At 44.3% G+C, this 63,786-nt stretch overlaps 3 protein-coding genes and 1 pseudogene across 5 annotated transcripts; all 4 read right to left on the reverse strand.

Annotated features, from left to right (window-relative positions):
* Positions 1-23,926: 23,926 nt before the first annotated feature.
* LOC101064740 (mitogen-activated protein kinase kinase kinase kinase 4-like) lies at positions 23,927-26,354 on the reverse strand (annotated as a pseudogene).
* Positions 26,355-30,542: 4,188 nt separating this feature from the next.
* Positions 30,543-35,387, reverse strand: arsh (arylsulfatase H). The gene is made up of 11 exons (XM_003961996.3): positions 35,279-35,387; positions 34,603-34,758; positions 34,353-34,474; positions 34,160-34,282; positions 33,705-33,907; positions 32,987-33,207; positions 32,555-32,691; positions 32,225-32,362; positions 31,941-32,100; positions 31,743-31,864; positions 30,543-31,343 (listed from the first exon to the last, which is right to left on the reverse strand). The coding sequence occupies exons 1-11, from the start codon at positions 35,281-35,283 to the stop codon at positions 30,955-30,957; spliced, it is 1,776 nt and encodes a 591-aa protein (XP_003962045.2). The 5' UTR covers positions 35,284-35,387; the 3' UTR covers positions 30,543-30,954.
* A 1,026-nt stretch (positions 35,388-36,413) lies between these two features.
* Positions 36,414-50,452, reverse strand: LOC105417382 (skin secretory protein xP2). 2 transcript variants are annotated; one of them, XM_029846823.1, is made up of 12 exons: positions 50,163-50,451; positions 45,817-45,926; positions 45,439-45,627; positions 44,844-45,288; positions 44,489-44,544; positions 44,244-44,382; positions 42,966-43,052; positions 41,620-41,646; positions 41,417-41,437; positions 40,088-40,204; positions 39,520-39,579; positions 36,414-39,434 (listed from the first exon to the last, which is right to left on the reverse strand). In XM_029846823.1, the coding sequence occupies exons 1-12, from the start codon at positions 50,224-50,226 to the stop codon at positions 39,406-39,408; spliced, it is 1,344 nt and encodes a 447-aa protein (XP_029702683.1). In that variant the 5' UTR covers positions 50,227-50,451; the 3' UTR covers positions 36,414-39,405. The 2 variants fall into 2 exon arrangements, with proteins under 2 accessions (XP_029702683.1, XP_011609080.1); XM_011610778.2 differs by having other exon boundaries at positions 44,844-45,627; positions 50,163-50,452.
* Positions 50,453-51,169: 717 nt separating this feature from the next.
* Positions 51,170-56,410, reverse strand: LOC101074551 (sorting nexin-4-like). 2 transcript variants are annotated; one of them, XM_003961950.3, is made up of 14 exons: positions 56,257-56,410; positions 55,578-55,702; positions 55,335-55,476; positions 55,051-55,200; positions 54,519-54,566; positions 54,354-54,409; positions 54,058-54,130; positions 53,762-53,823; positions 53,467-53,532; positions 53,286-53,375; positions 53,097-53,196; positions 52,862-53,007; positions 52,530-52,644; positions 51,170-52,427 (listed from the first exon to the last, which is right to left on the reverse strand). In XM_003961950.3, exons 1-14 carry the CDS (start codon positions 56,347-56,349, stop codon positions 52,380-52,382), a joined length of 1,314 nt encoding a protein of 437 aa, XP_003961999.2. In that variant the 5' UTR covers positions 56,350-56,410; the 3' UTR covers positions 51,170-52,379. The 2 variants fall into 2 exon arrangements, with proteins under 2 accessions (XP_003961999.2, XP_011609091.1); XM_011610789.2 differs by having other exon boundaries at positions 56,254-56,399.
* Positions 56,411-63,786: the final 7,376 nt, after the last annotated feature.

Consider the following 63,786-nt stretch of genomic DNA (forward strand, 5'->3'; position numbering starts at 1 on the left):
TTTAGCCTTTGACCATTATTCCAACCCGCCCCCCCCCACACACACACACACACATACACGCGCACACACACGCACACAATCTTTTAAACAAGACTAATGCCAAAGTTTTTAGCTGCTGTATAAAATATAAACAGAAGTCTTTTCTGCTCTTCAACATTCTGAAATGAAAACAGCGCATAGACTTCTTTATGCTAGAGACCACACACCAGTCTCAACCAGTGAGGGGGGGGGCACACTGACAAAAATATGCTAGAAAAACAGCATTCAGAAAGTGCAGCCCTCCACCAGCAGCTCATTTCCCCACATATTGCGACTTACACCCAGAGTACAGGATACTCATATACCGACGCATTAGTATGCAGTTACATAACACAGTAGCTAGTTTTACGATCAAAGCCATTTATGATCAGGCTTTTAATGGGGCCTGCTATTTTTGGAAGATCAAAGATAAAAGTCCTTCTGGAACTTCACCCAAAGGTAATCATCTCCTGCTTGGACTAATGTCAACATTCTCTGAAGAATTTCATTGAAATTTGTTCATTTATGAGTTGATTTGTTCAGAAAGATGGACAGACACAAATGTCGGCTGACACATAACATCGTTGGCTGAGGTAATAACTATAATTACATTTAGTCCCGCGAGAACACTCACCTGAAATGTAAGGGGAAGATTGACACTTGACACTGTTGACCTATTTCGAACCATTTCACTTTGCAAACACATTGTATCAGATGATTTAAGGACGTGGATGCTCTTCGTGGATCTGTGTGTCATTATCACACGAACTGGCAGGAAAGGAACGGAAATCCTATAACTGCAGCACTTGGGAGTGGGATCGTGTGATCAGATGAGTCAAAAAACCTGAAATTCAACCAACATAAACTTGGTGGGGCAATGGTGGGTTCATCAGCCAGGTAATGGAAAAGATGCCTGTAGTGACGCAACGTCTGAATGACAGACTCAGCCCACACGCACCAGTGCAGATGTGCAGAGTTAGCACTGGTGGTTCACTGGTAGAATTCCTTCCTGCCATGTGGGAACCAGTTGTGAGTAGCTGTGACAGAGGATTGAAGCCTTTTTTTTCCTTTAAACTGTTGCTGTATGGTTGGAATTCACTGACAGCCAAAGAATTTGTAGCGTTCCTGACACCGTCCACAGTGCCGGGCCTCTATTGGTCCATCTTAAAATAAAGAATGATTATTTGGATGTTGGTTCAACTATTTGGAATGAGGGAATATGATCCTCCTTTGGTGTTTGCCATTTCTTCTCATTACATAATAGACAGTGGGGTCGGATATTAATATATTGCCAAATTTCCATGTACATGACAGCATTGATATTGTGACCAAAGAACATAGTGAATATAATCAACAATGAACTGAACATGAACTCCTGAAGTCATGTTTTTAACCTCATTAATGAATTTAAATTTCCAACACAAATGTCACTGACACAAACACGCGGCTTTGTTGCAAAATGCTTTTGGAGGATCTCAGGTTTAACCCTAATTCTCAAATGCTGAGAATGTTCCTATGTATTCACGTTTATGCAGTCATTTCTCTTCTGTGTCTTTTTCTTCTCATATTGCTTGAACGTAGTTGGGAGGAAATAAGAATGACCTCATTCCACCATGAAGACCTCATCATGAGGCTAAAGTAGCCACCCTTCTGTGCCCGAATATTGGGGTAATCACTTCCTTTGCACGGTACAATCTCACTTAAAATATTATAGCTGTCAATGCCATCGGAAGCCTGTGGAGCAAACAGTCTCAAAGTTGGCAAATCACAGGACAGAATGGAACCCATCAGACTTTGGGTTCCGTTCTTGTTTCATACTTCCACCCTATTCCAACATCTGCATGCTTGAGTCCAGAGGAGGAACACAAACAACAACCAGCATCACGGTTGGTGTCTCAGGCAACAAGATAAGAAAACAGGTGAATATTTATTCATCTCTTTTGGCTCCGTGTGTTTCCTTGTTTCAAGCTTTCAGACCTGTGTGTTGAAACTCTTTTCTTAGAACTTTTTTGTACTATCTTCAACGCTGAAACAGCTTGAATACTGATTATTTTTCTATAATCACTGGTAGGATGGAGGACTTAAACTCAGCTCCCTCCGTTGTGTGTCAGTGAAAACGTTAATGCTTGCTGGGCTTCATTGCTGAGCCAGCTCAAAGTGTTCGTCTCAGAGGTCAAAAGTCGACCTTTTACATAGAAAATAAGCTGGTATTGTTCCATCATAGCCAAGTACCAGTTGCTGCCAACATTTAACAAATCAGATCATTCACACATGTTTAATGATACACTAAGTATGATCTCAGTCCCATCACTGCCTTAATTCTCTTTCTTTATTATCTCTTTTCCACTTCCCTCATCCTTTGTGTCACTTCATCATTTCCTCCTCTCTAGCCTTTGTATCCTTTATCCTGCCCCTGCTCCCTGCTGACGTTTTCCTGCCGATGAAGTGACGCTGCACTTTTAAACTCCCTCAATCACGCGTTTCTTACTGAGGCAATCACTCGCTCTCTGATGAAAAGAGGTCGTCTGCCTGACACGTCATCTCCCCTCACCCACTTCCAACTCAAATCTGCATTTTGCTCTTAATTAAACCGACGGTGCCGGGCTTTAATGAATGAACATCGATTATATTCAATCCCTCTCTAAATGAATTTGCACAATTTAGCTGTTCACTTCCAGGATATTCTTGAAAAGACATTTAAACCCTTTATTCAGCTGACATCTTCGCCGTAGAGAGTTAAAAAAAAAGCTTTTCTGCACAATTCTGAAGTAACTAGATGGAAATATGGAGCTAGCACAAAGTAAATGCTCCGTGCTGCATGTGCTGGTACTAAAGCCATTTCACCAGCTTCCTCTTCAGTCTATTATGGGCAGAGCTGGATTCCAAACTCAACCAGACTAAATCCACTTTTGCACATGCACTGTGTTGATGTGAACACAAATGTCGGGATTTTCTGAAACTATTTCGTAAATTGGAACTCCGCGAGCAGCAGGTGGGGCAGAAAATGACAACTTTGTTGCCTGGTGGGTTGGTGGCGCACTACAAATATCAGAGCGTGAATTAGCAGGCCGATAATTACACAACAGGTGGTGTGGAAACCACCCACACCCACCACACACTTCAACATTCCAGGCTATCTCTTGTGTGAGGCAAACATTCTCATGCTGTATGTGTGCATTGTGTTGGACGAATGGAGGCGACATCTTGCCTCATTTGGAAGCAGCTCAGGACCGGTTTTCTCAAAATTGTGGCCCAGGTTCTATTATTCTTTTTTCAGTTCCCCAGATCTGTCCCAACTTTGTCTTTCTCCCCGTCTTTGTACTGTTTTCCTTAGATACTGGGATAAATCCCTCATTTTTCCTCCTTCCATCCCATGATGCAAACCATCCTTTAGTTTCAGGCTGGACCCCTCGCGGCTGCAGCATTTTCTCCAACATCAAAGTGCTGCCTCTGTCTAACACAGTCTTTATTCTCATTGGATTACGGCGTCTCTCTGCTCATCTTTTACAACCTTCATCTACTTCCTGCGTGACTACCTCCCTCCTCTCTGTCTCTAGCCATGCTTTACTTTCTCATCGCTCTTTCTTTTTTCTGAGCCAGAGGCTCCGTCTTTCTCTCCCAGCTGTCTCTCCTCAACTCTGTCCCCTCTCCTCACATCAATATCCCTCAGCTTCACCCCCTTCCAAAGAGTGACCCTTCAGTCTTGCTCTGCCTCCGGACTCAGTCTCATCTTTCCCACTCTTCCACTCCTGTGGGTAAACATGACCCATACCTCCATCATCCCCTTGTCATTATTTTGCCTCCTGAACATTTCTCATCTCTCTCTCTGCCCCTCCCCGGCTCTCTCGTACTGTCTGTCTCTCATTCATTGGTTCATCTTCATCTCCTCACCCTACCGTCGACACCACCATCATTCTTCAGCCAAATCGCCTCACTCCTCCGGCATTTTGTGCCCTCTCCACACACACACACACGCACACACACACACACACACACACACACCTTTTTTATGCTCCACCGTATATTGGACACCCAAACATTGCACCAGAAACCAAGTGCTTTTGATGCTCTCATTCAAAAGCTACAGGGTTGAATATGCAGCCTCCACCCTCCACTCCTCTGGGAAAGGCATTCAGTTTATGAAAATTGGCTGCAGAAAACTGCTCTCATTCAGCCAGGAAGCTATGAAAGAGGATGGGCCAGATGAGATCTTTCACACTAAAGCAGGTAAAAAAGGGCCTGTGTGCCACTGTAGTGTGGAGCCAGATATCATTTTTGGCAGGCTGTTGCCGTAAAGTTGCATCATCTAACAGCATGTTATTAGCTGCACTGGTTCCAATGGATCCTCTCTGTTGTGCGAGACCCAATTTTTCATTTAATCCCCTTAATAGCATCTCTTTGCTATGTTTCATTTGCAGTCCATCAACAAGTGGGACCCTCCGGGTTTTCATCCGCGTGTAATGATTATGAACCTGCCCCCCCACAGCCCCACTTTCCCACCTCACCCTGTCGCCGATTATCTTCCTCAATCATTGCACCATGATTGTTTTCCTCGGTCTCCCCTGTCACTCTCGCTTACCAGGAAGAGCTGAGAAGGTGCTGCTTTCCTCCTCCAGGTATTTCCAAGGCCCCTCTTAGCCCCCCCCTCCCCACCATGCCTCTTCATTTCCTCCCTATATCACTTATCTATCACACCACTATGTCGCTCCTCCCTTTCCTTCCCTGACCACCATTCTCCCATTATGCATTCCAGTTCTGTCTGCATAAACATATGCCAGCCATACATGTTGCCTGCTGGAAGCCTGTTATACATGTTGACTGACATCACTACAACATCTGCGGAGGGGAAATAAACCCATGCTGCATGTGTATGCATGTGTGTGTGTGTGTTTGCATATAGGTGAAGGTGTCAGATGTGGAATAGATACCTCTTAAAAGCTCTTTCCATCCTAAATTACACACACTCTCTTAATGAGTGTTACTAACTGTGCATAATTAAATATTTTGCCACAGTTGCTGAGACCCCCAAACCTTGTTTTTGGCCTTTAACCAAAGCAGCAAAAGACTGAGAGCTGTTACACTCGAGTGCTATTCTGAAACTGATGAGAGTGTTACAGCCAAGTTGTTGTACTCAGAGGCATGAGGACAGAAGGAAAGGTTAAACATAGTCTCTGAGAATGTGTGTGTGTGTGGGTGTGTGTGTGTGTTGGGAGAGGCAGATTGTTCCATTAGAAGTTATTTAGTTATCTATTGCTCATCAAACCCCACCTCTCTAAATACTTCCTGCCACCAGAGGTTGATTTAATGGGATAGTGTGTTACTTTGAGACTGAGCCCAACTGTGTGTATGTGTGTGTATATGCATGTGTGTATGCATGTGCGTATGCAGGTGTGCGCGATTGCCGCAAAGTCATTTGTCACCATTAGATACGTTGACAAGAGTGAGAAAGAGAGTTCTCACTGTGTATGGAGTACACGTGTGTTGGAGCCTGGCTGGCATTCTGCTCCCTGTGTGGGGTAATTCTGACCATATGGAAAAAAACACGACACACACCTAAAACCCAAGACATGACATAAATGTGCACACATGCACATACAACATAGTCCAGTGATCATAATGAAAGCAACATTTAGAGGACAGAGAACAGACATGCACAACCCAGAGTGAGGCTGTAAGAGTTATTCTGTGTGTGTGTGTGTGTGTGTGTGTGTGTGTGTGTGTGTGTGTGTGTGTGTGTGTGGCCATGAAGATTGTCAGTGGCGACATCATTTCATCCCCCGGAAGGCTTTCTAACATGGTAACAATTTGGTGTGGTGCTGCTGGGAACACACACACACACACACCCAACATACTTGTCTTTATCAACCTGTGAGGGCACAATTCCCCACATTATTTGTGAGGGCAACCTTTTCCACTGATGTTACAATAGTGCAAAATACAAAAGTTTCACAAGATGGGAGTATAGAGCCAGACTGTGACTTCAAATGTGAGAAAACACAACGTTAAAAAAACTAAACAATTCCTGACCAACTTGCGAGGACCATCCTTTGTTACTAGGTAGATTTCGGATAGATTTCGGAAGTGTGTATCCTCACTGTTTCTACTCAATTAAATATCAAGAAATTTTAATAATGCAAGTGTGGATTTTTTGGTTTTCATATGAAGATTCATATTTAGTTGTTAGCATTATACATCATGTAATTCTTGTGTTGGTATTAATTACTTCTTGAATATTTATTAATAAAATTATATTTTTATTAATTATAATAATTTAAATTATAACATTGTTCTGAACTTATAAATGTGGGTTTTTGGCATCAATATAATGTTTAATGTTACATTTGTGACTTCTTCAATTTTAAATCGGTTCCAGTAAAATACAAAAATGTATGTCCAATTTTATTGAACACACCTTTGCTGAGAGAAAGAGCTGCCCAGGTGCTTAATTGATTGAATGGGCACCTTCTAAGAAGTGTCAGAGTCTTAGTCTCTTATTTTATCATGTATATAAGAAAGTTTAAGAATATGTAGGAACAGTAAAATTATTTTATTCAACATATTTAACAATTCTAAACAACAACAACAGTTACATAATAAAACTTCAAAATCTCTTGTAAACAAAAAAAATCTATCTGCTAATTAAAAAAAAAGAGGGCAGAGAAAAAATTCTGCACGACCTTATTAATCAAAGTGAGCTTAATTCTTCCGTTTCTCAAATGCAATCTTCTTGTGAACATGGTACTTAACATCTTTCCATGTTCGTTGATGGAGAACTGGTTCTGCCTTAATTGCATCAACACACAATTGTTTCCTGGGAACTTTCTGTAAAATGATGTTGTTCCCTAACTGTCTCCAGACAGCTGCCTTTTCTTCTTCACTCCGAGGTCTCTGTTGAAACGGTTTTTGGATGTCTGTAGCTGCAACAGAAATTAAACTTTGTAGTTACTGTAAATCTAGTATATCATCTCGTATATCAACTTAACAGCAGATACATTACGAATGTACATCCAAGTGTTTCACTTTTTTTCCTGATTTCTGTCTGTAGGATTAGACCTTCATTGCTCTCGTCCTCTCTCCTCTGATCCCCTGTCTTGTCACCTCTTTCTCTCTTCCATGTTCTCCCTCTCCTCTCCCTCTTTTCTCTCTCCCTCTATCTTCCCTCTCATATTCTACCATATCCTCTCTCCCACCATCTGATTTGTAGAGCTTGAATCATCCATTAACCCATAAATTCTGTAGTTTTTATATTTACTTATCTGCTGGTATCACTGGCTCCATAGTTACACCCCGACTTTTGACCCCAATGACTCTTTTTTAGATCTACGTATTTTGGTAACAAACATAACAGTTTTAACATATTTATTGCTCTCCTCATTGTCTTTTCCCTGTCCTGTTTGCCCTGTGTAAAAGTGAGTTTTTCCTGCCACTGTTGCTTGCTGGGGAGTCACCCAATGCTAATTCCAGTTAGCATTCTCTCGTTTACATTCGGTCAGATGAAACTGTGGAGTAACAAACTTAGTTCCTCTAAATCTCACTGGATTTGTCTTCTCTGTAGTTTTAATTTGCCAGCTGATGTTCAGCCCGGAATGATGGAGCAGCTCGGAAACATCTGCGTAGTTGGGAATACTGCTAGAACAGTTCCTGAAGCATTATCATTAGAGCAGGGATGGGCAAATCCAGTTCTCGAGGGCCGGTACAAGCCGGGTTTTGTGTCCTACCAGGCAGAAAGCATGAACTGGAACCCAAGATGAACGCTTCTCTACCTGTCAGATGGAAAACCTGGATTGAATCCAGCCCCCGAGGACTGGATTTACCCAAACCGTTAGAGTGAATGTTGTAGTATTTGTAGTTGGTGTTTCCGAGAGCATAAATGCTCGGAACAGAAAATAAAGACATTGCACACTGAGGTTCCTGCTGAGATGTGGCTGTTCGATGCCCCTGAGGTCCGCCGCCGCCTGTCTATCTCTTTGGTCTGTCGATGTCATCGATGGCGGCGAGGAGCTTCTGACGAGCCTTCTTGTTTATGTGGGAGCCCAGGCAAACGTTCACCAGGTTGGCTAGCTGCTTCATGGAGTACTCCTGAAGGACAGCAAAGGTCAGCTAACTTCTTGATGAACTGCTCCATGTCGTTCTCCGTGAGATAATAAGCCTTGATGTAGGTCTCCACGAACTCTTTGTCGGGGATGGGTCGCAGGTCCGTCAGCTTCTCCAGCTTCATGAGGAACTGCTGGAAGTCCAGCTGCATCAGCGCGCGGCCCTCGTTGCTGCACTTTTTCCACGTTAGCGTAGCTGCGGGACAGAGCGTGACTAAAGATTAGCATCTTTAGCTCCAGACATAGTTACACCCCGACTTTTGACCCCAATGACTCTTTTTTAGATCTACGTATTTTGGTAACAAACATAACAGTTTTAACATATTTATTGCTCTCCTCATTGTCTTTTCCCTGTCCTGTTTGCCCTGTGTAAAAGTGAGTTTTTCCTGCCACTGTTGCTTGCTGGGGAGTCTCAAATGCCTCAAGAAAATTTAGATAACAATGATGCCCACAAGACAAAGGAGAGCCAGAACAACTCTACCTGGCAATTTTGACGGTCCTGGAACAGAACAGACAGTTGTCTTCTTCTGCAATAAAGAGCAAGTATTTTAGATGAGAATTAACTACAAAAAACACAATTAGAATCTTACAGTACGGACATTAAAATAAAGTTTTGGTCATACCATTTGAATCTTTAGTCATCTTTTTGCCTTCTTTCCTTAGAAGCATGCTTTGTGATATAGAAATTAAAACATTATTAATTTTAAATTCGTCATGATTGAGTCCAAGGTAGTCTTCTATGTCAACTGGACTGGGTTTCTTCTCTTGAAGACGTTTCTCCTTCTATCCAGAAGGCTTCTTCAGTTCTGAAATCGCTGGGGAGAGAGCTTGAAAATATACAGCCCCTGTGGACCATCTGCATGCTAATGATCTGGATGGTCACCTGAGAGTCGTTAGCAGGGTCGTTGGTCGGGTCGTTCACCTAGTTTCTGTTGAGGTGTCTCCCCTTTGTCTGCTGGATCACATGGTGATGAGTCTCCAGGTCTCCTGGAATGGTGTGAACGTTTGGTTTGTTGGTGGAAGGAGTGGAGGACTGCATTGTTGTGGGTGACAGGAAGTGCCTCAGGCCACCACCTCTGTTTAAGGATGGTTTTTCCAATTTGACATGGATAGCTTCCTTGACCCCCCTTTCAAACCAGCGGTCTTCTCTGGCCAGTACCCGTACTGGGCTGTCCTCCAAGGAGTGCCCACTCTCCTTTAGGTGTAAGTGGACTGCTGAATCTTGACCTGACGAAGTGGCGCGTCTGTGTTGTGCCATTCTTCTGTGTAGAGGTTGTTTGGTTTCCCCAATGTACAGTTCCTTGCATTTCTCCTGGCACTGTACAGCATAAACAACATTACTTTGTTTGGGTCTTGGTGTCTTGTCCTTCAGGTGGACCAGCCTCTGTCTGAGAGTGTTGCTGGGTTTGAAATGAACCGGTATGTCGTGTTTCTGGAGGATCCTCCTAAACTTCTCAGAGACTCCGGACAGGTAGGGGATGGAAACGCTGCGACGTTTGTTTCTCTCCTCCTCTCCTTTGCTGAGGTCTCGCTTTCTTGAGGTTTTGGTGAAGGCCCAGTCTGGGTAGCCACATGTTTTGAGAGCTGTCTTAATGTGGTCCTGTTCCTTCTTTCTGCCTTGGGATGTGGTGGGTATTTCTCTGGCCCGGTGTTGGAGAGTTCTGATCACTCCCAACTTGTGTTCCAGTGGGTGGTGAGAGTCAAACTGGAGGTACTGGTCGGTATGTGTAGGTTTTCTGTAGACTTCAATGGTGAGGTTTCTGTCCTCAGTGATCTTGACCGCGCAGTCCAGAAAGGCCAGACTGTTTCCTTTTACCTCTTCCCGGGTGAATTTTACATGCTGGTCTGTTTTGTTGAGGTGATCAGAGAACGCTTCCAATTCTTGTGTTTGAATTTTGACCCAGGTGTCGTCCACACACCTGAACCAGTGGCTTGGCGCAGTTCCTGTGAAGGATGTCAGGGCCTGGGATTCCACCTTCTCCATGTATAGATTGGCAACTATAGGGGATACTGGTGAGCCCATGGCACAGCCATGTTTCTGCCTGTAGAAGCCTTCTCTGTACTGGAAATAGGTGGGGATGCACGTGAAGAGTGACGTGACATCATAGGATACCATAGTCTCTTCTGGAAGTAGTGTGAGTCCACTGACCTTTTGAGCAAAGTCTTGGGAGTTTTTTTTTTCCCCCAAGACTTTGCTCAAAAGGTCAGTGGACTCACACTACCATGCTGGACCTGTGTTTGAACACCACCTATTTCCAGTACAGAGGCATCTACAGGCAGAAACATGGCTGTGCCATGTGTTCACCAGTATCCCCCATAGTTGCCAATCTATACATGGAGAAGATGGAATCCCAGGCCCTGACATCCTTCACAGGAACTGCGCCAAGCCACTGGTTCAGGTATGTGGATGACACCTGCGTCAAAATTCAAACACAAGAATTGGAAGTGTTCTCCGATCACCTCAACAAAACAGACCAGCATGTAAAATTCACCCAGGAAGATGTAAAAGGAAACAGTCTGGCCTTTCTGGACTGCCCAGTCAAGATCACTGAGGACAGAAATCTCACCATCAAAGTCTACAGAAAACCTACACATACCGACCAGTACCTCCAGTTTGACTCTCACACCCACTGGAACACAAGCTGGGAGTGATCAGAACTCTCCAACACCGGGCCAGAGAAATACCCACCACATCCCAAGGCAGGAAGAAGGACCAGGACCACATTGAGACAGCTCTCAACATGTGGCTACCCAGACTGGGCCTTCACCAAAACCTCAAGAAAGTGAGACCTCAGCAAAGGAGAGGAGGAGAGAAACAAACGCCGCAGCGTTTCCATCCCCTACCTGTCCGGAGTCTCGGAGAAGTTTAGGAGGATCCTCCAGAAACACGACATACCGGTTCATTTCAAACCCAGCAACACTCTCAGACAGAGGTTAGTACACCTGAAGGACAAGACACCAAGACCCAAACAAAGTCATGTTGTTTATGCTGTACAGTGCCAGGAGAAATGCAAGGAACTGTACATTGGGGAAACCAAACAACCTCTCCACAGAAGAATGGCACAACACAGACGCGCCACCTCTTCAGGTCAGGATTCAGCAGTCCACCTACTCCTAAAGGAGAGTGGGCACTCCTTCCAGGACAGCCAGGTACGGGTACTGGCCAGAGAAGACCGCTGGTCTGAGAGGGGGGTCAAGGAAGCTATCCATGTCAAATTGGAAAAACCATCCTTAAACAGAGGTGGTGGCCTGAGGCACTTCCTGTCACCCACATACAATGCAGTCCTCCACTCCTTCCAACAGCAAAACAAACGTTCACACCATTCCAGGAGACCCAGTGACTCACCACCATGTGATCCAGCAGACAAAGGGGAGACACCTCAACAGAAACTAGGTGAACGACCCGACCAACGACCCTGCTAACGACTCTCAGGTGACCACCCAGATCATTAGCATGCAGATGGTCCACAGGGGCTGTATATTTTCAAGCTCTCTCCCCAGCGATTTCAGAACTGAAGAAGCCTTCTGGATAGAAGGTGAAACATCTTCAAGAGAAGAAACCCAGTCCAGTTGACAGAGAAAACTACCTTGGATACAATGACCTGGATGACTGAGAATTTACACAGACATCATGATTGAGTAATTTCAATATTAATGAAATCTAATTGTCAACTTTACCTGTGCAGAGGAGGATAAGCAGACAGGTGTTTAGATTTTTTCTTTTTCTTGGGCACATCTGAGTTTGGTAATATTATAGTATTTAATAATTTTGTTATAAATCCTTCTAAACAAGAAACCAAAGTAGAAGTGAAAACTACAGGGCAGTTAGCATAATCTTTACCTGTTTTCTCTGTGTCCTTTGAGGGATCTAATGGCTCTGTGGAATTAGTGGATATTTTTTTTATTTATTAGATTAGCTACACTTGATATTGAAAAATAACATACACGACATGTGAAATATTCAGAAAATACAGGGAAAATGCAGATGTAAAGCAGAAAAATTGTACAACAGCTGACAAGTAGACAGAAGCTTACCTGTTTCAGACGATCTTTTTGCAACATCGAACAACATGACTTCTGCAGTTGAAGCCTGCTTATTAGAGATGTCTACTTCCTCTATAAAAAAACAAACAAACAATCATAGAGTGTATTTTCACTCATAGTATTTGATCGCCAATCACTGATTTCTGTGATACAATGCTAAAGTGAGATTAAAAGCTTAAATGAAAAAATGAATCTGCAAATACTTTTCCTGGCAATAAATAAAATGAGATCAATAGATTAATACTTACCATCCATGTCTGAAGCTTGGCTTTTGCGTTTTTTTAATGTGGTGGCTGGCACATTGCCACTTCCTCTTCCTTCTTGTGTTAAGAGAATGTGTTAGTTTGCAGGTGTCTGGCCAGTTTGCAAGATAAGGACTAAATGAGTTCATTTAAATTATTTTATTTAAGTTAAACCCAACTGTTAAATTACTGGATAGCTTGATAGAAAAATAGCTTAGTAAAAAGTAATACAACCAATAAACAGAATGAGCAGAAACCTTGGAGTAAACAAATACATACCAATTCCTTCTCTTTACTCATCACCAGTAATCCACCTTCGTTTAAAATATAATAGGAAAGCCCATAGCTATGATGTTTGGGTAAATATATGTTAGGCAGGAGCCAAGGAGCTTCGATGGGGGTGGGCGGGGTAAATCCACCTTCAATCAACCCTTGCACTCCTAAAAAAAAATTAAATGTTTAAGATGATTAAATTCAAACATGTGCAGTATTTATATTTAAAACATAATTGCATATATAAAAAAACAGACAGAATCAACTTAATTGGCCTAAGAAGCTTCACTCAAAACATGGATTGATCTTTATACTTACACAAGCCGCACAAAAAGACAATTTGATACTATTCACATATTACAATCATAGTTCCACTGTTTTTCCACATCCTAGCCAATAACAGAGCAATTACTCGCAAGCTAGCTGGCAATAGCAATATAATTACTAATTCTTAATCACAGTGTCAGTTTAACATCATATGAATTCTGCATAACTAATTATTAAAAACACAAAAAAGCCATCATAAGAGCAAAAAAATGTCTTACCTTATTGCTTTTGATCAAATGCTGATAGCACACTTTGACTCCAACCTTTCTCCGTCTCTCACAAAGAAGTGCAGTGCGGGCACTTCTGTGATAGATTTAAGTGTAGTGGGAAAGACGCATATTATGTGGAAGTGAATGACGGGGAAAGTTTATTTATAAAATTTTTAAACTGATTGATGCTCATGAAGCAATTGAACTTTCCAGAAAATGTTTAATTTTAATGTAAATGTATTTAAAGGCAATCAATTATTTAGTTAAATTAATCCAGGATCAGCAACGGGCATATTCCCCATGTCATTGAACGCATCTTCACGTGAAGAGCACATACTGCCCAGGTGCTTAATTGATTACCCTCCCTCCCCCCCCTCCCCTCCCCTCCCCAGACTGGCACCAGCGGCCTTCTGTGAAGTATCAAAGAGAAACCCAGCAGGCAGAATTTTATCTGTCTTTCTTTAATTTTCTAGTACTTTTATGACATAATGCTAGTTTTTACTGATTTAATAATTTTAATATTATTTTTTTCAAATGGGACACATGTGTATGTACAGTATATATGTCTAAACACGTGTCAGGGTGTTAACCTATTTAAAAAGCACCCCTTTCTGCCCAACACTTTGACTCAGCTGGCTGTAAATTTATTATGTTTATTTTAGTCATCCGGGAAAAACTCGCTATATTTCAGCAACTATGATCATTCTTAAGCGCAATCTTGGGCTGAAAGGTGACCAAGAGGCTTGCAGGCCAGAGCAGGAAGGATCCTCTTTCTGTGTATTTCACTTTCACAGAGCTGAAATCAAGGTCACAGAGTTATTTACACACTACAGAATGTTACAGTGTTTTAGATGTGTCTCAGATCAATCAGTAGCAGACATAAACAACACAAGACAAGTGGTGTTCCCGCAGACTGCTGTGCTTCTGATCAGTCTCAGATCAATCAGTAGCAGACATGTTCCCGCAAACTGCTGTGCTTCTGATCAGTCTCAGATCAATCAGTAGCAGACATGTTCCCGCAAACTGCTGTGCTTCTGATCAGTCTCAGATCAATCAGTAGCAGACATGTTCCCGCAAACTGCTGTGCTTCTGATCAGTCTCAGATCAATCAGTAGCAGACATGTTCCCGCAAACTGCTGTGCTTCTGATCAGTCTCAGATCAATCAGTAGCAGACATGTTCCCGCAAACTGCTGTGCTTCTGATCAGTCTCAGATCAATCAGTAGCAGACATGTTCCCGCAGACTGCTGTGCTTCTGATCAGTCTCAGATCAATCAGTAGCAGACATGTTCCCGCAAACTGCTGTGCTTCTGATCAGTCGTTCCCCCCCCCCCCGTCACCCACAGGTTGGGACTTCTGCGATATCTGCAAAAGCTGTGCACTTGCATACTGCCCTACATGTGCTAATTAATTGAATGGGTTATGTTATTTTTCATATTTTTGTATTGTACATTGTCTTAAATTGTTCACTGGAGAAAAAAAGACAGAAACTGAATCATTGGGATGATTAAAAATGCACTAAATTAAAAATGCAATTTTGCACATTTTTTTTCCTTTTCTTAAGCTATAGAAATGCAAGTGAAGAGGGAAAACTCAGGTATTAACACATTTTGTGGTGAATGACAAGTTGTTTCTTCAAGCAAGATGAAATTTGCTGTTTAAAATTCAATTAAGCTGCTTATATTGAGGGTTTAGTGAAGACAGGTAATTTTGACCCCGAGGACAACGGGTGTATACAGAACATGAGGACAACAGAAGTTAAAGTTGTACTGTAAATGCTAATCGTGATGAATTGCCAAACCATGTGCAGAGCACCAGGCGTGTGCGTCCATCACAGGCCACGTGTACAGGTCAAAATGTCCCTTTTCTCACCTTGTGCAGCTTCTGCGCTGTGTGTGTAGCAGAGTGCCCCCCCCCCCCCCCCCCCCACCACCACCATCGAAGCTCCTTGGCTCCTGCCTAACCTATATTTACCCCAACATCATAGCTATAGGCTTTCCAGCAGAGCGTCTCGAAGGAGGACTCTGTGTGATTGCCCACCTTGTGCAGCTTCTGCGCTGTGTGTGTAGCAGAGTGTCCCCCCCCCCCCCCCCATCGAAGCTCCTTGGCTCCTGCCTAACCTATATTTACCCCAACATCATAGCTATAGGCTTTCCAGCAGAGCGTCTCGAAGGAGGACTCTGTGTGATTGCCCACCTTGTGCAGCTTCTGCGCTGTGTGTGTAGCAGAGTGTCCCCCCCCCCCCCCCCCATCGAAGCTCATTGGCTCCTGCCTAACATACATTTACCCAAACATCATAGCTATGGGCTTTCGAAGGCCTGTACAGAAACAATATAGACGATGTAGTACGGTGGGTTCTTCATTTTATGGCTGTTTTTTTTTTTTTGCAGAACACCTCCACTTAATTCTGAGGATTTCCTCAGCTCAGAGCCTAACCCTAACATTGATGAACAAGAAGCTTTACTTTCACATAGACCGAGAAATTAAAAGCAGAACCTCGACATATTGATCAATGATCTTGACGTAAACGTGTTCAACTTCAAGAAGTTTGACATGGAGCATCCCAACAACAACACAAGCTGAGTCCTCACTCCTTCATCCAAGTGGCTCTGCAGCTATCTATCAAAGAGGCAATGGGGACCTCTTCAGCTGATTGTCTAAATATGTCATATCCTGTGGAGATCCCGTTGTAGCAGCCACAGATTTGTGTCGAGTGTTCTGTAGTTGTTAGATTTGAAACTGTCACACATCAGAAACTTAACAGTGGAGGGTCGGACACGGTCGGACACGGAACGTGCCGAAACCACCCGAACTCCCGCCCGTCAGGGGGCGGAGCCAGGCGGCGGTGGGGGGGGGGGGGGTGCAACACATGTGACTCCTGAGGACTGAAATTCTGAGCGCAAACCTTCATCAGTTTCCGTGTTTTTCGCTTCGGGGACGGACTTTTTCATATTTTTTCTCCACGCGCTGTTAGACAGTTCGTCCATGTAACACGTCTCCATGGCAACACCGACGCCCCGAAAACAAAGAACAAAAAACAACAACCCAAAACTACTCTTATAGTACCGAAAAACAAAAGGTCCTCATCACTCGTCTTAAACAACGCAGAAGAAAACGCAGCCAACGGATGTTTTAAACTACGGTAAACATCTGAATTCTCATTCCCAGTATTATTATTCTCATTATTACTATAAACCTTAAGCCGGTTAATCCATACTTGTTCTATTAGGCAGGCAGCCAGGCACATACTAGCATCATGGCACGGAGGAAGGTAGAAAACAACGTCACTTGGTTCTGTCCAAAAGGACGAAGAGAACCCGTGGGACCGGGATCGCTCCGGTTTGACCAGTTGGAACTGGTTTTCAGCATTGCAGAGAAAATACAAATAGTCAAACATTTAAACCCCCAGTGTTTCGGGTGGGCGGCGCTGAAAAGGCCCGTCTGTGTCGGGGCGCTGCCACGGAGCGTCGGGAGTTTTGGTTTTGGGTCGGGTGACGCAGCGGAGAGACGGCCGGGAAGGTTCTGAAAGGTGTGGACCGGTCCGGGGTCCATCGTCCACCACACAAGCAGCTGGGTTCTGTATTTAAGTGCTGACCCCCCCCCCATCCCACCCTAAATGAGACCGCTCTAACCCGGGCGCCAAGAGACCTTTTGTGTATCAGGGTCTATTAACCAGTTCCAGGCCCCAGTAGCCGTACACACAGACACCACAAGAAGAATCGTTCTCCACCTGCCTGTTGCCGGTTGCAAACAGGAAACATACTCTGTTAATCTCCTCTCAAAAGCCTTGAGGTCTTTGGCCTGTTCCAAAGAATTCATGCCTCCTCGTCCAAGACGCCCAATGCTGTCTGTGACGTCACTTCCATATTTCAACTGTGTTTTTAGATGCCATCTCATCTTAACAATTAGGTTTATTACATCCCCAAACAAATAAATAGCCCAAAAAACAATTTACATTATATTACAAAATGTTGTGAATACTGAAAATGATCTTTGTACAAAATGGGGAGGGGAACCAGCTTCAAAAACAAAACTGCAATTTCTCCCATATATATATGAGTTAAAGGCCAAAGAAAGTGCTTTATAGAAGACTGAGTGTTTTAAATCACATTTGGGGAATGAAGACCTGAACTCACCTACATAAAGGTGAATTTATAAACATATAGATGAATACTGCATATTGGATAGATAGATAGATAGATAGATAGATAGATAGATAGATAGATAGATAGATAGATAGATAGATAGATAGATATAATTTCCTATGACAAATAAAAAACAGAATCTTCAAAAAAAAGTAAAAACCAGATTTGTCAGAAAACTTTCAAAAAACCACGTTGCCACTTTTTGTCACTTCATCCTTGTTACGGTATATAAACAATCGCCTGAGAACCTGGACTAATCCCCCCCTAGCAGAGTGCCCCCCCCCCCCGAACCTCCTTGACTCCTGCCTAACATATATCTACCCAAACATCATAGTTATGGGCTTTCCAGCAGAGCGACCTGATTGCTACCTGCTGGGCCTTAAGATGCAGGCCATCGAGGAAGGTTAAATGTATTTAAAGGCAATCAATTATTTAGTTAAATTAATCCAGGATCAGCAACGGGCATATTCCCCATGTCATTGAACGCACCTTCAGGTGAAGAGCACATACTGCCCAGGTGCTTAATTGATTACCCTCCCCCCCCTCCCCAGACTGGCACCAGCGGCCTTCTGTGAAGTATCAAAGAGAAACCCAGCAGTCAGAATCTTTGAACCTGGTTTCATGGGTTCTATTTAAAAATTACCCATTTCTCCCCAAAATACATACATTGTAATTTGTGGCAATTTGGATAGCTACATTTTTTACTATTTTGGTTATCTTTAATTAAAATGGAAGGAGTTTTATCTGTCTTTCTTTAATTTTCTAGTACTTTTATGACATAATGCTAGTTTTTACTGATTTAATAATTTTAATATTATTTTTTTCAAATGGGACACATGTGTATGTACAGTATATATGTCTAAACAAGTGTCAGGGTGTTAACCTATTTAAAAAGCACCCCTTTCTGCCCAACACTTTGACTCAGCTGGCTGTAAATTTATTGTTATCACAATCGGCTGCTTGTTTAGTTTGCTAACGCTTGACAGCTAGCCATCTTGCTTGTGTTTGGGGACTGGAGAATTTAACTCGCAACGCTGTCAGCGCCGAGCGAGCGACGGTCGTCTGGAGTTGCCTTGTCTTTTTTGTTGTGCAGAAGTTATTGTGCAATTCTCTGCTGCACAACACTTAAATGCGTTAGTTTGCTGTGTGTCTGGGGGAAGGAGCTGTAATGCTGTGACAAGACAATCGAGAATCTTAGACTTGCTCAGCTGAATTGCCAAACCATGTGCAGAGCACCAGGCGTGTGTGTCCATCACAGGCCACGTGTACACTGGGGTCACGTCAACCATTCCAGCAAAAATAACAGAATTTTAAAACCACGTTGCCACTTTTTGTCACTTCATCCTTGTTACGATATATAAACAATCGCCCGAGTTTAACGTTTAACCCTTTTGAGGGGGGGTTAACGTAGAGACTAACAAGCCACCAGGGAAGGACCAAAACAGTTTATCAAGATTGTGCTTTATTTCTTAACACACGTGCATACATCAAGAGTGGAGGGAGAGGTGGAACAAACGGGTCTGTGCCAAAACAAAAGTCAAAAAACAGGGCATCTTAAAACATCAAAAACACAATGGTGGCCACAGCCCATAACCTAGTGTAACTAACAATCAAAACCTACGTGCAGCAATGTATGGGGTACCCCGTCCTTACCTCGTCCCACCTGCCCTCCACAAACTCTCCCTGTCCAACACTGAGCGAGAGAGCGAGCCCCCTCAAAAGGGTTAAACGTAACAAGTGGGGTTTTTGATCTTGGTTATTTTATAAACTGATTTATTTATTTTTTTTGCATCCATTTTGTTGACAGCTCAGGCACAGATGAATCTGTGGATCATGTTCCAGATGACCGAGCTGCGTGGCTGATGCAAGTAAAGCAGGAAGATATTTTCCGTTCTATGATTTTATTTTGTCTGACCTAAACGTTTAAATGTTAAACACACTGGGTCACTTTTTAGTTGCCTAGTATCTCCACCAGTTACAAAGCACTGGCAGTGTATTGCTATAAACTCATCAGGGGAATCAAACACTATTAAAAAAAAGTGAAAAAAGTGGGGAAATCCTGTTGTCCACTCAAGAGAAATTTAACATATAACACTGAATTCCAAAGATTTGCTGACTATAGGCTTTCCAGCTTCGAGCGTCTCGAAGGCGTGTACAGAAACAATATAGATGATGTAGTACGGTGGGTTCTTCATTTTATGGCTAATTTTTTTTTGCTGAACACCTCCACTTAATTCTGAGGATTTCCTCTGGGCCTTAAGCTGCAGGCCATCGAGGAAGGTTACAGTATTCCTCAAGTTTTCATGGACACGGCCTACGGCGTGGCGACTCACTGGAAGCTCAGAACAGGGCAGGTGCCCTAACCCTAACCCTAACAACTATCAGACAGCTTATTTCAAGTGCTTCCCTTTTTTCTTCTTGTTCCTTTTAGCTGCGCGTTTCCCGCTTCAGCATCGGAGGAATATAGTCCTACCCAGGGAGCAGGCAGGGGGACAACTAATAGTTTATACAAAGAAAAAAAAAGTGGGTGCGTCTGCCGTCACAGCCCATAGCAATCTATCAGCTAAGCTGGGCCACCTGATAAGCCCACAAGACTCACAAGACTCATCTATGCTGCGCAACATTCACAACACACTTAAGAGCAAAATTCAGAGTAAAGGTACAGTCCAAAACCCAGCTACTGCATCCAGAAGGCCATTCGGGAGGGTCACTGGCTGCAATCTAAAACCATCCTGGTAATTTCGTGATTTCATGAGTGCTTTTCTGGCATCTTCTTTGATTCTATCGATGACCAATTTATGTGAGCCATCACAGTTTCCACATCCACCTCATCACTCTCTTCCGAGTAGTCTGAAGACTCTGAATCATTTCCACCTGATTTCTTAAGCCGTTTCCTTTGGTGTCGTCGTAGTCGTCCATGATCAGTTTCATGATCTTGCTTTTGTTTCTCTCACATTTTTCTGATGTAGTCAGCTAGATTAGACTCATCATTTGTCTCCCAGTAGTTTGTGAATTGAGAAAGCCTGTTCGGCAATGTTCCCTCTAAGCTGCGCACTTGCGCAATCGTGCACTGCTTGCACATACTTAGAAAATCTATGCAGCGCACAAAATAAAATTAAACAGAAACATATTAATTTATATCTAATTTTAGAACGGATATAATCTAGTTACTTAGACCAGTAATATTATTTTCTGTACCATTTCGCAACGTAACTCAATGAGCGACAGGTGTCCAGCCAATAATACGATACAGTTCACTTACGCTACGCAGCCAATCAGCATTGACAGTGTTTGCGTATGTGCCCTGCCTTTACTCGCCGTGCAGGTTAGCTAAAGTACTGCTACAAAAAACTGAGTGATTCAAAGTTCAGCGGACGGTTGGGGCTTGGAGACAGTCTCTGTGTCCATTGGTTCTTCCTTTTCCCTCACTTTCTCTTCTGGGGGCAGCGAGGTATCCATTGGTTCATCAATGCTGTTTTCGTTCTCTTGTCCAGTAGGTGAGCTGGGAACAATGAATGGGGTGTTGGTGAAACTGTTTTGGCTTGGCGCAACAAACTCAATAGAGCTCTGGGACAGACTTTCCTGCACCAATGTTCCCTGTCCTGACAGATAGCAGTCGCAGGCTTTGGCCCGGAGTCAGAGTAGGCTGACCCTCCTGCTCAGGCTTAGAAACGGTGCGGTCTAGTGCAGCGCCTGTTTTGTCAGTTTCAAACAGGTCCTGTTGAGAAGACAGGATCTCACAGTCCCGCTGGTCCTGCTCAGACGTCTGGAGGCACTGAGAGTGTAGCAAAACCTGGACGCTCACCTGCTGAGCAGACTGAACTGGAGAGTCCAAGGAGCTGCTGGAGCTCACCTCTGCCCTAGCTGCTTTGTTGTTCTGACTTCCTGAAGTCCTGGAGTCAGAGTTCTGACCTACTTTGGCATGTTTTTCACAATCTGGAGGAGGGATATTGTCTTCTTGGTCCTGGCAATTTGTCAATTTGAATAAAGACTGTTGCTTCCTTAAAGTTCTGCGCTCGAGTCCTCTGCGTGAGTATTGTCATCTACCTGGACAATGTGTACAAGCATTAGAAAAGTGAAAAGGACAGACAGTCCACTGGACAATAAGGTAAAATTTTAGTCAGATTTGTGCATATTCTAGTGACATTTATATCTTAATCATTAAATGCTGTTACTATGAGATAATTTATGGGCAGGGTTTCCGCTACATGTAATTCATTGTGGTGCACCACCACGCCTTCAGAATGATTTTTTTTTTCAAGATTTAAAACAATTTTAAATAAATAAATATGCACATATGTGTATATACATTCCAGAACATGACCCTCACCCATGCAACAACTGGACCTTACCCAGGCCAAAGTGCTTTAGCAACTGTTAGCGCATCTGGGTTTGTGATTGGAAATAGTTCTATCCATTTTGACAATGCATCTATTATGACCAAACAGTATTTCTTTACTTCACTTTTATTTAATTCTATGAAGTCCATGAGTATAGTTTGGAATGGATATTGGGGAACAGGAAATTTTCCTGTCCTTGCTCTCAGATTTCCTTGTGAATTGTGTCTTGCACGTCAGACATGTTTCTACAAAAAATATTTTGAACAAGAATTGAATCCATAGGTTGTATAGTGCTGCTGCGTATCTGTCCTACCATCCTTCCTGTTGAGACATGTGTTACACCATGGCTCAATATAGCAGCCCATTTATACAGATATTTTGGTAGGATAGGTCATACATAAATGTCTTTTAAGGTTGCTCTGTTTTTAATCCATAGATCTTGTCGAGGATTTTCTTAAGTTAACACAAAGTCAAAATGCTGCTTTTAAGAGGTTAATAAGTCAGTCAGAGTACATGCAACAACAGCATGCAGAGAGATCTCTTCCCAGTGTAACAAACATGTCCCTTTAATAATGCTTAGCGACTACGCCTTTCTCTCAGTACTTTTCCATCTACTTACTTCATCGTCACAAGGTTAGCATGATAAACTGTAGCATTTTGAAGGTTGCTGACTCGCACATCTTCATCATTTTCTAAGGAGTCTTTGTTCTACAACTCGTGATTTGTTCTACAACTCGTGACATCTCGTACACCTGCACAAGCATCATCAAATGAACTCGCTTGACCTTACTGGTTTAAATGATCTATGCTAAACTAAACAACATAAAGCTTTCCCATTGGTGCAGTGTTGTTCGGTATGAATGTTCAACATTGAGTCCCAAACATGGAGCACATTCCTCCTACTCCTGAATTTGACTTCATACCTCTTGAAATAAGTTTTTTGTTTTTCACCACTTTAACAAACCCCATTTTAGGGCACTTTAACTCTCTTCCTATGAGCGAAACGTTGCCAACAAGCGGAAGCTGACTTATATCAGTTCTATGATTTTATTTTGTCTGACCTAAACGGCTGACTTGCCGTTTCTTTCGACGGTCTGGCATGTCGATCTCGTACGTCACAGCTCCCATTTTGCGTGTCACGGTGTAGGCTTCGTGAGAGAACATGCATTCATCATTGTTGACACAGTTCCCTGTGGTGTGGAACAGCTTACAGGGAAATTCACCATGCATGTAGGGGCAGTGGTCAGCTCGGGCACAAAAGCCAGTGATGTAGAACTTGCAGAGCTCTTTCTTCTTAGGCAGATCAACATCATAGCTGAAGTTGCAGTGGTCTCCCCAGGTGCATCTCCCTTCAATGTAGGATTTGCAAATGGCCTTTCCTTGTCTGACCTAAACGTTTAAATGTTAAACACACTGGGTCACTTTTTAGTTGCCTAGTATCTCCACCAGTTACAAAGCACTGGCATTGTATTGCTATAAACTCATCAGGGGAATCAAACACTATTAAAAAAAAAGTGGGGAAATCCTGTTGTCCACTCAAGAGAAATTTAACATATAACACTGAATTCCAAAGAGTTGCTGACTATAGGCTTTCCAGCTTCGAGCTTCCAGCTTGAAATGAATATTCATCAAAATGAATATTTTTGCCTTATCCCCCCCAAAAAACAGTTAAAAAAATAAAATAATATATATATATAAACCCAGAAAGGTTTCCCTGAACGGCTCTTCGGGATGACGCGGGGCTCCGGACTGAACCGCGCCGGAGCAGCCAATGCCAGACTCCCGCTCAGCTATTAGCTACCTTCTCCATGCCAGCGTAGTTCCATGTGTAGACTTTCTCGCTTTCTTTCCATTCATTGTTCTAAATATTCTGCCATTTAAATTTAGTGGAATCAGAGGCATTTCAGCGGCGGCTGGAAGCCATAGGCGCACTGGAAGGGAGAAAGTCCAGTGGCGGAGCTGGTTAGGGTGTTGTGGGCATCATGTAGGACTGTCGGGGCAGGAGAGGCAAGGATGGGAGAGACATGGACACTCCCTTGGCGAGACTTAATCTGAAAACATCGTCTGGCAGATTAGGGTGAAGGTTGCAAGGCCCCTGGGGTGGAGGGTTTCCCTCGGGTGGGAATCTGCTTTGGGTGCTGTGGCTGTGGACGTCACCTGAGTCCTTTTTGCTGCCCTTGCTTCCATCTCTATTCTTCTTCAGCACTGCCTTGAACATGGCAAGATGGTTGGAATGGTCCATTCATTCTCCTTGTCTCCAAGATCTCCCAGCCACAACTTCTCCTCCGATTGTTCCAGATATTCCTCAGCCCAGCGTCCAGGATCTGCAGCCTCGGCGATAAATTCTCGTGTCCAGTCTGCATCTGCTGCATCCGTGAGGGAGGCGACTCCTGGAGCGGACGTAGACTCGGGACCCGAGAGAAACTCTGCAGCCCAGTCCCCCAAGAGCGCCAGCGCCGCCACATCTGGCGCTCTCTGTGGAGCTTGTCTGTAGCTTTGCTGGTCAATTTGCTGCATTTCCTCCAACAGCTGACCCATGTCGAAGGTGTGCGCCGGTCGTGGCGGCGCCTGGAGGAACTCATTCACCAACTCTTCTTCTGTTGCAATTTCAATTGCTGTGGGAGGAATTGTGGGAGTTGAATGGTGGCGCCATGCTCCCCCTTCCTTGGTCATGTGAGTGGTCAACTTCATGAGGGGATTGGCTCCCCCACATTCTGCCTCCACCAACTCCTGCATTGCCATGGCAACACAAGGACAAGGCGACTTCAGAACAGATCAGAATACCGCCGACAGCTGCTGCTGGAGCCGAACCGACAGTCCTCTTCCCCGGTCTGTCCGTGTATCTACACCCTCGTCCGATCGAAACTGCTGCGGTGTCCAACCTCTCCGTTGCCATCAGACCACAGCTGCCTTATACTGGACAATACAAATAGATAAGCAGCTTGATTGGTGCCGCCATCTCATCCTCACTATTATAATAATCAATCGGTTCCTTTCTTCACAATGTCAGTTCCATCTGCATGCTTTTAATACACCCTTGACACAAAGTGTTCAATGGTTGACAAGCACCAGCGGATGAGGGTTACTGGATGTTTGGTCGAGGTTTGAGAATAAGTTTCCCCGTATCATCACAGGACATGTTGTATTCTGCTAAAACTGTCCGACAGCGGGCAGCAATAATTGATGGTGCCACAACTCGTTTGTGTATCCCAGCAAAGAAGAGGGCTATAAGAGTCCTCTGTTGCTCTTCAATTCGACGACGCTGTTCCTTCTGCTCTTCGATTCGTTTCTGTCTATCGTGCAAAAGTTGCCTCTTGTGTTCCTCGGGGTCTCGACGTTGAGCAGCAAGCTGGGCCTGCTGCCTCTTGTGGGCCTCGGAGCGCTCTTTGTTCTCCTGCTGAAGACGCTGGAAGTCCCTCCTCAGTGTGGACTCACCAGGTACATTAAGGATTGAGCTTGACTCTCTGTCATCTCCACGCTTTTTCTCCTCTTCATCACTGCCACTGTATTCATACTCTGTTTCATCTTTTTCTCCCCGTTTCTTGCGGGTACGATCAATGTGATCTTTGAGTTGGATGCAGACCTGCCGCTCTGTGGGCTGGTCTTGTATAAATGAATGTTTGAGCAGCTGCTCTGTAGATGGACGGCTGGGATACGTCTTCACAAGGCATCCTTCTATGAAGTCTATGAACTTCTTGGACCATTTTTTGGACTTCAGTTTCGGTGGGGGATTCCTGGGAATCAGGAAGAGGGCCCTCATAGGGTGCATGCCACACAAGGGAGGAGCTCCCTCTGCCATCTCGATGGCCGTGATCCCCAAAGACCAGATATCGCTCCTGTAGTCATAGGTGGAATCAGGATTCTCGTCACAGGCGATAACTTCAGGAGCCATCCAATACGGCGTGCCGATGAAAGTGTTTCTACGTCCAACAGTCTAACCCTAACCCTGTCCAACTGAGCGCTCACTCCAAAATCAACAAGTTTGACTTCAGCGTTCTCCGTCAGCAGCACATTCTGCCCTTTGATATCTCTGTGAATGACTTTATGGGCATGGAGGTGGGAAAGGCCCCTCAGAATTTCTCTGCAGATGTACGCAATCCAGTCCTCCTTAAGAGAGCTGCCCTTGGTGTTTTTCACAAGGTCGGTCACTGATCCTGCGCCACAAAACTCCATCACCAGCCAAAGCTGGTCGTCATGTCCTGGGGGACTCTTCTTGACAAAGGCACCGTAGTAAGTTGCGATGGTGACTGTACTTTTTCAGCATATTGATTTCAGCTTAGGCTTCAGGGTCTATTAACCAGTTCCAGGCCCCAGTAGCCGTACACACAGACACCACAAGAAGAATCATTCTCCACCTGCCTGTTGCCGGTTGCAAACAGGAAACATACTCTGTTAATCTCCTCTCAAAAGCCTTGAGGTCTTTGGCCTGTTCCAAAGAATTCATGCCTCCTCGTCCAAGAAGCCCAATGCTGTCTGTGACGTCACTTCCATATTTCAACTGTGTTTTTAGATGCCATCTCATCTTAACAATTAGGTTTATTACATCCCCAAACAAATAAATAGCCCAAAAAACAATTTACATTATATTACAAAATGTTGTGAATACTGAAAATGATCTTTGTACAAAATGGGGAGGGGAACCAGCTTCAAAAACAAAACTGCAATTTCTCCCATGAATCATGTTTTCTTTAATCATCACTGATGATTCAGTACTGCTATATATATATATATATATATCATACCTCTTGAAATAAGCCTTTTTCACCACTTTAACAAACCCCATTTTAGGGCACTTTAACTCTCTTCCTATGAGCGAAACGTTGCCAACAAGCGGAAGGTGACTTGGCAAATTTGGCACAGCCGCCGGGCTGGCCCTTTCTGGACATTGTTTGCAATGGAATGACCACAGTTGGGAGAAGTCAAGCACAAAGAGGGCTGTGAAACCATGGTTTAGTCTACAGAATATCCAGTTTTGCTTCATTTGGCCCCAGATGCTTTTAAGATGAAACTTCAAATTCTATAACTTGTTAGTGCCTGAGAGATGGGCTGAGCCTCAGCTGTACACAGTGGCTAAGGGCAAAGGTCAGGGTGTTCACCTATTTTTTTTTCTCCCGACAAATGAGCTGCTGAAAGTATCTTTATATGTATAGCATGTATAGTATCTTTATCAATGGTGTCCCAGTAAACATCCTGCCAGATTTCAGCACCCTCAGAAGTTCCAAAGGCTAAAGGATGGCAAAAATGTGAATGTGAGGCCTTCAGGTCAGCTAGGAATTATTTTTTCTGATTTCTTCTCATATTTTATCTAGACAGATTAAAATGACAGGTTTATCATAAGGAGGTGCTGGACTAAGATCTATATATCTATATAGGGAGAGATCTATACAGAGATACGTATATATAGAGAGATCTATATATGTATATATATCTATATATAGAGAGACGGAGACAGAGAGAGAGATCTATATATCTATATATATAGAGAGAGAGACGGAGACAGAGAGAGAGAGATCTATATATATCTATATAGAGAGAGACGGAGACAGATCTATATATAAATATATAGAGACAGAGAGAGAGATCTATATATCTTTATATATATATAGAGAGAGAGAGAGACTATATATATCAACTGTGTTTTTAGATTCCATCTCATCATAAAAATTAGGTTTATTACATCCCCAATTAAATAGCCCAAAAAATGTTTTACATTGTACAAAATGGGGAGGGGAACCAGCTTCAAAAACAAAACTGCAAATTCTCCCATGAATCATGTTTTCTTTAATCATCACTGATGATTCAGTACTGCTGAGTTAAAGGCCAAAGAAAGTGCTTCATAGAAGACTGAGTGTAAATCACATTTGGGGAATGAAGACCTGAACTCACCTACATGATAAAGGTGAATTTAAAAACATATAGATGAATACTGCATATTGGAGAGATCTCTCTCTCTCTCTCATATATATATATATATATATATATATATATATATATATATATATATATATATATATATATATATATTCAATTTCCCATATATATATATATATATATATATATATATATATATATATATATAAATGAGAGAGAGAGAGAGATATATAACGATATAATTTCCTATGACAAATGAAAAACAGAATCTTCAAAAAAAAAGTCAAAACCAGATTTGTCAGTAAAGTACTAAAGACTAAATTTGTTCATTGTTAGTTTCTACAGGCTGTAGAATTTGAGCAACTTCCTGTTTAACAGACTGCGCATCAGAATCACATGACATGATCATGTGATTTCAGTGACCAATCAAAAAAAGATCCTGTCTCAGCCAATCACAAAATTGGTCGTCTGCAAAAAAAGATTTCGATTGCAGTACTGGAGTGTGTTCAATTGGGGGCACTCAAGAAGATTGCTGAGAAAACACAATTCAGGTTTTAATATTGCAATGAGGGCAATTTCTGTAACTTATACAGATCAGTCACTAGGGGCACTGGAATGCTTTTACAGGGTTTTCTTTGTGAGGACCATAGAAAATGCCCTCACAAGTAAAAATGTCCTCACACGTAAGGTCGTTTGTCAATGTGTTGTCCTCACAAATTTAGTAATACAAGAACACACACCCACACACACACACACACACACACACACACACACACACACACAAATAAGGACCTAAAGGGTCATTCATTCACAAATCTGACAGACTCTCAGTGCAGATCTCAGTGTTATTACTGCCTTGTCCACTAAATCGCCTGCATTTGTAAGACAACCTTAACCAAGAATAAAAGATTAATTTGATTATTTGGTGAACCTCCCGAGTTACATCTATACCAACGATAACATCAGCTCACCAGTACCAAACAGTTTAGAGCCCTTTAAAGAATTACGCAAGCGGTGTAGATCAACTCCCTCACTGCTGTGTTGGCCGGTTGCTCCTGTTTACAACCAGGAGAATAACCAGATCAACACTGAATGCTGTGTTTGTCTTGGTGGGGTTGGGGGACCACTGAAGAACTGTCCACCAACAGAATCCTTCCTGCAATAAGTTTATTTGTTTCCTGCTTTAGAAGCAGTGGGCATTTGAACCCAGTGCAGATCAAGTTGGCTTTTATTTGGAGGGAGTCCAAAAAAAAGCTAATAAGGGACAAAGAGTGCAGATCAGCCTGGATTAAGATGGTCTATGATGGTTCTACTGCAGCTGCTCTCCAGCTGTTGTACAACTATGAATTAATCTATTCGAGACAAAAAGCAACAGAAACCAGCTCTGCTTCATTATATTGGACTGCTTGATGTCCCATCGTGCAGCTAATGATAACAAGAGTGTTTTAGTTTGTCTGCCAGAGGCCACCTTGTTTCCTGCTGGTTCCAGTGTGGTCAGAATAATTAGATCTTTAGAGAAGAATGTCCAGTGCAGGGCAAAGCTTGTGGTATCACCTGAGAAGACTTGGGGGCTCTAACTGCTGCTAAAGACGCCCAACAGAGTAGCAAATTAACAAAACGTGGGGGAAAAGTAAAAGGGCCTGAAAAGTTTCTGTAAATGTTGCCACAGTCCGGTGAGACAATAATTGGCTTCCGGTGAAACGAGCTGCTTAAACGCTTAAACATTCTCCGTTTGGAGCGTCCAAAGTACAAAAAGCAGCAAATTAAAACAAAGACGCTGGGGGAGCTCCTCGCTGGCTACATGCTCGATAGAGAAAAACCTATTTCCAGCATGTTTAATCCGCCAAGAAGCATCATCTTAGGGTGTGTTTATGTGTGTCAGAGGGAGGGCTGTAAAAATGGTTTATGGCAGCTCCTGAAACACTGACCTTTACAGAAAACCACCGATACAGAAAACCGACTCTTAAAAAAAAAAAGATCTACTGCGTGCACAGGCATTGGGCGCGCAAGCTCCCTGTTCACAGGCAGCAACAACGTATCCCAGCATTCATCATTAACTTTGATGTGCAGCCAAATGTCATTATGTATGGCTGACTGCTTGATTTAGTGTTGGAGATATAATGGAGTGGCTACTGTAATGAACTTGCTGAGTGTTTGATGTACGAGTCTCTGCTGGAGGGAGAGAAGTAAATACAACAGCGATGGCGACGATTACAGCGCCGGTGATGGCCGTGATGAAAATTCCCCCTGCTCGCCGGAGATGTGGGAGCGAGTTTCTGAAGGGAGAACCGAGGAGTAGATTAAGGGAGCGTTTTGTGGAGGAGAGGAGGGAGCGGGGAGAAGGAAGAACCCGAGAGCAATTACAGTCGGAGCTAAAACTTTGATGTTTTGACAGGCAGCCACTGCTGGAGGGGAGACAGCCCGAGTGGTGATGGTGACGATAATAAATGATGATGACACCGCTGATGGAGGAGCGCGCCGGCTCTTTTATTACCCAGGATCTGTGAACGGGCAACCTGCCTCAGCACACCCTCGCAAAGGCGACTTTTCTGTCACTTTTGGGTTTAATTAGAGAGAGGTGTGAAGGTTAGGGGCTGTGGGGGTTAAGAAGCTTTTATAAAAAGGAAATTGATATATTTGTGTGTCTGCATCCTAATGTTTGCCACGCTGAAAAATAAAAATAAATTCCACCGTGACTGACCCACAAATGAAGAGTAGATAAATAAATATCATGGAAAGACAGACCGACTCTGCCCTCTAAAGGCAAACACTCAAACTACCCCTGACTTCTGAATTCCGTATCTATTTTTAAATCCTATTATGGTGTGAATTCCCCGGAGTAACCCCGGCGAAGTGAGAGAGTCATACTGTGCGTAATAAAGAGCCTGATCACCTCAATCTCACCCTAAATAGAAGCGGAGTGAGTGAGGCATAAAGAAGCATTAAGGAAGGGGGGAATTCAAATGATGCATTCAACTAGATGGAAGTGTAGTTACGTTTTTATGCTTCTGGGCTGAAAATGGAGTTCTGGATTTAGCATCCTCTTACACATTTAACTGCACGCTCATCTTTGGAACATAACACACAATATGGGAGCTTTTGGTACGTATAGTAGTTAAACTACCTGGATCTTGCCTCAAGCTGCGTTTTATTCTTACATGTCTGCTCTACTTCTCTTTCCTCACCACACTTCTCCTCCACTTCCCAGCTGTCCATCAGCAGGAGGACCCTTCTCATGAGCCTGGTCCAGGTTTCTTCCTGTTTAAAGGGAGGTTTTCCTTCGACTGTTGGCTGCTCAACCGTGTTCAGATTAGATGTAATTAAATGGTTTTAGAATTGGTCAGCTGCTCGTTCCATGCAAGATGGTTCCATGGTAAGACTTTATTTTTATTTTTATACTGAATGCGAGGGGTCCTCTTTGCAGCCACAGAAGGGAAAAGTCCCACAGCATGGCTGGAGCCAGGGTTTCCACAGAATCTTTTCCCACGTCATTTGGTTTGAAACCCCGGTGGCATCATGAGGTGGCTGCCTGATTGCGAGGGTGTTTCGATGCCGTTCCACAGCTTTGGCCGTCTGCGCGAGGATCTCAGAGTATCGCGGCTCGGTCTCGGGGGACAGTGGGCGGGACTCAGAGGGATCCTGGAAAAGGTCAAAGACCAGAGGCGGGTCGTGGTGGGTCACGTGCTTCCCGAAGCACTGGCAGACGTGGGTGTGGTAGCATCCACCGGCACCAGGTGGGGAAAAGTTAGGAGTGAAAAAGTGCACCTTAAAGACAGAGTCACCTGGACAGAAACACACGGGGGCGGATCAGGATTTAGGGGGAACTGGAGAGCATAAGGGTCAAAGCCAGCCTTCATTAGATTTCTAGGTTACAGCCATACCTTCTCCAAGGATGTCAAAGGATTTGTCATATTTATTAAAGGGTTTACGGTGGCTTACACTCACACACACTGCAAATGTAAATGTAAAACTATAACTTAGAGGACACTTATTGCATTTAAATTTATGAGCTCCTCCTAAATTTCCAGTCTTTAAAACCAGTAACAAATATCAAACCTAGAAGCACACACAAAGTGGGAACTTGTGGTAACGTTTAGATCACAGCAGGCCAAATGATAATAATAATAATAAATCAATATTATTGTGATAAATGTGATATAAATGTGTGGGTGTGAACTTACTTCCAGGCGGATGCCAGCGTACAGCATTCAGGTAGATTCCACAGTAATGGAACATGAATTCATGCTCTGATCTCTCAATCTTCCCCTCCAAGAGTGGCATCAGGTCAAAGCCATCTAAATGTCTGCAGCAAAGAAAAGTGAAAAAAAAGAAAGAAAATGTGTGTGTGTCTAATATGAATGAACCATAACTGACTTTACCTGTCAGGCTGGGTGTCTCCAGCCAGATATTTCAGTGTTGGATAGAGGTCCATGAGACTGGTGGGCTCGTGCACTACTCTTCCAGGCGCAAGTCTGCCAGGCCAGCGGAAAATAGCAGGCACCCTGATCCCACCTTCCCACCCCCCCATCGCTTTTCCACCTATGTGAGAAACACTTTGAAAGGATTTGTATCGCTGACCTGAGACAAGGGTTTTATTTTTCCCCAGCCCAGATCACCCACTGAAAACACTGTTTAAGGGCTGTGAGCAGATGATGAGGCCTACCTCTATAGATGCTGTTCCAGCCCCCTTGCTGGCCTACTCGGGAATTAGAGTCCTCGAGGTGTCCACCGTGGTCCGACGTGAAGTACATCAAAGTGTTGTTGGCGAGACCGAGCGAGTCCACCATCTCTGTCATTTTCCCTGGGATCAGAGGGACTGGTGAGAGCTGGACCTGAACGTGGGTCATTGTTATAATGTGAAGGTCTCAGTTCTTTAAGAACACATTATAAAATTAGACTAGGACCTGGAGCGGTTCAAACCCTTAATGGTCTCATGAGAAATAATCTGCCGGTTTTACACCTCCCTGCTAATAGTCAAGCAGAGTTAGCTCACCAATCATCCAGTCCACCTCTTCAATGTTGTCGCCGTAGAGACCGTGGAGACTTTTGCCACTGAAGGCGGGATTTCTGAAGAGCGGCGTGTGGATGTGAGCCATTGAAAAGAAGAGGAGGAACGGACGATCAACGTTCCTGCCGCAGAAAAGGGAAAAATAGGGACAGAAAAATGTGCAGCTTTCAGCTGATGAGTCAGGTAAGGTCTTTGCTCACAGTGACAGAGTTTTACACGTTTCGCTCTTCTCCCTAAAATGCTTTGATTCCTTTATCTCCTGGCATGTTGATGACAATGTTTTCTGTTTGTAGGACACATCAAGTGTCTTTCTCAACAAAGACTATTTACTTTTAGGTTCAGCAGCCTAACTCAAACAGGATGTGGCTGTTGGAGTAGATGAAACTCTGCTTTTTATATTTCAATAAACATTTTTACCTTTTAATAAACTGTTGGGCTTCCGTCAGCAGTCTCCGGGGCAGCGTCTCCACCACCATCGGCTGCTCGACCACCTCCTGGTTTCTCATGAGGATGCAGTTCCAGGTCGGGATGAATTTAAAAGGCGTCAACCACAGAACGGTTGCCAGGATACTGATAAAAAAAAGCACCACCAGCAACCGCAGGCTGATATCAAGGAGGCCGCACCGGCGGACTAACGCCTGAAAATGAGAAAGGTGTTATATGAGAAAGTAGACGTTCTCATTTTAAAACGTTAAAGAATTTTCTATGTCTTCTTAACCATGAAGACAGCACACAGAACAATAACGGACAGTTCAGTTCAAGAAAAAGAGTTAAAACTGTAAACTGAACAACCAAACCACCAGTAACATTTGATGGTTGCATCAGTCTTCATCTGAAAATGTCTAAAACTTAAAGCTCCCGACGGATGAAAACAGGAAAAACTTGTATCAGGATGAAGGAAGAGAAACAAGGAGAGAAATCCAATGTCACATGTCAAACAAGATGGAGGATACAAGATCAAGATCAGGATATACACACGTATGAATGGCAATAGAAGGGAGCTCTGACAGATCCAGAAGATGGGTTCTGGTTTGTATGGATCAACATACTCTGCTCACGCTAACACGAACGCCACAAAGCCAACTCAACCTGCCAACCTGTAAAAAGAGGCCTGGAAAACAACGATGAGCCGTACCAGTGTTGCCAGTCCGATGCCCAGAAAAATGGTGAAGCTTCGGAGCGTTTTCTGCAGGTCTGCCAGGATGTCGCTGCCCTCCCCAGGCACACAGTCGTTGAACAGGGTGAAGGGGAGGCCATAGAAGTAGCTGAAGCCGTGCTGGTTTGGGTGGTGGCAGTGGTCCCCTCTGCGCTCACAGTTCACTCCCAAGTGCCACTTACCTGCAGAGAAGAGGGAGCACAAATCTTTGATTCAGTCTGTTCTCATAGAACAGATCAGCTCTTTATGTCCATCTGGATGAGGTCAGAGCTATTACATGTCAAACAGTTGAATAAATACAACTGTACTGTCAAATTGGACCTCTGTGACCCTTGAGTTTACACAGAAGCTCTGGGAAGACTGTTGGTTTTGGGAGAAACTGCAAACTTTCACTACTGAGAGGCTGATGAACGAATGTTTCGATGCTTCCTCACCCACTAGGCCAGTGGTGTACCCTTGCTGCTGCAGCCTCTTAGCGAAGGTGGTCTCGCTAGGAGGCAGTCCTCCTGAACCGCCCAGGAAGAGGAGCACCTGCACACGTCCCGTGCTGCCCATCCCTGATCCACAGAGAAGTACTTCAGCAAGAATCAACAGACAAGGGACTGACGCAGCGGCTAGTAGTCTGACCGGAACGGATCGCGTAGCGTCCGGTCATGAAAGCGGCGCGGCTTGGCGTGCAGAGGGGAGCAGCAGCAATGTGTTGAGTCAACTTTACACCCTCAGCCGCAAGTCTGTCGATATTGGGCGTCCTGCAGGAAAACCAAACTTATAAAATGATGAAAGCGACAGAAATGCTGCAGTTACACATCCATGACACAATAGAAGGTTTGAATGAAGTCAGTGGAGCTGGAAAGGAAGCACATTCACTAGGACTGGCCTGATAGTGTTGTTGCCGTAGCAACCCACATCACCGATGCCCAGGTCGTCCACCATCATCAGCACAAAGTTGGGCCTTCGGACGGACGCGTCCTCACTGCCATCACCCCCCACCAGCAGCAGCAGACAGGCAACATGGTGCACGCGCACAAAGGACCTTGAAGGAAAATATAGCAATAATCAATCAATCAATCAATCAATCAATCAATCAAAGCTTAGATGCTTAGATTAATTTAAATAGAGGCATAGAATTGAGCTGCCAGGAGTGGAACACGTTTTATTTGTGATTAAAGTGATTTGTTTCAAGCAAAAATATTTAGTTCTAGTTCATCTTTAACGTATTGTGTGACGTGTGCTTGTCTCCATACTTCTGGTCCTTGCAGAAGGGTTGGTGGCATGAAATAAAACGATAACTTTTTTATTATAAATATAGTATATATATAATATAGAAAATCAATGTGTATACAAATGAGACGTCGGGGAGCATCTTTACTTTTTAAGTATGCATTTTAGTATGCAAGTTTATAACCATGTAAATAGAAAATGGACATTGTCTCTGAGCGTATTCTGCAGAACTTTGAAAACGAAACGGTGAAACCGGAAGTTTGATACAGCCGCCATGGAGAACCTCGAATTGAGCAACAACACAGACAGTGAAAAGGTTTAAGAGGACTCACCTCATGAACAGTCAGTGTGTGCATAATAGTGTGACTGTTCTATAACTTCTTGTGCCGTCAAGGTCCACCCCTGAAGCATCTGAGGTTCCGCATCTGTTTAATGTGTGGAGTAAAGGCGCACAGAGAAAATACTGCAACCGCAAACTAGGATTAAATCTAACACACAGCACAAAAACAGAGTTTGTCGTTGAATATACTTCAAAAACCAATGAATATAGCTGTCTTTTGTTCTTTCTGTCATCTTTAGGCGCGGATCTTCATCTTTATTCTTGTGTTTATTATGTGATTTGCGGTGAGCTCAAAGCCTTACGTTAAACTGAGCCAAACAGCGGCCTCTTGTGGTTTTAAGATTCATAACAGTGCAAAGACGATGCACGTCAAAACTTTTTCCTCTCTCTCTCAGGGCTGGAACGACATATGAGTTGGTTTGTTCATTATATAGTGTCTAGATTCATAAATGAATACTGGTGCCAGTTTGGAAGGTTAAAGAGTTTGAGTCTTTTTTGAGTCTCCTGCTTAATGATCTGTATCCAGACAGCCTCACCAAAAATTACTATTCATCTATATTCAGAGTTTGCTTTGCATAAACAATTTCCATTGTCCCTCATTTGTGAGCAACAAATCCAGTGAGTGATCTCTTTATGCCTTTATTGTTTTATTCCCTTCAGCTCTTCGTCCTCTGCCCTCATGCGGTGTGTTTGATGTTTGGGAAACAGCAGCAAACAGTAACAGCAAAGGTGAAGAAAAATGGACAGTTAGTGATCAACCTACAGTCTAGCTTCTATTACTGCTGGAGAAAAAAAAACTATGCTTGCAGACGCCCATTCCTGGAGATTCTTTAAATTTCAGTGAAAAAAGTGAGCGATTCTTTTGGGATACACAGGGTCTAATTGATTACAGTTGGTGTGGAAGCAATTGCCGAGTACAGTACAGGCACATGTGTTCCAAACACGTGTACTGTACGCTGGGCAGTAAAAGCCTGACCAGGTTCCCACACTTCTCTGAAATACCCAGGTGGACTTTTATGTACGTTTACAAGGCTGGAAACCATCAAGGTGTACAGTCCCGCGTCTCCTGACAGAATAGCTCCCACTCCTAAAAAACACACCCAGAGGCAGGAAAAAGAAATCTGATAGCTCCCACAAAAAAACAAAATGTTTTAATTCACTCCTCAAACATTATTTACAAAGTTCCAGAAGAACACCACAAGCGCCAGCGGACAGACCTGAAGAAGACAGCTCGTCGTCCAGCAAAAATACAGAATGTCTCAATAAAAAAGGAAGAGTAGCTGGTCTAAATCAGAAGATGAAGTGTATAAATCAAGATGTATACAGGATAGAAAAGTGCTTTTTTCCCCATACGGATTGTGTTATTGAAATCACCGCCACGTCGTTTCTTTCTGGTCGAAAAGTTGTTTGTTTTCTTTCATCCCTGGAACTTCGTAGAGGCAACATAAGGCAGAACTGGTCAGCGCAGTGATCGATGCCACAGCGTTCGTGGGGAAGTGCACTTTAGGCCCCAGAAAAGCTGTTTGTAATGTTACATTCCTTGTTTTACCCTGTTTACAACCTTCCTTAACAATTGGATGCTAAGGCTTGAGAAGAGTGATTCCATTTTTTGCTTTTTTTATTGTCGCCTTAGTATCAGATCTGAAGTGTGCACAGCAGGTAAGAAGAGCCGTCGCTCCCACACTAAAGGCATCGGTGGCTGGATGTAAAAGCTTGTACTGTTCAAACCGCTATTCTGAGCATTACAAAATCATGCAATTGTAATAAATGTCAGGAAATGTCGTCACAAACTCTCAGGTGTCGTTCCGTCAGTCACAGGTTGGTGCTTCGAACAGAGCTTTGACACGACGTCCAACCCACGGTTGGACCAGTAATATTAATCAACACGCGGCATCACAGATTATCAGGATCTCTCATCTCCAGGCTAGGCTGTTCACAACAGTCTCTGTCCCGTATTGTGGCTAAATGACGCTGCACAAGCAGCGCAGTTTACATAACGGCAGCATTACGCAACGCCTGGAACCCCGGTTCAATGTTTAAAAGGAGCGGGGTGAGCAGAAAAGCTGCGAGGCGACAAAAGATAATGTGAATTTGTGCGGGGGGGAGAACAATAAATGAGGAGATGAATAACAACACAGGCAGTGACTGACTTGCTCAACCAAAGAGACCAATGAGGAGAGTAAAACTGCTGACGGTGTGATGGGTTATAATGGGAGGCTATAAAACGGTGATTTTAAGAAAAAAAAGAAAAAAAAAGTTCAGGCTGGAGCAATATGAACACCTACAGAGCAGCTGTTACACACAACAATGGTTCAAGGTGAGACTTTGGAACCACCACAGTTAGAATCAAGAGGATACATTCGTCAGTGTTTTGCCTAGTATACATTCATTTACTACTTTCTCTTTTTACACGTTAAACTCTCCTTCCTCTGCGTCTGTGGTCTGGTCAAGCCAGGCAGTGCCAGTAAAAGGTACTGGAGGAGAAAGTACTGCATCACAACTAGACTGACACACACATTTACACACCGTCTAGTACATATCTACACACCCTGTGTTGGGTTTGAGCCTGGACCCACCTTCTAATCAAAACACAGTGAGAAGAACGGGCCTTTATGGCACGACACGAAGCGGAGCCCCCTCCTCGCCAATGCAGAGAACTATACTATATTCTTTGACAGTTCAAGATGATTTTCATTTTGGCTCAAAGCACAAAAAAGTCTCCAGAACACCAGTCTGTGACTGGTTCATAATCAATGTGTCTAATATCCATACAAAACAAAATAATGTCTTTTTTTTTTATCCATCAAGAAACTCAGATTTCATCTTTTCAATATTGTAACTCAAAATAAGAAGAAAACTCTTGTTTAAAGTGTGACTAATCATTTTTCTATAAACTGTAAAAGCTTCACATATCAGAATGTTGTTTTTTTCCCCCCAAATTCACACGATGCTGGCAGAAATAAAGATGGATGACATGATCCTCCCACTGGGCAGCCTGTTCGGTACTGACCAGACGGTGAACCCGGGACACTGAGCCCCACCCCTGCTGACCTCTGCAGAACCACCGTGTTTGTTACAGACACACAGACACAGATCACCTTGGGGAAAACGGGACCTGACGCACTTTAAAGGCGCCATCATCGACGGCTGATGAAATGTTTCAAACTTATGTGTGGTTGGAGTTTATTGTGAGTGTCTAAATCAGCCTCTGTCATCCTGGGCCAAGGTTATCCGGCCCGATTCCCCCTTAAGACACACCCTTCAGCTGTGCTCAAGGCCCCTCAAGACACACGGTGAATGTTGGATTAAATCTAAATATCTGCCTGTGATGCAAACAGTGGCCACAGTGTGGGAGAATTATCAAGCGGAACAGCGTGCGGCTCTTCTAATGTTGGTTATCCAACAGTACCCTCACTCATCTCAGGCCATTCATTCTGTTCAGCATAGGTCATAAATGTTGAATCTTTGTTTCTCTTGATCTAATAAACTTTCACAAACACTAAAGTTGCTCCAGCTGTCAGTGACTCATCTGCCAGCTGTATTCATCTCCTGTCTAGTGAGATGAATGAGGCCCCAAGACTACGATCATTACTGATTCCTTTGAAGTCTAAATAATCACTCGCATTTATTTTTCTGCTTTCTAATTAAAAATACATCCAGACTAGTGCGTCCGTATGGAAGAAATGAGCAGACATGCACACGTGGAATCATCCGGCTCTGCTGTGTCTTGTGAGTGCGGAATATTTGCATTTGTGTCTTGGCTTCGGGTGACTGACAGCAGAGGTTCCTGCTAGTTTACTGAGGCAGCTTTGCCTCAGGTGGAGGGCAGAGCTCAGTGTCACCGTGTAGCAACATGATTTGAGCCTTAGCAACGGGAGGATGTCATGTCCACCATCTTTATGAACAGTTAATGATTAATCTCACATTTAGGACACATACTGTACTTACACACACATCCGTGCACACACGCACACACACACACACACACACACACACACACACAAATACAGCCCTCTGGGGCCTCACAGTATTCCAGCTCTACAGAAGATAGAACCTAACAGTGAGATTGCCACTCCGCTTGCCGTCGTCGGTCCAGGCAGTCATGTGATCACTGCTGGTCTAAGATGAGTTCAACAGGTTGCTAAGGACTGTAAAAAACAAAATAAAGGAAATAAATTAGCCGTAAGATTTGTGTGCGTGCGTGTGTGCGTGTGTGCGTGTGTGTGTCCATACCCTGGGGCTCTGACTGAGCCTCTGCTGGATCAGCCTTGCGCGCAGCTTCAGGATCTGCTTCTAAAAACACAAACCGGTGGGGCAATCAGGCGATTGGATCAGGTGAGCGTTTGAAGCCGCTGTGTTCGGTTGCTGCTGCCATCGGTGGAGCCACCGCCGATCCCTAATCATGCAAAAGGCATCTGGCGAGGCTGCAACAGCCGAGGGGGAGTGTATAACCCGTCTGTCTGACTCTTACTCAACACTGCAGGGCCGTGCAGCCTCTGCTCGTGTTGACTGTAAATGAAAACTCTGCTGATTCGGCAGAGCTGGGATCCAGAATGCGTGTGAGTCGCATGTAATTGACAACACATTCTGAAAGCCAACGCCGAGTACGCCGCGTCTCAAAGAGAGGTCGCTGACCTTTAAGAGGCACACACAAACGGCCACGCCCGTCTCACATATGGCCCACATAAAGCGGAGCGATACTAAAATGCTGGAAGGCGGATTAAAGTGCTGAAGAGGGCAGTCAAACGTGAATCATTGTTCAATGAGGCGAGGGGCCGTTCAGCCCTGATGAGAGGATTACCTTGTCTGCTTTTAAAGCACAGTTTCTTCTGCTGGTAGGTGAAGTATCCGGCGACAGCTCCTATTGCCGCCACGATGATTGCAGTGAGGACGCCCGCTAACGGACCAGAGCCGGCCTCTGTCAAACAGACCATTACAGGAGCATCAATAACGCTCATCTTATATCACAGCAGTCAGCACCAGCGGCAGCATGAGAGTTAATCTAATGTGTGATGTTGTAGATAAGATGGAAGTGGCCGTGTGTGTGTGTGTGTGTGTGTGTGTGTGTGTGTGTGTGTGAGAAAGAGAGAGACACCTCTGGCATTTGCAGGTTCCACTTCACCTCTCAAGCCTATAATTTGAACATTATAAATCTGTCTGCAGCTACAAGGCAGCTGTTATTTCACAAAGAAGCGGAGGAGTTTTGGTACCGAGTCACAGCAGACTCTAAATACCATCTGTTAATGTGTGCATGTCAAGAGAGATGGCGACAGAATTCTTTACATGCTGTGTAAATTACATAAGTTAGGAAAGTCAGGAAAGTCAGGAAAGTCAGGAAAGTCAGGAAGAAAGAAAGAAAAGAAAGAAAGAAAGAAAGAAAGAAAGAAAGAAAGAAAGAAAGAAAGAAAGAAAGAAAGAAAGAAAGAAAGAAAGAAAGAAAGAAAGGAAGGAATGAAGGTGTGGTATGAGTCAGCTGCTGTGACTCAAGGATAAAGTGAATGAATCACTGAATGAATCAGTGAAATTAGTTGGAAGAGTAGTGACATGTGCGTTGATGTGCACGAACAAGTGTGTGACGCAGTGTTTGCTGATTATCACCATCAGTCTCACCCTACCTGTGTTAAGCATCGACACCCCTCCCCCCATCTTCCCTGCGCTGGTTGAATTCCCACCTTTGGCCTCACTGAGACCCAAATCTAGACTGACTTCATGGGGCTGTTTCGTCCACCAGCACCTTGCTGTTGCTGGATCCCATCAGTCCTGTGTTTCAATGAGGCCTCCATAGATGGAACTGGTCCAATCAGTTTTCAGCCCGGGGAGTTAAAGGCCGGAGCTCTTTCCCCCTGGTCGCCAGAGGCGTGGCTGGGAGCACTGGGAACCAACACTTTCCACAGCAACTCACACTTTGCATGAATTTTCCCAAATAAACATCCCCAACGTTTGCGATGACGATGCTGATACGTCGCTACTTTCACGTGAGTGGATGTGCGCATATTTATAGGCCATAAAAAGGTCACCTGACAGGAACCAGAAGAATATGCTGCACAGGGAAAGAGTAAGGCAGGAGTGCTTATGCTGCATGTGTGTTTTGGGTGAGGCATGGGGGGGGTGGGGGTGGGGGGTGACTCACCCTTGCCTTCAGGCGTCTCTGCTGTGAAGAACAGAGGACATAAGTACATTTACAAACTCGTTCAACAGTCCCTTTTTATCACAACCGTTGGGTCATTTAAACAATGGTGAAAAAGCCAAAGGATTTGCATGTAGAAGACGGTTTCGCTAAGCACACACACACACGCACACGCACACACACGCACACACGCACACATCTCTTACCATCTCCTGTGGCGCCAGCAGCACGTGCTGAGGGGAGACAAGCAAAAACAAAAAAGATGGATTTCTAGTTAAATGAGTAAATGGGGCAGATAAAGCACTGTGACAGGACTGTGGGGGCAGGTCAGGCAAAAGAACCCCCCCCCACGAGTGCATGCCTTGCATTTTTAGAGGATTGGAACTTCTGCTTTTACTTGACACTTAAAAGATTTGTCCCAGGAGATAATATCAAAGAGATTAAATGCTTAAGGGAGAAAAAAGCCCTCTCCTTCTCATCTTCGATCCAACATGTTGGCATATGCCTGGGATCTCATTTCTACCTGCTCCGACTTGACAAATCCACTAATGAGGGTGAAGAGGAGCGGCTTTCTCTTGAGTCAAATGATTAGACCGACCCATCTGACTCAGGGTTGTGGACGGGATTCAGCTTTGGCTTCATTTGTGCCAAAGTCATGCAAACACATCTGCAAATCAGAGGATAAATGCTGGCAACGTTCAGGAGACTAGGACTCACGGGCGGAAAAAGACCCCTCAGAAGAGGCTTCAAGTGACTGATACGGCTCTAATTTAGCGACAGCCTCATTGGCTGGATAACACTGCGCCTTTCTGGAAGGCCAGGATGAACTGTCTAAACAACAGGACGTGCAGGTGGTTTGGGAAACGTGGGTAACAGGATATATCCAGGATACAGTCGGACCTGGAGGCAAACAACAGTCGGAGGGTTGATCTGATTCTGTGGCTGATACGTGAGAAGACTCCCTTGTCTCTGCTGCTTGACTCATTAAGCATTTAGTTAATGGCCCCTGATGCACCCCAGCACCATAACGACGGACACACGGCAAAGCAGAAAGTCAGCAAAACCCAAAGAATGTGGGGGGGGGGGGGGGGGGGGGGGGGGATTAGCGAACAATCAAGACTAATTAGGAAAAAAAGGAGTGTTGACAGGAAAACACAAGAAAGCTGTCTAAATGTTTACCACATGTACTAGGGTAAGAACCAAAAATGAGAAAAGATGGACTTTAATAATCCCAAAACGGTCACTAAAGCAGAAAAATCCAAACTCTGCACATGAACATACCAGGGCTCGGTTCTACCTTTATTTAAAGGAAAAAGGTGTATTCAAAAACACAATCTATCACACTGACCGCCCTAATAAAATCCATTTGATGGTTTGGACCTGTTGCACCACGCCTCAAAGAATCCTAATTATGACTCATATCTGAACCTTTATGCTGCTCATTTGATTACTTTCTGCCCAGAGAGCCGTGGGGGAGGGAGGGGGGTTGTTATTCTGGGGCAAAGGCCCAGCAGAAGAACCTCAGCAGTGCCTGAGAGACGTCTGCACCAACCTCCAGTTTCCAGATTGCTGCTCTTTCCTGCCTGCGATGAGTCGTCCACACCTGCCGCTAAAGCATCTTCCAAGTTGAAACCTTCATCTGTAGAAAAAAATAATAATTGCAGATAATTGGTGACAGATATACAATATCAAAGGACCCCCCCCTCCACACACACACACACACACACACACACACACCACCACCAGCTCGGTGTCCCACCCAAGAGTGGCGTTTCCCAGCTGCATTTCGAGCTGTTTGAGACCAGCTCCGGGCCCCCGTGACGGCCCTGCAGATGGTTCCTCCATCAGGAAGCTGAAACACAACCTGCAGGGTGTGACGCTGATCTTAAAAACAATCCTTGGGATTGACTCCAGGCCATGTTCATTGAAAGAAAACACAAAACGTGCGTGCCTGCGCGCGTTAGCCCCCGGGGTCAGAGAAGTGAGACGAGGACCGGGTTCCAGGATATTGTTTTAGGGCAGAGGTGAAATTAAGAGGTGACTCTTTCTTTCAGGGAAAACACCCTCGGTGATAATGAATTTCACACTGAGCGTTCTCTGTTCAGGCCGTCACTCCCCCCGTCCTCTACACGACATCTGTGGAAGAAATTGGGCGAAGTCGGTGACCAGGAGGCGAAGCTCCTCTTTCAGGAGGACACGCCCGCCCACCTGACAGAAACCAACGCTGAGGAGCAGATTTTTCCGGAACGTAGGTACAGTTTGACCTCGTCTAAGACAATCGGAGGAGGAGGAGGAGGTGTTGAAGACCAGAGATCGCACTTCTTGACCGTTGTTTCACAGGGGGAGGCGAACGCACAACTGATCGCAAAAGGAAATGAATATTATCCAACATTCATGACAGTTGTGGGCACGTTCGTCTCCACGTTATCCCCCGGGGACCAATTTTCTCCCCTCAAACTAAACGAGCGCTAATCTGGGAGGTGCTGCTGGACGGAGCCAAATCCCAACTCTGAACTTTTGATGCAGATTTATGTTTTCTGGTGAAACTCACATCTGGCTTCCATTTATCTCAAAACAGGGAGGTGTCGCAAGAAGGGGAGAGGATATCGCGAGAAAGCGGGACGACTGTGTATTTTAAAATGACTGATGACGCAGAATGACAACAATAACAATTCTGCGGGTGATCCCAGGGTCAGATGATGTCACACCATCACGTGATAGCTTTCAACATATTCTAGAAGGTCGAAAGTTCGAGGGGAGAGCTGCATGGAGCCCAGCCCCGTGGAGGTCTGGCTCTTTATGTGGTCTACATGGGCTGAAGCAGGTTTACCTGCAGGGACGGCTGCATTGACCCCCGTTCCGATCTCTGGTACGATCACTTCGCTTCCAGTGTTCTTTGGCTCCACAGACTCCTTAATGTCTGATCCCGAAGTATCCGGCGCTGACACGCCGTCCTCGTCGGCTTTGATCTGTCAAACGATCGGTTTGGCCGCTGTTAGAACTGTAATGTGCACTTTTATGAGAATTGCTGTTGGTGCATTTGATGAGGCCAGAGGTCACTGTAGCGACACCAACCTCCGTCCCAGCTTGTGCGCCGTCCTGGCCTGTTGCATCAGCTTCCTCTTTCCTGTCTGTCGGAAAAGTGGGAGATCAATCAGACTGCTGGGCAGTAACAGGGAGCTAACAGGGCAGTAACAGGGCGCTAACAGGGCGCTAACAAGGGGCTGTAGCTCAGTGGTAGCATTTGACTGCAGATCAAGAGGTCTCTGGTGCCCCCTCGTTGATTATACCAAACAATTTATTTTCTGAAACTTTTTGTACTCTTTAATTTTCCCCAGTGCGGAACAGAGCAGTGGAAAATTTTGTAAATATTATTTGAATTAATACTAAAATTGTTTTTCAAAGGGGATATTGAATAAATAATAATTACCTGATTCTTTTTGTAATTTAGTGGCATCTGTGTCTTCATCAGCAGGAACCTCTGCTCCAGTGTCTGTGCTAGCAGGAACCTCTGCTCCTGTGTCTGCAGGGACATCTGCACTAGTGTCTACAGGAACCTCTGCTCCTGAGTCTGCGCTAGCAGGAACCTCTGCTCCTGTGTCTGCAGGAACCTCTGCGCCAGTGTCTGCAGGAACCTCTACTCCAGTGTCTACAGGAACTTCTACTCCAGTGTCTGCAGGAACCTCTGCTCCTGTATCTGCAGGAACCTCTGCTCCTGTATCTGCAGGAACCTCTGCACCAGTGTCTGCAGGAACCTCTACTCCAGTGTCTACAGGAACCTCTGCTCCTGTATCTGCAGGAACCTCTGATCCTGTATCTGCAGGAACCTCTGCTCCTGTATCTGCAGGAACCTCTGCTCCTGTATCTGCAGGAACCTCTGCTCCTGTATCGGTGCTAGCAGGAACCTCTGCTCCTGTGTCTGTAGGAACCTCTGCTCCTGTATCTGCAGGAACCTCTACTCCAGTGTCTACAGGAACTTCTACTCCAGTGTCTACAGGAACCTCTGCTCCTGTATCTGCAGGAACCTCTGCTCCTGTATCTGCAGGAACCTCTGCACCAGTGTCTGCAGGAACCTCTGCTCCTGTGTCTGCAGGAACCTCGGCTCCAGTGTCTGCAGGAACCTCTGCTCCTGAGTCCTCTACACCCAAATCTCCATTTGGTTTATCAGCTTCTAATTCAGGGTCAGCGTTGGGTTCAGTCTCCGGTTTTACTTCCTGGAATCAGATAAAGAAATGTTTAGGGTTCATGGGGGTCATCACTGGGGACCTTTTTAGGTGTCAAATACAAAGAAATATCACTCATACAGCCCGGTGGCTTCAACCTCGACTGAATTAACACACCTCTTTTTCAAACAACAACAACAAAAGCAACTCAACCTAATACTGAAAATGTTCTTTCTTCACCTCGGTTTTCTCTCCAACTTCAGTGTCTGCATCTGGTTCTCCAGCATTTGGAGCATTTACCGTGGCCGGAACCTCTGGAGCTGCTGTCTCCTCCATTTGTGCTGCGTCATCTAAACACAAACGTGCAGGAACTTTGTAAATTCCAAATGATATCAGATTATTATAAATAATTAGAAATTATTATAAATGATCACAGTGAGATGAAAATCAGCAGCAGATGTAAAAGACAATGTGACCAGCACTCAAATGTATAAAACCAGGAACGTATGCAAGTATAGAGGGACGGAGAATAAATCACCCACATAAATCTGACTGTGGTGTTGTAGCAGAAATAAATCTTCTACTGTGTCCAAAACTTGTTCCAGTGGGAGAAGAGTCAGTATTTATGATGTGTGTGTTACAGCTCAACAAAGAGGACCACCACCACGGAAGAGCTGCGCTGACACCAACTTCTTTTTATCTTCTTGTGAACTGAGATGTGCTGAATCGGATTCAGAGGCGCGCTTCGGTTTTCACTTTAAAGGTTTTTTTCGTCCTCGTTGACTCGTTTGAGTCAGCCTGCCTGGGTCTCGGTGTTAACCAGCACATGTTATTATGGCCCCTCGTGTTTGCAACACAATCGAGAGCTTTTGTTCACCATTTCCCATCTTCCACTGGAAGGAAAATGAGGGAAAGTCAGAAAAACCAAAATCCCTCTCCTGAACTTGACACGCCGCACCCCCAAGAGGCTGTTCAGCGTTTTGTGTTGTTTGTGTTTTGTTTTGTGTAAATAATACAAAGGCAGAGGCGCTCCGGTTTGGAACGGTAACAAGTAGCAGTTCACTACTAATGTGGTGCTGGTAACTACAAACATGCCCAAATCCATTAAAAACCAGGTTTGACTGGTGGTTAAGCTGTTGTGTGTCTAACAGAAGCTGGCACGTAACTATCCCACGCACGCGGGGCCACGCCCTGGTGTTAGCGCTCCGGCCGCGGCGCTCCATCAGATCTGACCCGTTTCCACATCACATGAGGCCCCCGACCCAAGTGCTGACATCGCAACTCGGCACTAATGAGAAAACACACATCTGCGTCACTCCCTGTGCGAGACGAACGCGCTGTTTGTGTGTTTGAGGCGGCGCTGAGAGATTCCCCCGCCGCATGTGAGAAGCTGAAACAGCAGAGCGAGCACCGGCCCGACGGCGCTCTCGCTGGTTCCTCTGGTGCATTTTAGTAGGAGACGGGATAATGACTGAATTTGTTTGCAAGTTTCCGATGAAAAAAGGCTGTTTGGAGAGCTCGATTTGATCAGTCGCCAACGCCCTGCGGGCCCAACAAGTGTTGGCGTCCCCTCCTGAAGAATCAAGCTGTGCAGGTGACGTGTCATAAACACACGTTAGTCACCGACGCCAACGGGGATGGAGTTCCATGGAATTTTATTATTTTAAGAGTTAATAACCTTCAGGTTGCGAACGGGCGCATTTGTTCGTCACAGAAAACCCTGAATATTTAATAGGTATCCGATACGTTTGTTTATTATATCTCAACACTGTGTGTGCCCGTGTGTGTGTGTGTGTGTGTGGTTGCCCATGTGCCAGGTGATGCAACTCTCCCCCATCCCACCATTCTGTGGAACACTCTGTTCCAGTATAGCTTGCCACTTCCTCCTCTGCTACACGTACACACTCTCTCTCTCTCTCTCTCTCTATCTCTCTGTCTCACACACCCACCTAACCTCATAAAACAAACAAACAAACAAAAAAAACACCCCACATTTTAAAGTTCAAACATACAAACAGGCAGATGTTCAAACGCATGTAAACGTGCACATGGAGGCACATCAGCCTCACTCTTCCACCCTGTTCTGGTTTGTGTTAACCCGGGGCTAAGATAAACTGTTGCACACACACACACAGACATGCACACACTCCTTTCCTTTCTGAAATCGCTCACACCCCTTTCCTCACTCCCAAACTGTTTGTGTGTCGCTGTTTTCCCTGGAGGAAGATGAGTCACTTTGTGTTTGTCGTGGCTACATGTTTTTCAGCTCCGAACTGTGCGCCGTTGAGGCTGTGAAAGCCCTCAGAGGAAAATTCTCAAGTCAAACTCGTTTACACATGTGGGAATCCGTCACACTGACGGCAACACTGTGTTCGTTTAAAACACTTAGATGCCTTTTACGCAGGAGTAAGCCTTGGAATTCTTTGGTGGTATCACCACAATGTGATTAAAGAAAAAAGCCAGTCGATTTTCAAAGGTAAATGTGATAGATTAGTCAAATCCAGGCACTTGGATGAATATGATTCCTACAATTCTGCTTTCTACTCTTTATTAATCCAATATAAAGCCTGGATTACACTTCTGTTACCACTGCGGTCATAAAACAGGATAACACAGACGCTGAATGCAACAAAATGGCCGTGTAAGTGGGGAAATGCAGCGGAGGTGATGTTCATCACTTGGCGAAAGCTTCAGGGCTGCAGTTGACGAGGTGACACGGCTGAAAGTTCCCCCCAGAAGTAGAATAAATCAAGCAATTAAACCCGGCCCCTGCCGACACGTGCGGTTCTTCTTTTGCCGAGGGAAGTTGCATAAGAACAGAGAAATAAATTCACCGCAGTTGTGAAAGGGAGAACTGGACAGACCGCACGGCAGAACGTTTGGAGCGTGACAGAAGTGGAGAGCGAGCTCACTTTTCCTTTTGTTCCCTGCACGAGATTGTGTGAGGTCACCTGGTTTGGTCATGTAAATGAGAAGTAATGTGTTCATGCATGTCCAGGCAGCCAAGCCCTTCCCTGTAACTGAACACTTCCCTGTAACTGTGTGTGTGTGCGTGTGTGTGTGTGTGCGTGTGTGTGTGTGTGTGTGTGTGTGTGCACCGAGTGAACTAGCATCTCCACAACACATTGCTCAGTCAAGATTAATTCTATTGTGCACTTTCAGGACACAGTGTGTGCCTGATGGCAATCATGCCCATTGTAATGAAATAACTGATCGAAACATAATTCTGTGTGTGTGTGTGTGTGTGTAGTTGCTACATATTGAGTACCAAAATACTTCTTCTACTTTTAAAGTGAGGATATTTGGGCTGGTCCTCACAACTTCAAAGGACTAGTTGATGGTTGAGACAGCTTCAAGGCTGAAGTAAGATTTGGATCTCAGTCAGGGTCAGGGTCAGGGTCAGGGTCAGGGTCAGGGTCAGGGTCAGGGGGTTGAATGAGATGGTTAGGCTTAGGGCAAGGAGGTGGGAAAACATTATGTCTAATTATGAAAGGCCTCACAAAGACAGAAGAACAAGGGTGTGTGTGAGTGTGTGCACACCTGGACTTCTAAGATAAGCTCTGGTTTGTGACCTTGAACCTTAATCTAACGACTTCAGGTAAATTAGTCTGAAGAAGTTTAATTGTGTGTGTGTGTGTGTGTGTGTGTTGGTTGGGGGCGGGGGGAGTTCCGCTTTTTTATTAATTAGAAAAATAAACTGGTAGGGTGAGTTACCCTTTGTGAATGTTTAACAGGGCTTTTGTTTGCATAATTAAGGGAACAGTTGAACTGAAATGTCCTCATCATGATGAAAGGCCTCTCTCTTACTCCGACTGGCTCTCTCGCTCTTTCAACCACGTCCAACTTCTCACCTTGTTCTAACGCTTTTACGATTTGTGGATTTCTCTCCCTTTTCCCTCTTCTTTGTGTTTAAAGACAAATTTCGACATCATTTTCATGTGTTACAAGAAAAGGCCCCACATGGGACGAGGAAGTGGACACGATGAGGACAAAACCTGAAGAGGATTAAAGAAATAAATAAAAATGGGAATTACAACGAACGGAAATGTAGATGAAAAGGGAGAAAGACAGAGATCATGTGTCCCCTGTGTTCGGTCCACCACACCCCTGTGGGCCAAACCTCATGTCCAGAACAGATATGGCCACATTACGTGACACACATTTTTCATGTGAAAATGTTTGGGCCAGAGGAAGAGTCTGAAGAGATGAGTGGAGGGATGAAGGACAGTGGGAGAGAGAAGAGAGAGGGAATAAAGGTGAAGTGGAGTGAGACAGGGTGGATGGAGCAGGCAGACAGGTAGGAGGACAGGAGAGACAGATTGAGAGAAAGACAGGTGACAACCAGAGACCAGACAGACAGACAGACAGACAGACAGACAGACAGATAGACAGACATAGACAGACAGACAGACAGACAGACAGACAGACAGACAGACAGACAGACAGACAGACAGATAGACAGATAGATAGATAGATAGATAGATAGATAGATAGATAGATAGATAGATAGATAGATAGATAGATAGATAGATAGATAGATAGATAGATAGTGCGCACATCTGCGCTGAATTGAACTAAATGATTACCTTGTGCGTGGACGCTTGCGGTCAGCAGGCTCCCTAATAGCAGAATCCACAGGTATGACATCATGGGAACGCGGTGTTCTGGCTTCGAATGACCCGGGGCTCAAGCTCGGCCTTCACACAAGACAATTAACCGGCTCGGCGGCTCTCAGGTGGCTGCGGAGGGCGTGTGCGTCGGTGCGCCGGTGCGATCCAAGACGTGGGTCTCCAAGGTTCTAATGGCTCCGTGCGCGGCGCCGTGCATCAGCCGTCCTCTCCTTTTGTCTGGATTGGAAGAGAGAAGGTCCAGTCTTTATTAAGGTGGGCGGGTCTCCAAAATCCAGGCAGGCACTCAGGCAGACAGACAGACAGGCAGACAGCGGGGCAAATGCTGGCGAATATTCAGCGGTGTCTTTGGCGTTTCCAACACATTTCAGGGGGGGGGAGGTGAGGCGTCCACAACGCCCGTTTTGTGTGAGAAAACCCAAATTATCCACAAACACCGTGAGGAGATAATTTCATCCGAGTGTCTCAACAATATTTCAGTCTCGTGACTCAACAATACGCACAAAGGGATTGAATTAATATAACATTCTTTATCAGTGGCCTCACACAAAACTCGTCTCTTTAAAGAATAAGATGTGCTGTCAGTGAAGGTTGAACTGATTTACATCTGAAATGCCCTTTATTTCTGTTTCTCAATGTTGAATTAATGATATGCTTCCATTTATGAAAACCACACATGACCTCATCCAAAGCCAGCAGATGGTGAATATGAAAAGGGAATTTTCCTTTTTACATTTAAACTCGTTAAACCCGTTTTTTTCGGCAGGCGGCGCCATTTCATACATTATGATTTCGACTTATTTGACGCCTGAAGATGAGCTTTAGTTGATATTCTGTCTTTAACACATCTGCTCGTTTGAGGGGGGACGAATAAATTTCGCGCATCTTTAACAAATAATGTTACATTATGATCACAATTTATTTTGGCTCCGGTGCACATTATTTTACACACAAACACGATTAAATTTGTTCAAAAAAAGGTTTATTTGCATTTAAGGAAAATAATAACACTTAACAAATCAATGAATCATTTAGCACATTCATTATAAGAAAAGGTTGTGATTATTCCAGTTAACTGGCAGTTCTGAAAAGGCCACAATTAAAGTAACCCGCGCCGTAGACGTACATTTTATGAAATCGGGGGACATATTTGGTCAGCAAATTTAATGATCTTCCATCAGCAGAATTGGGAGAACTCGCTGATTTAGTGCAGTGACATGATATCAGAAACAGACCAGGCACACTGACAGCTGGAGGAACATCCCAACTGGGTTTTTTTTGTCCCTGCTCTCTTGTACAAACCTTACACACTGTACATATTAAGGCTCTAAAGCTTGAGAGGAAGCCTGGAACTGAGATGTTTGTGTGTTGCCTTAAAGCAGATGAGCAGGTTTGCTGGGCACTGTGTTTCAGTCAAGCAAAAGCCTCGACAGCCAGGCTTTTCCTCAAAAAACATAATAAAGGAACAAATCTGCTGTCTGTACTGCTTATACTTGGTCATTAGCACTTTGGTCGGCTGCCTGGCGGCAGCATAAAGGCTGGCTTCAGCATGAAGTGAATGTAAAGTTGATATTTAGTAGCTTCTTCATGGGGTCTGTGTTCCTTTAAGCTATAACCCAACTCCACTTTTATTACTTTGAGCCATTTCAAGCCAGGGAAGCCGATTCCTGGCAACAATTCTCGGGCCTGCTTAGGTGCTACAATCAGATGGTGTAAGGACCTTTGGGGTAAGTAGGAGACTCATTATCAAAGTCAAAACGCTTTAGTGTAGCGCCAGTTGGCAAATTAGACAAAAAAAACCCGTTTGGCGCTGTTAGAGACACTTCTTGGCATCCTGTTAAAATATAATAGTCAGAAATGTAGCATGAGGCCACGTGATGAAAAGTCAACACGCAGCTACGCAAATAAAGTGTTAAGCACTCCTTCCTTTGCTCAAGCTGTTGGCATCAAACAAGGAAAGAGCAGTGGGACTTTGGATCTTCTGCACCATGACGTCACACCGACAGAATCTCGCAGCTCACACAGCTGGATTTATAATGCAGATCCACCCAATTACTCTGGAATCGTGTGCCCGTATACCCATGTGACAGAGGAATAAAAAGATGGTTCTATGTATAGTCCAATTCATGGACCATGATGGCTGTATGATGGCAGGAGGGCTTCGTGGAAACTGCCTCACATTTTGTTGAAACACTCCTTGGCGTTGGACCACACCTGGATTCCCTGAGGAAAAGAAGACAATGAAAAAGATGATGGATGAAGACTTGAACCACGAAGCATTTAGAGTGTGGGAGCATAGAGAACCAGGACAGGAGGCCAAAATACCTTTTTGCACATGCTGATCTGCATGATGGCATAGCTGATGAGTGCTTCATGCAGATCTTTGTTTTTCTGCTCCTTGAAGCGTTCGATGTCCTCCCAGGCTGTTTGAACAAACTCTCTGTAGACACACCACAAAAAGGAGGAGCCGGCACAGGAGGAGAGTAAGAATATCAGCTAGCGCTGCGACAGCTGCCCACCCTCCTGCTTCTAAATTCACATGAGACCCTGGGACTCTGAGTGAATGGAGACCAGTCCTGAGGTCCTAAAAGGTGTGATTTCTGCGATCATCATGCAGAGAAACGTCCTGGAAGCTCCTCACTTCCTGTTGATCTTACCGGCACTCTGCGTTCTTCTGCTTCAGCGCTGCCTCTCCTTCCTGGATGTTCTGCTCCAAGGCTGTCAGCCTGCTCTCCCTCTGCTCCTGGCTCTCCTGACCAAACAGTTTACTCGTCATCCCTTTCAGGGAAAAGACGCGAACAGTCTGTGCGCACACACAAACACACACAGATACAGCAACTCACACATGGATTCATTACTGATTGTGTGATGTGCCTCTCATGGAAGCATTACCCCGGTGACCAGCTCTTCTTTCTGCTGCTTTTTATAGGCCAGGTCCTGCGCCGCCAACTCCAACTCGTACTGGATCAGCTCATGCTTCCTACACACTGCCCTTATGGTACACACAGACACAAGTCCTCCCTGATGCAGCTGATGTTGGACGTCATTCTGACCTTGGTTTGAACGCACGCGACTCCTTACCTCACGGCGTCGGTGTAGAAGAAATATTCTTTCAGCTGGTCTGCGTAGTGCTCCTCTTCCTCCAAAATGTCATCTATTGATGCGGCATATCTGCAAGTTGCATCCAGGGAGAGAAAACGTACACGTTTGTGGACTGGTGTGAGATTACTGTCCCATTACTGCTGGAGCGGATGACACTCACGTGTCCATGTGGTGTCCAGCGCTCTGCAGTCCGTCTCCCATCTCTTTCTCTATTGCGCTCCACTCGCTGGTGACAGAGGAGATCAGGGAGGAGCTACACAAGCTGGCTGAATAAGCTACATTAAAGGTTTAAGGCCTGGAAATGTAGTCTTAGAGATGGCAGATGTGACAGGAGTTTGACATTGATTGTGAATCAGCAAATATGCCAACTGTCTGTTGTTGTTTTGTTTTTTTTAATAACGGCTTGACTCATGCAACTCTCCTTCAGCCCTCAGGAGAGAACATTCACACCTTACCTAAAGACTCGGCCGTAGTTGCCATGGACCTTATAGACTCCATACAGCCTGTCTGCAACTTTCTGGAACAGAGACAGAGAAACCAGCACTCAGCGACAGAGTTCTACAGTCTAGACTTTTTGGATCAAGAGTAAAAATTTGAAAACCAGAACATTACAGCTGCTTGATGCTGTGCTGTAACAGCTGTCAAGGATAAAATAAACACGTTTCTGAGAGATTTAGAAGGGAAAGTGGTGCCACGTATAAGAAAACGGGTAAATGCAGGTTGTGTGTGTTCGGTGTGTGTGAAAACCTACCGCCCGTGCTCGGAGCAGCTGAGAGATGACGGTGTTGAGTTCATCGCTGTACTGTTTCAGGTCTGTGAACCGTCTATGGAGAAATAAAAATGAAGTCAACTCGCAGTTTGTGGGATGCCGTCGGTGAAAAGCTCATCTTCCCATCATTCACACCATCCCCTAATCAATGCAGACAACTTAAATAAGAGCAACACACCACCTGACAAAATCGTCTTACAGCACAAATTACTTCATTATATTAAAATTCTCTCAAAAACGCAGTTGAAGTACTGTTAGTCTGTCTGTTTTGAACATACTTGTCAGGGTTCTTGACTCGGAATGTGGCATTTAGAGACTTGAGTCGAGAGTCAACCTAGCAGAGAAACACAAACATGTTTGTGATTGAGATTATCATCGCACCCGAAGGCATTTCTGATTATGAGAGGACGGATGAATGTGTGAGCTCCGAGCAAAGTGGATACCTTGTCTTGGAAACCTGTTTCCAAAACTGCTTCTCTCCATCCCTTCTCCTTGATGAGTCAGAGATAAAAAAAAGCAGGATTACAGCGTGTAACACAAAATCTGATACAGATTATAGATCACTATTAATCCAGACAGTCACAGCTGCATGAGCATCAGACTGAGTGAAGCATCTGCTGACGGGTAGTAGCTGGTTATACAGATAAATGAGGGAAGCTCTTGCTGATTCTTGCTGATAGAGATGCTTCCTGTGAGGAAACAGATACATTCAAATCTTCTGGTCTAAACTGCCAGCAGCCATTTGCTGACTGTTACTGTGTATATTGCTTAACGCTCAACAAGGGTGAGTGAGCATTTGTCCTCAAGGAGGAATACTGTCCTCCCACACTCAAAGTGGAACCTTGTGTGGGGGCAGTGTTCCTCACAGCAGATTCCTCACACTTGAGAAAGAGCAGATAAAATCTGCAGAATCCTCCAAGCGGTCGTGATTTTACCTGGATTAGGCCATTGTGTGGAATAATCTTGAGCGCTCACCTCTGTCAGAAAGAGGAAGAAGATTTTATCATTGGAGAGGACAGGGTGTGATGCAACGCGCAGTAAGAAGTTTTCCAGGCCGACTCTCCGCCGCTCAACAAAGTCGGGGTCCAGGTTGTCTGCAGACAGTTTGTGCCACACAAACTCTGCCTGCAAGAGGCGCAACAACGATTATGCAGTGACAGAAGCAGATGGTTGCAAAAGGATTCCAATCATATCAACCAACCAAAACTTCTGCAAATGAAATGTCTGAGTGTTTTCCCTTCCATATGAGCGCTCCTTACCCTTTTCTCCGGTAGCGGAGGGACGATGATGTAAGGGTAGGTGACCAGGAGGTATGTTCTGAGCAGTTCAAACTCACTGTAGCGTCTCCACAAGGTGTCTGGCGTGGCAGGGGTGCCCCCCTCCGAGACACTTTCAGCTGGCCTGAAAACAGGAATGATAATATGAAATAACTAGCGCATTTATCCGTGGTCACAGCGACACCGATGGCGCAGTGTCAAACGGCAAAAAGCGGAGTTGTCCACCGTGTCTCGATGAGGTAGACAGTGTAGGTTTCCTGCATGTTGACCGTGTTCTTTCCCGTTCTTTTCTCAGCCTCCGCCACACTTATTTCCATTTTCTTCAATAGAGATGTCCCTCTCTCCACCATCTACGCACAGGAAAATCTAAATAAATGGGTGGCCAAAAACAGGAAAATGAAAAGCAAACAACAGAAAACATGGGGGTTTGGGACGCTGCTGCTGCCCCCCCCACCTCTGCTGGGGAAGTCTTTGACAGGAGTGTCCTCTGGTCACAAGACATGAAAGAAATAACTTCTCCATGAGGAACACTCGTGTCTGATTAAAAGAATCTGTATTGATGGACATTGGACTGAAGGAAGTACTAGTTAAACATTCAATGCATTCGAGACTGGCTAGCTGGCAGGCTAATACCAGAAGAACTTCCAAGTTTGAAATCGAACCCTTTACGTCAAAGTGCTAATAATATTTCGTGCGACTTGACTATAAATGTAGGCCTTATTAAGCACGTTCAGCAGTAGATTCTGATTTTTTTTAAAAAAACCATTATTCCGTTACAAAGGCTAGTTAGAAGTCATTTACTCGATCTTGCTAACAGAGTAGTTCTGTTTGGACCAAGTTTTCGCGAAATCAAACGAAACTTTGTGACTGGAGAATCGCGGACGAGGAAACCAAATATTACCACCGTGTTCACGATGTTGTTCTCGGCCTCCGTGGGAGTGATATCGGTGTTTCCAATCACGGCCACTTCTTCGATACTCTCCGAGTCTGCCATCATCTTTCTGCGTCTGCTGGAGGCGCCGCTGTTGTCAGCTGAGCTGGCAGAGGCCGCTCTGCGCATGCGCCGCCAAGGCACTCTGCGTCACGTGACCGGACACCCAGGATAAAATAAAATAGAATTACAACAAATATTATCACAACTAATGTGAGATGATTATTATTTTTAATTAAAATAATAGTAGTGAGTCGTGAATTGTAATTTTCTATCAAATTACTGAATTCAGGATTATGATTATTGGTCCATTGTTTGAGTAAATAAATGCCACTCTCATGTGTGCACATTTCATAACTGCAAAACAGAAAGAAGTAATTTGTACAAATATCCACTAATTTATACATAAAATATGAAAAGAATACGTAAAAATGTCATTTGGGTGCATATGCATTAAATTTAAGAGACAATCATCAGGTGATGTGTAGATGACGTTTGATTGGTTGATGGGATAAAAAGGACACTGGTCCTTAAGGGAGAGTGAAAAATGTCTCAGAAAAGTGGTTAGGGTTCATGAAAGATAATGAAAATATACACAAATTACTGAATTTCACGGCAAGACAAATGTATTTATATAGCGCTATTCAGACACAATCAATTCATATGCTTTACCAAGTATAACATAAAAAAATACTTACATTAGAGCAATGTCAAGAGTAAAGTAGGAAAAAATGTAAATGCTTTATTATGATAGTAAAAAGAGAGAGAAAATATTGAAAATATCTGTAAATGTGCACTGAACAGACATTCTGTGTTTGTACTGTATTTATGAACTGACTGTTTTAGTCACTGCCCAACCTGTTTCACAGATGAGTGAAATATATTAAAAAGTGTATGAATGTTATAGTTTTGACACTTGAAGATACCTCATGCAAAGCCCCCGTCCCCACTGTATTTTCAATTCATGGAATATGATGTTCCATAGTGCAACAGGTCTGCCTTTGTTTTTCTTAATTTTAGTGTAGCAATTTTAATATTTTATCATTGTTTATTGCGTTCTGTGGTGTTTGATTACTTTGCAACCATAATGCAATAGTGAAGGTCGGCTAAACTAGTTTTTAATGTCTCTCAACAATGACAATATAGAAGTACTCACTCACTCACTTTCTACCGCTTGTTCCTCCACTGAGGGTCGCGGGGGGACTGGAGCCTATCCCAGCACAATGGGCGGAGGCAGGGTACACCCTGGACTGGACGCCAGTCAATCGCAGAATATAGAAGTATTCTATTCTATTCTGTGCTATTCTGGGGGAGGTTGTGGCGACAGCGCCTTCTACAGGTAGATGAATGTGAGACACCTGCTGTCTGGGTGCTCCATCGTGACCCTCAGGTCCTGCGGGCCAGGGAGGGCTTCCAGCTTCTCCTCATCCCTCCAGTGGGTCCTGAGGAGACCTGATCTTTGGAGGACAGCTCAGCAGTGGAGCAGGGGAATGCTAAAAACACAAACACACTGAACTCCACCTAAAGATATCTACACAGGTTGGCTTTAAAAAAAAAAAAAAAAAAAATCCCCAATAAATTACACGATGAAGACATGATTATGACTCTACATTTGTACAGACGGTCCCCTCAGTGCTGGAGAGTCCTCAGCTCTCCTCAGACCAGCTGTGTTTCAGTTCTCATCTGTTCCTTTTTCTTCCTGACGATGATCCCTGATTTAAATGACTCTTGTGAAATGTTCACCCCCCCACCTAATAATTTATCTGACTGAGAAGCAGCCCCTCCAGGTCTGGCTGATGCTTATATTGATCAGAGAAAAAGATTCGTGTGTTTGCTGAAGTTTGTTTCTTTTACCAGCAGAGGGAGAAAAACACCCAGGAATGGAAAAGAATGGCTCAGACTCTATTTAAGGGGCATCCTAATGAGGCTGGGAATACACGTATGGAGTATTCTACTCACATCACACGTTTGGAGAAGTTATTAATGGGTCAGTCACAGTATTAATACTTCCAACTGGCCGATGCTTGGCTCCTTATTTAACAAGTGTTAGCTATTATATCAGCTGCCTTACAGTGGGGCAAAAAAGTATTTAGTCAGTCACCAATTGTGCAAGTTCTCCCACTTAAAAGATGAGAGAGGCCTGTAATTTTCATCATAGGTACACTTCAACTATGAGAGACAAAATGAGAAAAAAAAATCCAGAAAATCACATTGTCTGATTTTTAAAGAATTTATTTGCAAATTATGGTGGAAAATAAGTATTTGGTCAATAACAAAAGTTCATCTCAATACTTTGTTATAGACCCTTTGTTGGCAATGACAGAGGTCAAACGTTTTCTGTAAGTCTTCACAAGGCTTTCACACACTGTTGCTGGTATTTTGGCCCATTCCTCCATGCAGATCTCCTCTAGAGCAGTGATGTTTTGGAATGCCCTTGCTGATGGAAGGAGATTTTCACTCAAAATCTCACGATACATGGCCCCATTCATTCTTTCCTTTACACGGATCAGTTGTCCTGGTCCCTTTGCCGAAAAAACAGCCCCAAAGCATGATGTTTCCACCCCCATGCTTCACAGTAGGTATGGTGTTCTTTGGATGCAACTCAGCATTCTTTCTCCTCCAAACACGACAAGTTGAGTTTTTTCCAAAAAGTTCTATTTTGGTTTCATCTGACCATATGACATTCTCCCAATCCTCTTCTGGATCATCCGAATGCTCTCTAGCAAACTTCAGACGGGCCTGAACATGTACTGGCTTAAGCAGGGGGACACGTCTGGCACTGCAGGATTTGAGTCCCTGGCGGCGTAGTGTGTTACTGATGGTAGCCTTTGTTACTTTGGTCCCAGCTCTCTGCAGGTCATTCACTAGGGCCCCCCCGTGTGGTTCTGGGATTTTTGCTCACCGTTCTTGTGATCATTTTGACCCCACGGGGTGAGATCTTGCGTGGAGCCCCAGATCGAGGGAGATTATCAGTGGTCTTGTATGTCTTCCATTTTCTAATAATTGCTCCCACAGTTGATTTCTTCACACCAAGCTGCTTACCTATTGCAGATTCAGTCTTCCCAGCCTGGTGCAGGTCTACAATTTTGTTTCTGGTGTCCTTTGACAGCTCTTTGGTCTTGGCCATAGTGTTAAACAAACAGGTTCAAACAGGTGCCATTAATACAGGTAACAAGTGGAGGACAGAGGAGCCTCTTAAAGAAGAAGTTACAGGTCTGTGAGAGCCAGAAATCTTGCTTGTTTGTAGGTGACCAAATACTTATTTTACTGAGGAATTTACCAATTAATTCATTAAAAATCCTACAATATGATTTCCTGGATTCTTTCCCCCCATTTTGTCTCTCATAGTTGAGGTGTACTTATGATGAAAATTACTGGCCTCTCTCATCTTTTTAAGTGGGAGAACTTGCACAATTGGTGACTGACTAAACACTGTATATGTATTCATACAATTCAAATGTGGGAGAAATAATCATGAAAATAATGAAGTCTATAGGTTCTTAAGGGTTACAGTTTTGCCATTCTGGGCTGTTGTAGAAACCTGGAGGAGCGCCATCCTGCCACCCAGGGACAAACCGAAACCTCTCACACCTAAATTAAACCAAACAAACACAGTGATAATATGTTATATTCTCTTCCAGTCAAAGGACTGATAATGGCTCCTGCAAGGACCGTTAAGGTGGAGGCTCTTATAACTCTGCAGCCGTGTCTCCGTGTGATTGTTTTTCACAATCTGTATTTTTAGAAGCAGTGCTTCGCGTGCTCGTGTACGCCATGCACCAGGCTGGTTGTGAAGGTCAGAAAGAGGAAGCCCTTGCGGTCAGCAGAAGGGAACACATGTTTTTCTTTATGTCGTAATGTCCGTCGTCCGTTTTTCTCCGTCATCCATTTATTCTTGCCTTTGACAGCGGTGGAAAACTCATGCTGCGGCTCCAGCTAGCATTTTCTTGTGCGGTTGCCTTTATAGCATATGCATTTGCATGAATGAAGTGATGTGTCACTGGGGACCTGCTTTTTATGTCGGTGATCCAATGTGAGCGTAGGAATTCCATTTTTGTTTAACACACACTTATTTTCGATGTCTTCGCATGTTTACATTAGTTTACAAATTTGAACTCAGCAGATTAGGCCTGTAGCTCATTTACAGTCATATTTTTAAGGTTTTCTCACCCTAAACCTACAAGTGAAGGCGTGCAACCCTGACGACAGGTGTGAGGTCACTCTCAGGCCCCGCACACTTACAGGCGGACGCATACGTCGCGCCTGGCCGCCTCTAATCTCCCTCACACACGCCAATGCACAGGCAGAGTGTGAGCAATGCTGTGCAATAAGCAGCGTGGCAGCGGTGTGGTCGGCGCTGCCCCGCGTGCAATCGTCGAGAAGCCACATGAAAGATTCTGGGTATTAAAGGACAAGCCTCGGTCTGCTGGGAGGAAATCTGTCATGCGAGGAGAAAACAGCTTTTCACCCCCCCCTTCCAATTTCTTTTTGAACCTCCCCAGCCCCTCTTCCCAGGTCCCGTCTTTCACCAAAGTCTCTCTTCTGTGTCCACTTTTCTTCAGCTTCCTTCTGCGCTCGGCCTAACCAATTAAGGAGGAGATTAAGGTGAGTGGGTTAGCTCCTGAATGGTTTAATAACAATCTACTAAAATGTAATTACAGCGCAATAGCAATAGACACTTGTAATGACAGGATGTATTTGCCCCCGAGACGTCCTAATTATGGCCTGTGCATAAGGGCTGTTAACATGGTGTGGAGATTATAGAGAGGTGTCTGAGAGCTTAAATCTGACCACACAGACGGAGCGTCGAAGCACCTGATGCACACTCAGACGACCCTTCGGGTATCGATCAGACTGTTGGTGAGCGTGTTATTGATCTGCCTTTAATGTTAATTCCTTGTTTTTCCAACAAGGCTCTGCTGCTGATACAGCTTTTGCTGAGTTAGTCCTCTCACCATTTGACTCCTCCGTCCCCCTTTCTTCCAGTCTGTCTATATGTGATGCCCTCCCTCCATCCATCCATCCATCCATCCATCCATCCATCCATCCATCCATCCATCCATCCATCCATCCATCCATCCCTCCATCCATCCATCCATCCATCCATCCATCCATCCATCCATCCATCCCCATCCCTCCATCTTTAACAAGAGGAGTGGATGGTGGCGTCCATTATTACAGAGCATCCCAGAATAGAGTCTCGTTTTATTACAAGTCCCTCTGGTCGCCGTGGCTACCCAAATTACAGGCCAGACTTCTCACACATAAAAAAGATTGCGCTGCCGAAAACCAGCCACCTCAATAAAGGATGAATTAGAAAATCCTTTGCTTTTTTCCCTTCCCTTTCCTTTTTGAAAGGTTTTCTGTGCATTTTTCTCCCTCTGGTGTTTTGTTTTATGTTGGGGTGAAGCGGTCTTCTTCTGTGGTTTTTCTCCCCGACCCTGTGGTGGGAAACTACGCTCACTTGTGGGTTTCTGGGAAGGCAGCGGTAAATGAAACATCTGCTAGGAGCAAGATGTATGATCGTGTGTTGCGTGTGCATGAGTATGTGCAAGTGTGTGTGATAGAGAGAGAGAGAGAGAGAGAGAGAGAGAGAGAGAGAGAGAGAGAGACCCCCATACTGCATTTCTTTAGAGATCTACTTGAACAGTAGGAGACAGGGAGTATTCCTGTGCTTATTTGTGGTGACTGTATCTGTTTTAAAATGTTTGCAGCTTCAAGTGCAGCTTCCTCTTGTGTGTAAAGGATGTGAGGGGGTCTTAGGAGTGCTGCAGTGAAGCCCTGACAACCACAGTGATGGAATGCAACGCAACAATAATGAGCTGGTGGAATGATTACGGAGGCTAATGTAAAAAATGAAGCGAGGAATGTGTGTGGCGAGGACTGTGTTTAATTCGCTGAACTTTTACAGTATTTAAAGTCTACACAGCATCTTCAGGATCCAATTTCTCTCTGACCGAGACTGAATAAAAAGAAGTTGTGAATAAGCGATAAGTAAAATAGTAAATGCTGAAAAATCGCAACATAGGAGCCTGTGTGACAAAATAAGGTGCTACATGTATATGCTGTATACTTACTATTTTAAGGGCTGCATCTGGGTTGCAAAACCAGAAACAAACACTGATTCAGCCAAGAAAGGAAGATATGAAGTTTGTTGTTTTCCTGTTACCTTTAACTGTGTGTGGGCTGTTGTAATTTTCATGTCCAGAACTTGATTAAGTACCTACACAAATCACTGCCCGTCAGATATGTACACGTTCTGTGTGGTTTAACTTTGTAATTATCGATTCCTGTCTCAAGATCTATTTTGAATGATGGGATTTTCCGACAGCGACGAGCGAGTCTCACTGTAGTCTGACTCATCTGTGATTCAAAAGCGGCGTTTCTTTGATTGGGAATATAATTTCCGTGGCTTCACCAAATATGTTGAATCACTGACTGAACCCTAGTCCTGCCCTAAATGACACGCTGGCACCTTCAAATGGATTCGAAAACACCTCAGCCATCCCTGCAATGAACAATGAAGCAGTCATCTGCAGTTATGGGCTGTGGCCACAGGAAATAGATTCTAAAGATAAAAGGAAGCTGTGCTGAACTTAAAGCTGTAGTGTAGGTGGATATGCAGAGTATTGAGGAGATCTATCGCTACCAGTAAAAGGATGTTTACAATGGTTTCTCTCACATCCTCTGCTTTTAAAGCCAAAATGGGAAATACAGCCTCATTAAACAATATGAGGGATCTTTATCATGTGGCAACCCACCAGCAGTAGGGCTGCAAACCATATTGGGTCCCAAGCCATCGTTTAAGAAGCCAGGGTTTTATGGGAAGTGTGAATGTGGTTTGAGATGTAAGGATGGGATGAGGTGTGTGTATGTGTATGCATGTGTGTCTGCAGTCCACGCTATTATTATGTTCCTGTGGTCACAGTGATGTAAGATGCTAGCAAAGGAGTAAACAAGTGCAGCACGCTATCTCCAAAAACAGTTAAAAACACGCAGTTGCAGATCTTTCTAAACATTTTAGTTGATAGTGAGAAATAATAAACAGAATTCAGATGACAATCATCGATGGATATTTAATCTTTTAATGTTTTATTTGGAGGTAAATAACATGTGCATGAATATCCCCCAGGCTGATACTGAACTGATAGATCATATGGTTAAGATTGATCAGATATTCACTGCACCTAGTCTTTGGACAGCTGGACAAGGACAGAGCAGCTGGACCAGGCATGTCCAAAGTCCGGCCCGGGGGCCAATCACGGCCTGCGGTAAGATTTCATACGGCCCGCAACTTCAGTCTTACAATGTATTATTTATGGCCCGCTGGCACTAACAGAATAAATAAATCACTAAAATGTAATTCCTCCTTTCTTGTAAATCTTGTAAAAGACAAGAGCAAAATTTACTTGTTTTAAACTTGAATGATAACAGACAACTTTGCATTACATTTATCAAACTCATGGAAATTTAAGGTATTCCATCCAGTTCAGTGTTCAATGT

Source organism: Takifugu rubripes, chromosome 1 (assembly GCF_901000725.2).
Source record: "Takifugu rubripes chromosome 1, fTakRub1.2, whole genome shotgun sequence".
NCBI classification, from domain to species: Eukaryota; Metazoa; Chordata; class Actinopteri; order Tetraodontiformes; family Tetraodontidae; genus Takifugu; species Takifugu rubripes.

Coding starts and splice junctions, on each gene's coding strand:
- arsh (XM_003961996.3), bottom strand. Junction 32,692..32,986: donor GCCCAACAGTTTATTAAAAG/GTAAAAATGTTT, acceptor TTTCTGCGGCAG/GAACGTTGATCGTCCGTTCC. Junction 31,344..31,742: donor ACGCTGGCATCCGCCTGGAA/GTAAGTTCACAC, acceptor GTTTCTGTCCAG/GTGACTCTGTCTTTAAGGTG.
- LOC105417382 (XM_011610778.2), bottom strand. CDS start 50,226: ATGATGTCATACCTGTGGATTCTGCTATTAGGGAGCCTGCTGACCGCA. Junction 45,628..45,816: donor AAGTTGGAGAGAAAACCGAG/GTGAAGAAAGAA, acceptor ATCTGATTCCAG/GAAGTAAAACCGGAGACTGA. Junction 41,647..42,965: donor CAGCAATCTGGAAACTGGAG/GTTGGTGCAGAC, acceptor GTCTCCCCTCAG/CACGTGCTGCTGGCGCCACA.
- LOC101074551 (XM_011610789.2), bottom strand. CDS start 56,349: ATGATGGCAGACTCGGAGAGTATCGAAGAAGTGGCCGTGATTGGAAAC. Junction 55,477..55,577: donor GTCTACCTCATCGAGACACG/GTGGACAACTCC, acceptor TCCTGTTTTCAG/GCCAGCTGAAAGTGTCTCGG. Junction 54,131..54,353: donor CGAGTCAAGAACCCTGACAA/GTATGTTCAAAA, acceptor ATTTCTCCATAG/ACGGTTCACAGACCTGAAAC.